Genomic DNA, 72,089 nt, shown 5'->3' with positions numbered 1-72,089 from the left:
ACGGCCCAATAAATCCAGGGCTTAGCTTGCCTTTATGACCGAACCTCAATATCTTCTTCCATGGAGAAATATTAAGAAACATAAAGTCCCCCACAGAACACTCAATATCACGCCTCTTCAGATCTGCATACGATTTCTGTCTGTCAGAAGCCACTTTTAGACGATCCCGAATCAATCTAACCTTAAACTTAGTCTCGGAGAACAATTCAGGACCTAAAACTCGATGTTCGCCCAACTCAGTCCAACACAAAGGAGTACGACACTTACGACCATACAGAGCCTCGTAAAGTGCCATCTGAATACTAGCTTTGAAACTGTTATTGTAGGCAAACTCAGCTAGTGGCAGATAATCCTTCCAACTATTTCAGAAATCAAGTACACAACTCTGAAGTATATCCTCCAGTATCTTAATCACCCTCTCAGATTGACTATTGATCTAAGGATGGAACATAGTACTAAAGTTTAATCTCGAACCCAGAGCCTCATGTAATTCTTCCAAAACCAAGATATGAAACGAGGATCTCTGTCAGAAATAATCAACACTAGAACCCTATGCAGTCTAACTATCTCAGAAATATACAACTTCGCTAGCTTCTGCAGAGAATAATCAGTTCGAATCGGAATGAAGTGAGCAGACTTGGTCAATTTATCTACGATGACCCAAATAGAATCCTTCTTAGATGGTGTCAAGGGCAACCCACTAACGAAGTCCATAGTCACTCGTTCCCATTTCTATAAGGGAATCTTGACTGGCTGTAGCAAACCCGAAGGTAACTGATGCTTGGCCTTAACCTACTAACAAGTCAAACAGCGCACTAAAAAATCAGTAACCTCATACTTCAACCCCGACCACCAGTACAGTTCACGGAGATCTCGATACATCTTATTGCCATCGAGATACATAGCATAATGGCTACTATGCGCCTCCCTCAGAATAGACTGCCTCAAATCGAAATAATTCGACACACAGATCCGTCCTCGAATACACAACATACCATCACTGTTTAACCCAAAATCAGCAGTAGTACCACTCTCAATCTGTCGAAACCTCAAGCTCAGAGACTTATCCATTAACTTCTTATCCTGAATCTGCTCAATTCAAGTTGGCTTAACTTGCAACTCGACCAACTGACTCCCATCACCGAATAGACTAAGACGTGCAAACATTGCCCCACGACTTAGAGCATCAACCACCATATTTGCCTTACCAAGATGATACTCTATCGTGCAGTCGTAATCCTTGAGTAGCTCAATCCATCTACGCTGCCTAAGGTTCATCTCCTTCTGAGTAAGGAGATACTTTAGACTCTTGTGATCAATGTAGATAATACACCTCTCACAATACAGATAATGTCTCTAGATTTTCAACGCAAAGACCACATGCTTACGGAATTAACAAATAAATCATGCTTTCGTAAACAGATAACAGATAAAAACATAGACAAGCTCATAACAATTCATCATTCTAACAGAAAAAATAGTTTTAAGGTTTAGTAAGCCTTTACCAACCCCACGATAGGCCCACAGTAGACTAAGATAACCAGTGCGACCCTACAAAAAATTTTAGTACAATAGCCCACATCCCCGTGTGGCCTGCCCGTGTAGATCACACGACCAGACCCAGATATCACGTACCCGTGTAGGCCCACTCGGCTATCACACGGCCATGTTCATCGATCACATGGCCTACCACATGGCCGTGTGGTGCCGGCAGAAGGGTTTTTCGACTTTCACTGAGTCCTATTTTTCTATGTTTTGGGTACACACTTGGTATCATTTTGATGTAGAAACACTCCTAAGGCCTCCAGAACCTAAAAACTGACACAACAATGCTCAATTTCAGTCTTTACACCCGATTGAACTGAATACCCGAAATCAACCACAACTTAATTCAAGCACTTACCACTTGCCCTAACACACCAAACTAAAACTACGATCCTGTAGGAGTAGAGTTACGATCTCCTCGAGTCGCTGCTGCCCGAAACACATATAACCCAAATCAACGTTTGGAAAAGAAACTTCAAGTTACCGAATAAGAAAATCCCACTTACCAAGACGATTAACAAACCCCGTGGAGCGAAGCACGAATTGAAAGAGCAAAAGAAAACACAGATTGAAAAGAAAAAACAGATTTTAGAAGCAGAGAATAGGGAGGAGAGCAAGAAAAATCACGTTAGAATTTTGGGAAGAAACCGAAATTTGAAAAAAGAAAAATAATAAAAAGAAAAATATCAAAGATGTGATAGCACATCCCTAAATTCACTCTCCCACTAACCCACTTCTCAGAATTTTAGTTCAACAGAAGTTCTATCTGATAACACAAATAATACCCATGCTCGCGCAGGGATTCGAACACAAGACCTCCTACACAACATAACACACCCTTAGACTCAAACCAGCAGGCTCATTCTGATATGTTCCTACAAATAATTAAATATAAGCCCACTCTCCAAACATAAGGCTTAGATCAGAAAAATATCAAAATTTTCCAAAACTAAGGCTTGAACTTAGGATCTCTCATACACACCCAGAACCCTTAACCACTAAAGTAAATACACATTTGTGTCACATTTTCGCAAAAGCAGAAATAAGAATTTTGGGGCATTACATTGGATAAGCTTTTGAATTGTATGATTTATGTGTGATTTTGGCATGCTTTGGTCTTGTTTAGGTGTGTTTTAAGTAAGAAACTGGTTGGTAAATGGTAGGCTTATGTCTCAAGTAAGTATATTTCGTAAACTTGATTTTCAAGGTACGTTTTGGTGCACACGGCCTGGGCACACGGCCTACGACACGGCCGTGTGATCTAAGTCAGTAAGTTACACGGTTTAAGACATGGGTCGGGACACGACCGTGTGTCTTATTGTTCAAACACTACACGGTCTAGGCTATGTCATATGACCTGGCCACATGGTCGTGTGACCCCTGTTTTCTAAATTTCTAACTTTTCCTCAGATTTTTCTGAATTGTTTCAAATTAGTCTCATTTTGATCCCAAACTGTTTTTAGGGCCTCAAAAGTTCAAATTAAGGCCCAAATGTGTATGTTTACTGGATTTGTATGAGATTTGAATATTTAATATTAAAAAGCATTATTATTCTGATTTGAAGTTACTTGTTTTGATTTGTACAGTAACACTCCGTAACCCTAGTCCGACGACGGAAATGGGTTAGGGGTGTTACATGTCACCCTAGGTTGCCCACCAATAATGGCGCTATACATGTACACAATACCACCCTGAATTGCCCAACAACAATAACTTTCTCAACCTGATTAATGTGCCACCTCGATTTTTCCGACAATTATGACTCACTACGTACAATCTACCACCCAGGGTTGCCCGACAACGACGGTTTTCAATCAATAATCTAACTGTATTACATGCCAACTATATTTGACTCGGTCCGAACAGTTAATAGGGTAACCAATTTCTAATTCATTACATATAGATCAGTTCACATTATTTTCTTTTCGATTTATCATCAAATCATCGATTTATCATGTAACACAACGTGCTTCAACTTAATTTCATACCAATTATCAAATACCAATCAAATCATGAAACTTTTATTCTATTTAATATAGTCCTTATCTCGGTAATCAATCTTAATCACATCAATTCAGCTCAAATAATCATCAAGTCTCACCTCAAACTCCATATAATGAAAAAAAGACATGAACATGCAAAATGAAATAGTTCCCGAACCATAGAAACACAAATCGAAATTTCGAATTATTCGTCATTGACTTTTGATTTTCCTTTCCCTCTCGATGGTTTTATGTCAACGTTAGCTAAATGAGATCATAAAACATTTAATATTATCAATTTCCATTCAAATCAGGACCAATCAAAATATCAAGCATATTTTCCAATTTATTCAATTTAGTCCCTAAACTCGAGACAAACATAACTTTCAATTTAAAGCTTTAGATGAAATCCGGTTTCACAATTACTCATTAGGTACATCCTATTTCTTATTCCTACTGAAATTTCAAGTTAATTTTAAATTTTATTCAATTTAGTCCCTAATGTACTAAACTAACAATTAATTAAACTTTACAATTTATTTCTTTTCTTAATGTAAGCTTAGTTTCTATCAATTTAACACCTAATTCTTCAAGAAATCAATAACAGAAACTTTTTAAAACTTTAATAGCTTTACAAATTGGTACATGGGCTAGTTAAATCAAACTCTTAAGACCTCAAATATATAAAAATTACAAGAAAATTACTTAATTGCATTTACCAATTATGGCGGAATGTTTCTAAGCTTCAACTAGGTTTTTTTCTTTCTTTTTCCTACAGTGGATTAATGAAGAATAAAAAGAAGATGAAATTCATCTTTTCCCGCTTTCTTAACTTATATACTTTAATTAAACATAATTAATCTTGTTTTATTTAACTTAATTATGCTTAAATCACATTAATCTTCGAATTAATCAATCTAAGTGGATTCTCACATCATTATCCACCAATTATATAAAATCTATGATTTAATTATCATTTTGAATATTTGGTTAATTTTTATTTAAGTCCCAAAGCATTTTCTAATTAAAAATCTATAGTGATTGGATTTTATAATTTAGTCTTTTTGCCCTAATTAATCATAATTTCGGCTAAAATTGGCTATCCAAATTTCAATTAATCTATATAATAACTTCTTAAATATCTTTATTTAATATTTATGGACTCGGTTTATAAAGAAGGGGTCCCTAAATCATAATTTCTAATACCACTAGAAACCAGGTCATTACACGTTGGGTATACGGCTTCTGTAGTATGTAGCATCATTCATAATAGTGGAATTCATAGCCTAAAACATGGGTAAATGATATCATCTCATTGGCATTACATGATGATGAAAAGTAAACATATCCACGAATCGTTTATTTTTGCGATGAATGGCTTAATTACTATATGATAGTAATTGACTTTTCATGAAGGATGTAATAGTTATCATGAGATAAAATAGGATCATATTGGGAGAATGGATTTATCCCAAGAGATTAAACAAGTTTAATAAATGACTTCGTGACTAAACAAGTTTATAATTAATAAATGAAAAGCTGAAACTTAATTATAAACCATTTGAGCCCTAATCACATACATCCACTTAACCCCTTCGCTAGTTCGTTGAAACCAGGAATGAATTGCATAATGAATCAAATGAACAGAAATGGATAGAAATGATAAAGTTAGAAATGGGTTACATTCGGAAATGAATGTGGTTTCTCACTTACTATGGAAATGACTTGAGAATTAATTTAAGTTTTTTGAATTATTATTTATTTAATAATTAAAGTTCGAAAATGGAGTTAAATTAATTGGTCGTTATGAAATCCGTTGAATGATGAATCAAATGAACAAAAATGGATAGAAATGAGTTACATTCGAAAATGAATATGGCTTCTCACTTAGTATAGAAATGACCTAAGAATTAATTTAAGTTTTTTGAATTATTGTTTAATTAAATAATTGAAGTTTGAAAATGGATTTAAATTCTATTATCTAAGAATAAGAATTATATCAGGTACTATAGAGAGAGAAATACTTTCCCACTGAATGTAAAGAAAATATTTTTGATTTTGTGCTTGATTTAAATTTGTTCGAGCCCACACTCGAAGCAGCTTGTGGTATAAGAATAGCCGAGAAGACTGTTTGGTTGAAAGTCGAATTTGGTTAAAAGTCGGGAACGTCTAAGATCCATCTAGTTTAAAACATGTGTACGATTTCAGGAAAAAGTTTATTGCTATAAATATCATAAACTGGCTCAGTTTTCAAAAAAAATTCCGCTATGCTAGAAAATCGTTTTCGAACTGGATTTTTTCTAACAATTAAATTGATTATTAATTATTGTAGTCACTCTGGAAATGGATTTAACATCTCGTAACTCGAACCCGGCAATCAAGTTAGGTATCGAGGTGTTACACTTGGCTCCTTTGGTTAAATGAGAAATTTGCTTTATAACCCCTCCCAAAATTAAAAGAAAAATCATTTTAGTCTTTTTTAACCTTTGATTAATTTAAAAAAATTGTAATTTTAGTCCTTTTGAAAAGTTAATAATTTAATTTAAGCATTTTTAATTCAAGATTTTTAGCTTTGCCCCCTCCCAAAATTTTATAATCTTACTTCGATCCCTGTAAAAGAATTTTTGACTTCACCTCTGAATGTCGAGATATATTTAAAAAAATACATTATAAGAAACTACGTTAAAATATATCTATTTTAATAATTATTTTTTTCGCTATATTTAAACCAAAAAACCTAATATTTATCCTTTAAAAATGTTAAATCCCTTTGCTACCTAGACATGTGCTAGCAAGACTGAAAGTGATGACTTCTCTGTGGACTACACTTAAGGTAGTGTCTTAATTGACCACTTGTCCAAACTAGAGGAGCGACACCCTTTCGTTATTAGGACTACCTACTAGACAAACACCCCTAGTGAGCCCTCCCTTTACTTCTCAATAATGAGATGAGCACTTATTTTTAAGTGTGAACACTTCTTAAGCGTGAACATGCTCTCAATTCTATAAGGAGTTTATTTAGGCGTAACAACCTCATATTGATTGAATGTAAAACAAAATGGGTCCCACAATGCACGTCATTCATGTCTTTGAATATTATTTACATATTTGATGGGACTAAGTATTTATTCTGCCACATCACACTACTGGAAAAAAGAACTTCTCTTATAAATACCCTTCTAAAGATGAAGAAGAGATCAAAATTTTCAATCTTAAAGTTATTCTGAACAAATCCTTCCTCTCCTTCAGTTCGTTTGTCCTGTTGTCCCTTTCTGGCTCTTCGCGTCTTTAAATGAACCAGGCTCCACAGAGCCATCACTATCTCTTCCCTTATTGTATCTTGTATCAATAAAAAATAAAATAGAAAGACAAATATATTAATTTTCTAAAATTTATATAACATAGTTTTTTAGTAAAAAAATAACTCGAAACGGAAGAAATTCACAAATCAACTTTAAAATGTATACTAAACTCTTATCAAGTTATATGTATATATATATTTAAATTTTACCATTGAAGTATAAAACAATATTTTTCCCCATATAGTTATAAATATGCCTTTTACCAAGGAGCCCATCTTTGAGTAGGATTTTATAATTTCAAATAAAATTGATTTGATACGAATTATTGTTTACTAATAAAAAAATTTATTCAAATTTAATTTATAATTTAACATAGGTTGATATTTTGTACTAATGGAGCTTTTAATTTTTTAAATGGAGTTGATTTTCATATAAATTTACTTTTGAAATTTAAATAATTATGTATCAAATAACTTAATAAAAATAATTATAATTTTTGAACAATAATTGAAGTGACTCGAATCTTTTTTAGTTGAGTTTGTGATTATGGGTGAACAAAATATGATTCGATTCAAAAAATTTATTAAAATTTTTTGAATTAAATAGTTCGAGTTAATTGAGTTATTCAGATAAACTCGAATAAAAAAGTAAATTTTTCAGTTTAACTCGAAAATAAATTACACAATTTGAGTTATTTGAAAATTCGAATAAGAAAGGCAAAACTATGTCGTGTTGATAAATGTTTTCTTTTTCTAAAGTTAAAAGTTAAAACAATTAAGTTATCATTATATTATTTATGTAGTTAAATATTCTTGTACTTCGTCTACTAGTTAAATAATCGGTCCATGTAAACGCAACATTGAGTATAAATAATAGGATTCATTAACTCGACTTGACTAGAAACTTTTTGACTCGATTCGAGATTGAAAAAATTTCAAATTGAGCTTAATTACTAAAATAAAATTTATGAACTCGAATAACTTAAAATTTTTTTACTCGATTCGACTTGATTCAATTGAATACTAATCTAGTTTAATACCGCGGATGAAGATGCCCATTAATGTCGAATATTAAAACAGTACTTTCGTTAACGTCTACTGCTCCCTTCGGTAAATGTAAAATATCTAGCAGAAGAGGAAAAAATAACTAAACACAACACAGGTAACGTTACTTTCTTTACCCAAAATTGTGATATGACATGACATGACATAAAATATAAAAACATTAGTTGGCATTTAACTCGTTTTTCCTCATTTTTTTATTTCTTCTTAGGGTAAATTTCACAGTTAGTCATCAAACCTTTATTATTTTTCATTTTGATCACAATAAATAAAAAACTGCAAATAGGACACTTTACAATTTTTTTTTTCATTATAGTCACCTCCGTTAATTCATTGTTATTGTATGTTTATCTTAGTCACCCAAATTTAATAAGTTTTTATTTTAATCACTCATTTCTTTTTTTAATTAATTCTAAAAAAATAAAAAAGATAAAATGGTTTTTTCATGTAAAAACTCAAGTTTTTTTTCCTTTTAGAAAATAAAATAAAAGAAATTAAAAAATAAAATGAGTAACCAAAATGAAAATGTACTAAAATGAGTGAACAATAATATTAGATTAACAATAGGTGACTAAAATGAAAATATTTTGTAAAGGTGATGCCCTATTTGGAAATTTGTATTTTTCAATGATGAAAATAAAAAAATTATAAAAGTTGGCTCCTTGTTACCTAAACGTAAAAAAATATGATTGGTACAGCACACATGGGTTTATGGAACCCACCAATCCTTGAATTTGGGATATCAGCCACTTATCAATCGATGAGGATATTAAATAGCCATTGAAAGGGAGGAAACATGTGCCAAGATTGTAATGGTACTTGGCTACTTGATTGGAAAAGAACAAAATGAAGTGGGCACAAAGCCAAAGTCGATGAGGACATTGTGACGTAATGTCTTGTTTCCATGTCCTACATCCCTAATATCTCTGTCCATGAATCAAATCAACTTCCATTGTTTTCTTCATTCAACTTCTTCTCTGTTTTCTGATATACTTCATTTTTCATCTTTTAAACTCTCAAAATAGTAATTAATTATATTATTCTCACTTTGTTTTTAAAATATATGCTTATCTTCTACACTCATTTTCATGTCCAGACAACTTGGGCAATAGTTGAGATTGTAGTTTACTAAAACTCCAAAATATGGTCCCTGCAATTTCTTGTTTCACTCTATCATCATAAGTTGTAATTGACGATATATTAATAGCCAAAATCATGTAGGAAGATACTTCCTATCAACTTCTCAAAATGCATCTTATTTTTCTTAAATTGGTATTTAAGATTTTTTTTAAAGACTCAAAATTTACAGTTATTAGAAAGTGTATTTTCGCGTCTTTATTTTTGTAAAAAAGATTTGTAAATATTTATTAAAAATATTTACGAAGTTAGTTGTGTCGTTAATTAAATTTTGACTAGGTGAATTAACTTGAATTAAGAGTAATTAAGTATAAGAGCTAGATTAAATATAGGGTAAAAGTTGAATTATAGAATGGAGAAAATTGAAGGAACTAAATTAGAAATTAAGCCATAAGTGATAAGTGTGTGGTAATAGTAAAATATATACGGTAAAATAAAATACATATATTTAAATAATACTTATCTATTTACTTATTATTTAAGTAAATGTTATAAAATATTATTATATTATATTATTATATTATTATAATTAAAATGAAACATGAAATAAAGAAATAAAGAAACAAAAGAAAAAGAAGAACAAGAACAGAGGAAGGCACGAAAAAGAAAGAAAGAAAATAGAAAGAAAAAGAAAAAGGGGGAATTAGGGATTTCAACGTTTAAATTTAATTTGGTAAGTTAATTTAGCTTTTTTTCTTGTAATTTTTGAGTTTTTGGAATCCTAGTGATAAATACTACTTGATTTATATTGAAAATTTGAAAGTTAGTGAATTTTTAGATGTTGTTCATGTTGAATAAATTGGAGAATTAGGGGTTAAATTGATAAAATTTCAAGTTTAAATTGAGAAAAGGATTGAATTGTAAAACAGATCATAAGTTTTGAGTAATAGAGACTAAATTGAGAGAATTTCAAAATTAGGGATTATGGTGAAATTAGAGAGTTAAATTTAGTTTTAAGTGCTAATTGAATGAAAATATAGAACAAATTGTAAAAATAAATAAATAAATAAAATTAGTTTTGTTTAGGGATTAAATTAGAATTTAAGCAAAAGTTGAGTATAAATTGAAATACTTAATGTGAAATTGTGTGTGTATTGATAAATTTTAATTGTTTCGATTTTCGTGGCTAATGTTGAGCTGAAGACCTCTACTAGGAAAGGAAAAGACAAATTCAACGAGGATTAGCTCGAAAATGGCGGTTTGTATTTCTATAATCTGAATTTAATTCTTTGTTGTTGTATTTATTATTTAATGTGTATGGTAAGTGGAATTAAGGTAAGTATTGGTATTGTGGTAATGAAATTAATTAATTGAATTGAATTGAAATATGAGTATTTGTGATTATTTGAATTGAATATATATTGATTGGAAATTGAAAAGTGATTTGAAACCCTATTAACGGTATCAGGGTGAGTCAGATATAGTTGGCATGCCAAATGATTGGGAGTGTTCAGGGATACTTCGACCACGAGTTAATCAGACACTGGGTGTCAAATTATTACTTCGAATAAATTCGATGAGGTACTGGGTACCAATTTACTTCGGCAAGGTCGATGAGACATTGGGTGTCAATCTTTTATTTCGAATTATCCGATGAGGCACTGAGTGCCATACTGGTGTGTTTTGGTTGGATCCGTGTATCCGCCAAAGTCCGAGTCCTGTTAATAGGGGTAAATAAATAAATTTACAATATGAATGATATTGGATGATTTTGAACATGAATTGGATTGGGATATTGAATTAAGTTATGAAATTGAAATGTATGAACTAATGGATTCATGAAATGGTTATTGATATGAGTGAAATGATATGTGTATCTTATTGAGAAAAGTTATTTGAATATCAATTATGAGATTGAAATAGTAGGAGATGAGAATTAAAAGTGTTATGAATGATGTGTTATGAAATTGATTATTTGTTGAATGATTTTTGTTATGTGTGTTTATATATATAAATATTGAAATTTCTTGTTTAATAAGTATTCAGATTATAGAAATACCACTAAGTTTACACTTAGCATATAGTTTGTTTCCATGCACAGGTTAGGTTAAAGTTAAAATGTCGAATCAGCATCCAAGGCTGATCCTGAACTCATTATGGTAAAGTACTTTTCTTTTTGGTATATGGCATGTACCCAGGTTGTTTGTGTAAGTCATATTTGAAAATGATTGTAAATGATGTTATAATATGAAATTGTTTGACTACATATGATTTTATGTGTTATGTTTTAATATTATCAAATGGTAAGTTTTGGTTTGAATTAGTGTGAAAAATAGAATCGGTTTAAATAGTATACTATTAGATTGATTTGAATAATATAAGTGACATATTTATGAGTAAACATTGGTTAGCTTAATTAGGTTGATTATTTAGCATGATTTGGATGTATTTGATTGTGTATTAGATTGGCCGAATAATTGGTTGTTGAATTGTTTGTGGTTTAAGTTTGCAGGGTTGGTAAAACTTGATGAAAAATGCTCATTTTGAGTCCACACGACCTGGCACATGGGCGTATGACTAGACCGTGTGAGACACACGGCTTGCACATGGGCATGTGATTAGGCCGTGTGTCTCATGCATCTTAAAAATTTAAAACAGAATGCTCATGTATTACCACACGGGCAGAGACACGGGCGTATGTCTCAACCGTGTCGTGTGAAGCACATGGCCTAGCACAAAGGCATGTGGTTTGGCCATGTGAGGTAAGTCAGGGAGTTACACAGGTTAGCACATGGCCTGAAGCACAGGCATGTCATAGGGTCGCACAGGTGTGTCCCTTGACCACACGGGCGTGTGAGCCCTGCACTTAAGGAAAATTATGAAATTTCATGAAAAATTCTCTAAGTTTCCAATGAAAAAAAATTGATGAAAAATGCTCATTTTGAGTCCACACGGCATGGCACATGGGCGTGTAACTAGACCATGTGAGACATACGGCTTATACATGGGCATATGATTAGGCCGTGTGTCCCCTGCAACTTAAAATTTTAAAACAGAATGCTCAGGTATTACCACATGGACAGAGACACGGACGTGTGTCTCAACCGTGTGAAGCACGCAACCTAGCACACGGGCCTGTGGTTTGGCCGTGTGAGGTAAGTCAAAGAGTAACACAGGTTAGGACACGGCCTGAAGCACGGGCATGTCATAGGGTCACACAAGTGTGTCCCTTGATCACACGGGCTTGAGAGCCCTGCACTTAAAGAAAATTATGAAATTTCATGAAAAATTCTCTAAGTTTCAGATTGAGTCCCGATTTGTTTCTAACACATGAATTGGGTATTGAGGGCCCAATAAAGGGATATTATGATTAAATTATGATGTGTATGTTAATATTAAGTGATTGTTTGTATTTGTTCTGAAATGTCCGTTAATGCTCCGTAGCCTTGTTCCGACTACTGATTAGGGTTAAGGGATGTTACATTTTTAATCTCAAATTAACACTTAGAAATTTTTTTTCCTATTAACTAATTTGGTGTTTCTTTTACACCCTTAAAATTTAGAATGTATTAAACAACGACACGTGCAATTAGTAACATCAAAATATGTCATTATCTAAAAGTTAAATACAAAATTATTAAAAATTTTAAATATATATAAATAATAAAAATGAATAAATAAAAAATATATTACAAAACTAAAAAAAATTACAAAAATAATTGCTCATCTTCATCTCTTAATATTCATCATCTTCAAAACTTCATTTCTTTCACCATTGTCTTCTTTCTTCAAATTTGTTTTCATCACCATTATCACTCCAAACAATTCAGAACCAAAATAAAAGACATTTCAATTTTAAACTAACTCAAACCTTTGCAAATTGGAACCCAAACCTAGAGAACTCAAAATAATCTAGAGCCTCACTATTTAACTTTTTTTGTAAAACACTCAACCAAATTTGCAAAATCCACACATAAATGTTTATACAAATTTCCATAGAACCATCAGAAAAATCAAAACTGGAAATTAAAATTCGACTTTGATATAGCTTAGCATATGGGATACCTAGAAAATTACAAGCACAGGACTGAGAGAGTATATTGTTTCTGTGACATGCACCCTTTGGTCCTTTAGCCCTCTCTCAGCCTCACAAGCAACCTTCCTAGCCTGTGGTGAAGATCGAAGTTTTGAAAACCCAAAAATCAATTTTTTATTTTTAGCCTTTAAAGAGATTCTCTAGGAAACACAAGACAAGATTTGAGACAATGAGGAAAAGGGAAGTGTTTTGGTGGTAGGATCAGGTGAAGAAAGCCATGGACGGCACTGTTATAGTAATGATTAGAGTATGAAAAAAAGAAAAGCATGGAGAAAATGAAGAAGGAAAAGGACTAAATTACCTAAAAAGGCCCATTTCCAAGCGTATTTACGGAAATGGGTCGATTACACCATCATTTACTGGAAAGGGTCACTTTTTACAAAACGCGCCTACATGGCTGCGTTTAAGGGGGAAATTGCCAACAAAGCGCGTCCCCAAGGGAGTGTTTTTTTCCATGTCAGCAAAACGCTTCCACGTCAGCACGTTTTGCTGACGTGGCAAAAATCGATCCCTTGAGGGCACGCTTTGTTGGCAATTTTTGAACCTGTAACACTCTAAACCCGGCCTAAATGTTATGGTCAAATCTGGCGATGTCATATGATAGTGTGTTTGAAAATTAAATTATTACAATAAAATCATTTCCATGTTATTACCTATCTTTATCTCTTATTAGTTCTAAAGGAAATCGTTTTACTTATTTAAAACATTTGCTTTAAAATATTTCTTGTTGCGGAAGCTTTTAAAACAAAACAGTTTAAGTAATCGTGAGTTTAAAAAATACGTTAGCTTTTGAATACCGAACTGGCTACGACTAGCAATTATAATTATACAAAAAAATAAAAAAATCAAATCAAATTTAAGCAAAAATCCCAAGAGTCTTCAAATTACATCCCAATAATAATAAAACCATAAAACATAAATTACAAAAAACGTAAAGTCCAGAAACTGTGGTCACCGTCGAGTCTTTCGCCGCACTAATTCGTCTAGGTCTAGGGATTACCTATGCACATTAAATAAAGAGGGATGAGTTTACGTAAACTCAGTGTATAATCTCACAGAAAATAAACAATAATAGACACAGTGCACAGTCAAATATAGTTTTGGGCCTAATCCTCTTTTAGTATCAGTAACGGTTTGGGCCTTAGCCCATCTCAGTACAGTATCAAATATGCAGTAGGGCCTTAGCCCATCACAGTATCAGTAGCAGTCGTGCAGTATTCAGTAACAAGGTCATACCCAACCAGCCTCTACACACCATCTCCGTCCAACCCTACACTCAATGTGGGGATTAAATCAACCCACCCATCCCTACACTCCAGGTAGTACTGAATTCGGCACAAAATAGTAATTTGCAGCTGAGCTGCCAGTATATTAGGCTTAAGAGCCTTTCAGTACACTTCCTCCAAATATAATCAACCCAAACCCATGCAATGCAACATACAAATCATGACATGCTATCTCATGATATCAGTACATATAACCAATTCGGTATACATGTATACTATCATCATGTTCAATATATATAAATCAAACAGTCATTTCATACAATTAGGGGTCTAAGTGATACTTACCGATCCTACAGTAGGTTCATAGTTGACTTGGGCGACCTATGCAACCTTAGCAATCAATTCAGTGAACATGGGCTCACACGCCCATGTGGCTTGCCCGTGTGGGCCCACACGCCTGTATACCCTGCACGGCCTAATTTGGCCTTGGTCGTCACATGGCTGTGTTTTGCGCGCACGGCTTGGCCTCGTCGATCGCAAAACCGTGTGGTCGCATATGGCCTACCACACTGGCAACCACACACCCATGTGGCATCGATAGTAGGGTTTTCAACTTTCGTCAAAACCTTTTTTTTACGTTTCGGGTACAAACCTGTATCATTTTCAAAGCAAAAGCAGCTCCAATCAATCTCCAACCTAAAATTGATTGATATTTCACTCCATTAATCACCTAAAAAATTGAATTAAACTAAACCCGAAATGGGGCATTCATTTATTGAACGAAAAACCATTACCTTAGATCGAACAACGAATTCTCTTCACCACCACGGAACCGATCGAATAACTTCAGCCCTGTAACCTTTTCCAAACACAAAACAAATTCCATTAACCACTATCCAAAACCCAAAACGAAAAATGGTACTTACCACACTTACCGATAGCGCACGAAAAAGTGCCAGAGAATGAGACGCAAAACAATTATAGTAGGGAAAAAAAACAAAAAAGAAAACGACAGTAAGAATGGGGAAAGAATTTGGCAAAGAATAGAGAAGAAGAGAAAGAAAGGAAAAAAATAAAAAAGAAGAAGTGGAGGAGAAGATAATCAGTTTTTTTTTGCAGAGAGAATTTTTTGGAAAACTGTTTTACTCAAATCCCACTACCTTCCCTATCTCAATCCCTTAATTTTCTCTCTGAACTCCCACTACACATCCACTACTCAGAATCCCAGTTCAGCACAACTTTGGCCGAACTTTAAAAAAAATACTACTCCTTGCCATCACAGAGAATTGAACACAAGCTTTCAACACACCAACACTGCACTTAACCACTAGACCAGCTAGCCCATTCTGATATGGTTTTGCAAACAATTAAATAAAAGCTTACTGAACAAGAGTGAAGCTTAACTTAGAAAAATTTCAAAATCTGCCAAAGCCATAGCTTGAACTTAGGACCTCCCACATACCCCCAGAACACTTAGCCACTAAAGCAGACATATATTCGTGTTACATATTCATAAAAACAGACATAGAAATTTTGGGGCGTTACAAAACCCCAATGGCTTTTTTTTTACTGTTGGAGGGGTCCAACGATAAAAAAAAAGTATAAAATCCCCCAATCTATTATTTCACACATATTTTATTTACAATTTAGCAAAAAATCTTTACAATTTCTCCCTAAAGCTCTCAAATTTCTCATTATATTTCTCAAGGCTCTTTATAATTAGTTATTTACTTTTATTTTTTCTAAATTAGTATTATTTTTTTATAATTTCAAAAATATTTGATCGTGTTAGCAATGGTCGGGTGATTAATTCATCTCGATCATAATAATATCTCCGTTGAAAAAATAAAAATGGTAATGGTTTATTTTAAAATTTAAATATTATTTAATATTTTTTTTCATTTATGTAATTTTAATTAATTTGTATTTTATAATTTTTTATAATAGTCTGTAGATCGGGTGTTACAATGTTATATTCGTAATATGTATGGTCTGCCATCACCATTGATAGAAAATTACTTGAGGGAAGCGAGTTTTTGGCACGTGGCGACTATAGGCCAAGGGTGCAAGTTAGACTTGAAACTCATTAGCGCGTTAATAGAGAGGTGGAGATTGGAGACGCACACATTCCATCTTCTATGCGGAGAGTGTACTATCACGTTAAAGGACGTCCAGTTACAATTAGGATTGCCGGTGGATGGGGCCGCACTCACTGGGTCCATTCAATTTGCTGATTGGGGAGCCATATGCTACGATCTTTTAGGTGTGATTCTAGATAATATCTACGGAGGTTAGATCGAGATGAGTTGGTTACGAGACATATTCTCGGAGCTGGGGAATGATTAGACTGAAGTAGAACGAATACGATATGCTCGGGCATATATCCTTGAAATGATTGGAAGTTATTTGATGCCGGACTTGTCACGAAACCTCGTATATCTAAGGTGGCTACTGAAGCTCATTGATTTTAGAGCAGTTGGTGAACTTAGTTCGGGGTTTGCCGTGTTGGCAATATTGTACTGGGAGATGTGATGGGCGATGCTACCAAATAAAGCCAAAATTAGAAGTTTCCTATCACTACTACAATCATAGGCTCGGTTTCGCTTTCCATTTTTATGTCCTCGAGTGAACCACCCATATACATTCCCACTCATAACGAGGTAAAATTTTTATTTGATTTTACAATTATTCTATAGATTTAAAATAAAATTATATGCTGAAAATTTATTTAATTAGGTGGAATCATCCAGTGAGTTATGTTGGAATACTTACAGCTCTTAAAGATATATGGTTTCTATTAGACCAACGGTTGGAAGTGCAAGTAAGTATTAAATAAAATATATATACATAAAATAGTTGTTTCATATTTAGTATTTAGTATTTAGTATTATGTATATAACTAATATTTTATCCCATTCATATAGTTTCAATGGACACCATACAAGGATCCGGCAATACGGGTTGTAATTCTGGAAGAATTCTTTCAAAATCAGAGCATTTGGCATATTAAGGTCCCATTGGTCAACTATGCTACTATCAAGATGCACCAGACGGATAGAGTGTTGTGACAATTTGGATTCTGATAATCGATTTTTGAGAAACCTGAGATGCTCGATGACCAGTACAAAATCAACTTACAGCTAACAAATACAGATTGGCTAGTATTCTAGTCAAAATATATCGAAATTTGAAAAAATCAGTATGATTATGTACCTGATCGCGAACCGTTCATCGTCCCAGAGTTAGTATGCACCCCAGATTACATGCCATGGTTTAGGATCCATGGCAAGCCATATTTGCTATCGGAAGAGCAGAGGCGTCGGTAAATCCGTATGGAAAAAGAACGACGGGGCCTTTTAAATCCAAAGAGAAAGGATGACGGCACGGACCTATCAACAGCGCATATACAATCACTTGGCCCATCAACAGCGCTACCCACACAATCACCGAGCCCAATGCCTCAATCGACGACACCCACATCACAGCCCCTTTAGATTATGCCAGGTGCGTATCCTAGCCCTTATATGTATCTTAACCTTATATGTTTCCTTTTTTCAGTCCTATGCCATGTTGGAATACATGGCCCGGTGCATCTCCTTTCCTGATGACTCCGACTCAACTAATGATATATAGGCCATTGCCACCGCAAAAATCGCACGAGGCACCGTCGCCGAGCTCATCTAATTACCATTCCCCATTGCCTTATAGGATTCAAGCACCTTCGCTATGGGTGATGCAAACACCTCCACATTCTTTATTCTACCAAGGTGGGTCATCCTTCCAACACCCGCAACTAGAGCAACCAAAACCCTCGCAGGAGCAACCAAGGAGGAATCCAACGCGTAATCATCGTCCACCCCCATGTGGCACTAATTCTGACCGTCATATACATTGATTTTTTAAAATATTTGTAGAAATTGTTTCTATATTGTTCCATTTAATAAAAATAAGTTATTTTTAATATTTTAGTAGTAAATTAATTTTATATTTTGAATAAAATATAAGTTCTTTTAAATAAGGCTGAATAGAAATAATGCAACATCGTTTCATAACAGCAATAATCAACTATTTCGGCTTGGACATGATCGAATTGTATAACATGGGTTCCTTCACCATCCACACAACTTCTGTTGGTTCATTCTTTCCTAGATATCCATATTATTACGTATTTTACTCGAGCAAAGTCGACCTCTTGATTTGTGATGCAATTCTCTATCCGGTAACAATTTTAAACGGAGCAAGCGATACGGATGACCACTTACGTTCATTTAGGGCCAGTGGGAATATGTGTCTCCACATATTGTACATGTTTTCTATTTTGTACACTTCGTCGACATATCTCACGAAATCCAAACAGAGATTCTGACAAGCTGCAATTGCATGAGTGCATAGATAACGAAGTACGTCAAACGTCCCACAGTCGCAAGTCCTATTTATCAGGTGTACACGATATTGTCCGCAGGTAATATATTGGCTCCACTTGTCAAACCCTATCACATGAAACCATAGGTTGTTGTGATCGTGACACATAGTGTGCATCGTGTTGGCCCACGCTTTCGCCTTGTTAATTTCTTGCAATACCTTCCGTAACAACACATGGCCTCCCTGCATTTGGCCTTTATAACTTGTTGCTTGCTTTGGAAATAGTGGCGCCAAATGAAAATATGTCTCTCATACAACTGAGGTTATCGACAAATGATACGTTCCTTTTAGAACATAATTTATGCATTCAACCAGGTTTGTGGTCATATGACAATATCGTAGGCCGCCGTTGTATGCTTGTGTCTACTGTTTGAAAGGTATGTTACAAAGGTAGTCTGCGCCTTGATCATTAACTGAACGTAAATTCCCCAACATCTCATGAAAACGGTCTTTATTGATCTCAGCAAAAATTACATACCAATATTCTATTAAAAAAATTAAATATTACAACTGAAAGTATATTAATAGAGATTAAATACCTATGTTGGTCACTTGCTTTCGTTCAGTCATAGATTGGTATTGTCCGTAGTAGTTTGATGCAACGTGCCTTAGACAATACCGATGGTGTGTGCGATCCTATAAGATTCCATGTCGCTCGATTGTGGCTAGTATTCCAGTGTCCCGATCCGATATAACGCAGATATCAGGTTGGAGGCATACATGTTTCCTTAATTTAGAAAGAAAGAAATTTCAGTTATCAGCTGACTCTCCCGGTGTTATAGCAAATGCAATTGGAAGGATTCTCCCACCGCCATCCTATGCCACAACTAGCAATAGTCGATGAGTGTATTTACCATACATAAAGGTATTGTCAATTTGTACCAATGACTTGCAGTACACAAATGCATCCCGACATTGCTTAAAGCTTCAGAACAGATGCTTGAACACTTGGCATCCATGAAGCAATTAGTTGTTGTAGTACGTAGGGACCGTTTCAAGGTCTGTTATGCAACTTGAGACGTACCTCTCCAGTACCTGACACCACTGCCAAACCTCATTATATAAAGCGTCCTACCCACTATGCATATTTTCCAATGCCTTTTGCTTAGCTATCCAAGCCTTGCGATAAGAGGGCACGTACCTCAATTGGCTACAAATACTAGCAATTATGCATGACACAGAAGTCCTGAGATCCGTCTTCAATATCAATAGTATTAAGTTAGCTATCATGCCTGAATCCATCTTGGGATGATCTTATGAAACACCTGTCAATGAAGTACGTTACATAATGCAACATTAAGTAATAACATTATTATTTAAAACCCTAAACACTCAGTGATACTGTACTGGTAACACATGTATGTGGACCTTTGTACTTTTTTATCTTCCACAAGCCTGTCTTTTTCCTAAAAGAAGCCATGATTTTCCATAAACATGTACTATTTTGCACTGTTCACTTGGCCTTGAACTTTTCAGATTTGGATTTAACCACACTGTAGTTAACCCCCTGATTGATGTTATGTTGTTTCAAATCACCAAGACAACTATCCTTACTGGAAAACTCCTTACTAAGTTTCAAATCACCCGAATCTAATGTCGAACCTGTATGGTCACGCATTCTGTATGGTAGATCTGGAAACTCCAACACATCATCTACCGATATATCGACATTATGCATATAGGCTAGAGGCGAGTACGCCCTGAATCAAAAAACTTCTTCTTCTTTATCTGAACCCCCTTCAACGTCTTTAGGTTCGGATGGAATAGGCTCTAGTTTAGAAAATAATGCAACTTTTACACCATCGGGGCCGGGCTCTCGAGGTAGATCCACATCGGACTCATCATCCAACCCACTATCATCTGCAATGTACGAGGTCCCTTTGCAGGTGGACGTTGTAGGGAGTATATCATCCTTTCTTGTGGATATTTCATAACGTCTCCAATCAGATGTGGATTTCCAACTACTAGAACTTGATGTCATTCCCCAATACATATTTCTAGCATCAAACATTGACCTACCGATGTGCATGTCCCATCCACTAACCGAGTATCATGTAGGAGTTGTGTTTTCCATACTGCCACCAAACATGGGCCCTTCCATGTTCTGCCTCTTACTAACGGAGTGTTGGCTAGGGGTGTGTATTCCTCTCGAACAACAGTTGATGTTGAAGTCGCAAATGTTTCATTTGGAGATGAAAATTGAACATATAACTCAAGATAGGGTGATTTACTAGTAAGATGAGTCTGCACCATCTCCTCAACGCTACGAACACCTTTGATAACAAATGGTTCATATATCACGGGATCAATTGAAATACAAAATCGATACTTAATAGAAGAAACCCTACTTGGAATCATTCCGAAGATTTTGCGCCTAATTTTTTTATGAAATTCTGTAAAATCTATACTCTGGTTAAAAACCATTCGTGTTGTGTTCTCTGATAAAAAATAACGCAGTTATCGGTGTCACGGACATCACTATCATAGTAAATAACAGCACTAATACGTTCACTCATCTTAAATTTTTATTTTACTTAGTCTCTCGAATTTTACTTGCTGTAACTTTGCATCCTGAGAATAAAATTTGCCTCGTTTATAGCCTAAGGCCAATCATTAACTACTATAGAAAAAGAGCGTCCACGTGGGAGTTTTTTTTAGAAATTTTTCCAATATTGCATCCTGCTTGAAACATTTTTGACATTATTTGTTTAGAAACATCTTTTCAAAATTATTTTTTCAAGAACTACTGTAGAAAAAGAGCATCTGCGTGGGAGCTTTTTCCTGTAATTTTGCTGGCAGTGCATCCTGCTTGAAGCGTTTTTGACACTATTTGTTCAAAAACGTCTTCTCAAAATTATTTTTTCATGAACTACTGTAGAAAAAAGAGAGTCCACGTGATAGCTTTTTTCCGTAATTTTGCTGATACTACATCCTGCTTGAAGCGTTTTTGACACTATTTGTTCAGAAACGTTTTCTCAAAATTATTTTTTTAGGAACTACTTGCAATACCCCAAAAATTTTTATAGTAAAATATTATCCGTGATATAGTAAAATAAGAAAATAAAGTGACAAAAAGGGAAATTTTGAGTTATGTCAATATTGGGAAGTATATTATGACATATTGATTCAAGAAAAGATTAAATTGTAAAAGTGAGAAAAGTTTTATGGCCCAAGAGTAAATACTCAAAATTTGAAGGATTAAAGTATAAATATGAAAAGTTGAAGGACTAATAGTGCAAATATTTTAAGAGTGGAATGATCTAGAAACCAAGGAAATTGATGAATTAGGACCAAATTGAATAGGTGAAGAATTATGAGGGACTAAATTGCAATTTTACCAAATTAAGTGATGACTTAAGATTGGAATTTTAAAAGATCACAAAGGGCAAAATGGTCAATTGGAAGAGAGAGAAATCTAGAGACAATGATGATGTTGGAGATATTTTAGATAAATTAAATAAATAAATATTAGTTTATTAATACTTTAAATTGATTTTAAATGATATTTTTTTATTTTTATTTATTTTATTTAATATATATATGTAAGGAAAGAAAGGGGAGGATGGTCACCATTCTCATGCAACTAACATGAGAAGAAGAAGAAGAAAGAAAGTTTTCCTTTTCTTACAATTTAGTCCTTCCTCCAAAATTTCATTATTTTCACTTGAAAATTGAAAGAATTTCCATAGCCATCAAGAGAGAAAGATAGAAAGGAGATGATGGGGAGCAAGAATATCAAGTTGGATTCAAGAAATAGAAGCTGGAGGAGAGAGAAAAATCAAGTTAAAGATTGAAGTCAATAAGAAAAGGTAAGTACATCAAGATTTCAATATGTTTTTAAGTTTGTTATTATTGACAAAGCATGGAAATAATGTTATAGTAGAGTTTTCTTAGATAAGGTCCTATGTTCTTGATATGTTAGTGAAGAGAAAATAAGAGAAAGTGATGACAAATGGTGTAGAAAAAGAAAATAAGGGTGTTATAACATGGTAATTAATATATTGTACTAAAATAGTTTTGGACAGCAGTAGTAGTCTAACTTTGAAAAATCATCAAAAATTTTAGAAATATAATTAAATGATGAATAAAATATGAAATTAAAGCTTATTAAGTCTTGTTTCTTATAGAATAAATGATGTAAGCAATGGAATTGTAAATCATGAGAGATGATGAATTTTGTGAGATAGGGTCAGAATGATTTCGGGTTCCCCTGTTCTGACTTTATAAAATCATAAAAAATTGGATAAAAATAATTGTGGGCTTAAATTTATATGTTTAGAATTCTGAATTAGTCTATTTTCAATATAAACAAAATATGACATCATTTTAATCTTGTACGAAAAGATAATTAATTTTTAGTAAAGAAGGGTCAGAACTGTCAGACAACAGAACAGGGGTAACTTTAAAGAATAAACTGTACTTATTGGCTAAACCAAAAATTCTGAAAATTTTATGGCAAGAAGATATATATGTATAGTTTCAGGGAAAATTTTTGGATCTTAATTTGGAGCTCTATAGCTCCAGATATAAATAATTTAGTGACTATGACACAGATGGACAGCTTGAATATTCATAAAAGTAAATAAAAAATATATATAGATAATGTTACTTACAAGTGTGTTATATACATTAAGGATGTGGAATAGAGAGGAGGAGGAGGAAAACATATATGAATATTCATTTAGCATGGCTAATTTGCATATTTTAGACTCAGGGACTAAATTGTAAGAAAAGGAAAACTTTCTTTCTTCTTCTTCTTCTCACGTTAGTTGCATGAGAATGGTGATCATCCTCCCCTTTCTTTCCTTACATATATATATATTAAATAAAATAATAATAAAATAATAAAATATCATTTAAAAATTAATTTAAAGTATTAATAAACTAATATTTATTTATTTAATTTATCTAAAATATCTCCAACATCATCATTGTCTCTAGATTTCTCTCTCTTCCAATTGACCATTTTGCCCTTTGTGATCTTTTAAAATTCCAATCTTGAGTCGTCACTTAATTTAGTAAAATTACAATTTAGTCCCTCATAATTCACCAATTCAATTTGGTCCTAATTCATCAATTTTCCTTAGTTTCTAGATCATTCCAACCTTAAAATATTTGCACTATTAGTCCTTCAACTTTTCATATTTACACTTTAATCCTTCAAATTTTGAGTATTTACTCTTAGGCCACAAAACTTTTCTCACTTTTACAATTTAATCCTTTCTTGAATCAATATGTCATAATATACTTCCCAATATTGACATAACTTAAAATTTCTCTTTTTGTCACTTTATTTCCTTATTTTACTATATCACGGATAATATTTTACTATAAAAATTTTCGGGGTATTACACTACTGTAGAAAAAGAGTGTCCACATGGGAGCTTTTTTTTTTGTAATTTTACTGACAGTGCATCATGCTTGAAGCTTTTTTTACACTATTTGTTTAGAAACGTGTTCTCAAAATTATTTTTTCAAGGTACAAAATAGTCAATTTTGTTAAAAAAATAAACCCTAATTTAATTAAATTTAACCCTAAACCCTACACCCTAATTTAATTTATTTAAAACCCTAAAACTCTAATTTATCTAAAAACCATAAACCCTAATTTAACTTATTTAAAACCTTAATTTATTTAAAACCCTAACTTAATTTATTTAAAACCCTAAAAACCCTAATTTACTTAATTTATTTAACAATCCTAAACCTTAATTTAAATAATTTTTATAAAATAACACAAAATCCTGATTTATTTTTAAAATCTACTAAAACTCTAAACCCTAATTTGTTTTAACAAAAACCTAAACACTAAACCCTAACTTATTTTGGCAAAACCCTAACCTTAAAAACCCTAAAAAACCCTAAGAACTAAACATGCAAATATCCCTAACATATAAAAACACTAAGCAAACGCTGACGTGGCAAAAAACGCTCCCTTGGGGGCGCGCTTTGATGGCAATTTCCCCCTTAAACGCGGCCACGTAGGCGCTTTTTGCAAAAAGTGGCCATTTTCAGTGAATAATGGTGTAATCGGTCCATTTTCATAAATATGTTTGGAAATGGACCTTTTTAGATAATTAGTCAAGGAAAAGAAATTAAAAAAATAAAAAGAAAAATAAAGTTAATGAAGTAAGAAAAAAAAAGTTTTGATTTAATTTTTTTTTTGGTAATTTTGCTAGTTTATAATTTTTTAATTATAATTTATAATCTATTTTTAGAAAAATATTTTTAATAACTTTTCGGATGATAAATTATCATTGATACATGACATAATTTCATAAAACCACATGTTTCAAATCTAACACCATTAAAAAAAGTGTCAATATAGTGGATGGAATAAAAATTTAGGTATCAACTTAACAAAAATAAAACCTAAGTACTAAATTAAGATAAGTGAACAAATTCAAATATCAAAATTAAATTATAATTTTACCCTTTTATAAATCATTAAATTATAAATTTATATAAGATGTTAAAATTTACATAATTTGTGGTATATTATAAATTGTAATCCATATATAGTGGCATAAGCAAGAAAAAAAGAAGTATAAAATGTCAAGTCAAATTCAAAAAGACGCGCATGGGATCCAACCCAACGCATCTTTTATATTTATACATATTTCAATTGAGAACTTTTGTGGAAGACTTTCCTGATCGAAGGCTTATGGGGTTCTAATCCCACCTTACCAGCTTAGAGCCATGAAGATGCCATTCAACTATAAAACATTTCTAGCTTATGTTCCCAGATTTGTTGATCGATTCAACCAAAAAATTGGCTTCCAAAAAACACATGGCACAAGCTAACTACATTAGCTTCTTTTCAATTCACGGATACAAGGAAGTAGCAGATCATTGAAGAGAACAGTAGTGAAACAAGAAGAAACAGAGAAAATTAAACAAATTTGATAATTTCGTACCGAGAAGTAGAGATGAAATTCATATTACAAAACGAAGAAGAGAAGGGCTCAAATCTATGAAAAATATGCCTGATTTCAGAAGTGAAATATGAAAAACTCAGATTTGGAATGAATTTTGCTGTTGCAAACCAATCAAGCTCAATTATGGAAAGTTAAAAAAATTGTATATGAGTTTTTTTGGGGGGGGGTTTCCAAAGAAAATTTTCTAAAATTCAGAACAAATTTATTAAACAAAAGATAAAAGGAGAAGACACAAGTCATCTGAGTTCTCACCGTCGAAGAGGGAGAGACGCCGACACTGGTGATGGTTCTCGGTTGGAAGCTTTGTAAAGATACCTTTGGCTGTAAAGTTATTAAAATTTGGTTGGAAAAGTAAAATCTGAAGATTTTAAAATTTAACCCCCGAAATAAAAATTAAGAAAGAAATTTCTCTTCATTGCTTTCTTTAATTATCATTTACAATGGTATCAGAATGGGGCTGAGGGTGAGGAGAATTCAACCACTTAAAACCTCCTAAAGACCTCACACATATACAGTGCGAGAGTGAACCAATATCTAACAATGGACCTTCTAAGGTTTAGTTTGGATGGGCGGTGTGTTTAGCTCCGGTGAGGTTAAAAACAGCGGTGGCGGTGAGATTAGTTACTGTAGCGATGAGATTGGATACTGTAGCAGTGAGATTAGAAACAGCGGTGGAGTGTGTGTTTGGATTCAAACGCAGCTGTAGCGGTGAAAATAAAAAATGACTATTAAGGACATCATATTAGAATTGATATATAATAGAAGTTTTTAAATTATTTTACTTATATAAAATTATTAAAATATGTGAATTTATAAATTCATTTAATAAAATATTAAAATGTATCTTTTAATATTTTATTATAAATATTTTAATGAATTATATAATCAATTTAAATTATTTATTAGATAAAATGATAATAATTTTTAATTTTTTATAGTTAAATATTCTTTTATAACAATAATAAATATTATTTTCGCAAATAATAACATTATAGTTGAAGAGCTTTCGTAGTTATCTGTGAATTTGGTTATTTTCTTCCCAAAACAAATAAGATTGGGGAAGAACTTAGGCCAAAATTTAAAGGATAAAATGATAAAATGATATAAATAGAAGTATGGGTATTTTCCCAGTTGCCTTTAACTGCTGCTCTTTGCTTTAGTCCCGTTTCACTGTTGCAGTGAGATTGAATTTTTTTTTCACTACACTGGACTGGTGAACCAAACAGTAGACTCGTAAGGTTGAGTACCCAATTGTACTTCACTGGTGAAAAAAGCTCATCCAAAGGCAGCCTAATTCTTAAGGTTTTAGACATTCATCGTTAACTTGGTCTAGGGAGAGCAATGATCCACCATCTTTACTAGGCATTGGAGTAAACCTTTTCGACGTGCGTTTTGTTGCAACCAGTGCTGGGGAACGCTCCCACTCACTCTCACTCTCACTATCACTGCCATCCGCAGATTTGAAAACCGGGTGGATATACGCATTTTGAAGGAACCCTTTCAAGTTCAAGTTTGCTTCTTTTGCTCGCTCCAATGTATCTTTTATCATTGCTTCCTGGAATAAACCCAGAAGAGTTGCTATGAATTCCAGTTGTAATATAATGTGTACATAAAGGAAAAAAAAAAAAAAACCCTTTTACTTCGTTTCCCTTTTATAAGTAATGCAAACTTGGAGTTTAGCCTAATTGATTATCATCCCCCACGTATGAAGTTCAAATATTGGCATTTGCAACGGAAAAATAGAAGCACCAAAGAAATACCAAAATCTTGCGTCTAATTTAGATCAGTACAACTAACCTGTAAAGGATATCTAACGAAAGCTGGTTCATAACGCCCTTTGCAGAATCTGTGGAAGCATATGGTCAATACGGGAAGGGTGATAAGCAATGGAGTCGACTGAGAAGCTTCTTTAGTGCTCAATAATCCCATTAGTAGCAGCTGTGAGACGATTAAGGCCGCAACGACACGGACATGAACATCAGGCCAGAATGCTGCAGCACTTTCATATTCCTGATGGTAAACATTTATGATCTACAAGTTCATTTCGGTATGTATTAGAGCAAGAATTTCTAGGAGAAAATGGAACAAACAGTTGGCATAAGCATATTAGTTTAGTTGTTACCTGATGACGGTATACGACATAAGCCAAGGCAAAGAATACTGTTATGAAGGGAAGCAGTATCGGAGTCACCACAGCATAAACAAGACCGAGTAGGAAGTAAAGTTGTATTTGAGGTTCGCCGGTATTAAAGCCAACGGTCCCGGGATCCATTGCTTCTTCCCGGTCCTTTTCGGTGTTAACCAAGAAGGAATTCTTTAAGTGGTAGATTATCAGGGGCTTCAACCTCAGTATCTCCCCAGCAACTCCGGCCCAACCATCAACCATTATATAAGTAATGAAGAATGTTGCCTTCATTGGAATTGAGACCCCAATTGTCTTTGGTATCCTACAAGGAGACATGTAAGGCAATGGCAAACAGAGAGGATGGTCATAAGCTAATCGAGCAATTGTACTATAAATTACAAGGCATATATATGAGAACGTACTGACTAGTAGATTGGTGGATAAAATGATTAAGTTGCTGAAACGCAGTTCCGGTTATTATGCTCCCAAGAAAAACATTAATAAATTGGAAGAAATAATATCTACTTGCAGATCTCCTTTCCAGAGCAGATAGGCTAATAAATCCTTCGAACTTTGACATCATCATCAATATAGTAGGCAGCAACAAAAGAAATATCTTCAGAGCAATCCCAGGAAGAAAACCTTGGATGAATGACTTTATGAATTTCCTGCATGAAACATGGATGTTGGTAATTTATGCTAGGTATGAGCAGAAAGAAGATGAAGAAGAAAAGGAACTCACACTTCAATTATGGGTTTGAGGAAGGGAAGCGCTTTCTCAATGCTCTCAATGTTAGCAAGCGATTGTACAATAGCTATAGGGATCATGAAAAAGAATGTAAGAAAGAAAAATGCAACGGCAGCAATAAGCCTTCGAATTGTGAGAAAAACAAATGGAATGGCTAGGTTTTCCCAGTAAACATCTCGTGGTTCAGGAGCCCACTCGGTCAGCCACGTAGTTGGGTTCCTAGATTGTTGGGTTTGTGCACACACAGCAGCTCCCCATCGAGTTTTGAAGGAAACGAATGCTGCTGGCATGATTGATTTTCTGTTGCTATTAACCTTCTCTCTCTCACCACATATCTGACAACAGTCATTAAAGGAACAGATACTTAAGCCCATACTTCCATATTATTACCACTGTTACTATAATCTAACCAAATGCTACTTACATCTCTAGATAATCTCTCAACAATGGATGTATAAAAATCGATTGCATCTACTCTGTTTCCCCAAAGGCCAAGGAAACCAGTCTGCTTGATGGAGAGAAACTCATCAAATGAACTTTGTTTTGAGTTGAATATTAAACTAAATATTTTACCAAAAAAAAAAAATGAGTACCTTCAATGAAGGTCTCTTTAAGGGATTCCTTTTGTATTTATTTTGATAGAAGTCTAGCCAATTCTGAATTTTCTTCTTCTCATTGACCAATTCTGAGAGCTTGTTAGCGTTGTAAACAAGCTGCAACAAAGAAAAGGTTATGGCGGATGATATGATTTTTAATGTTGATGTAAGAGACCAAACCTGGTGACTGAGATAGTGATGTGGATGGTTGACAAGGAAGAAATGTTGGACAAGATCAGTAACTGATTCATCGGGATCAGGTGGGACGTTTCTGACCAGTACCTTTATACCAACAAAATGATGTCACAGAACAAGAACTGGACTTCATTCTTTATCATAATTTAAATCTTCATAGCAGTAGGATTCTCTTAAACCCCACATAATTACTTATCTGCTTCAATGTGAGTGGGTTCAAAAGTAGACTTTATAAAAATTCACCTTATTTATCAAATCTAGACTTGATTCTCTTATGAAAGAAGTAATAGAAATAGAGGTTACTGTAAATTGGTCAGGGCGTCGTTGGTCCGACGCAAGGAAATGCAATCTCATAGCTGCCACTATCTCATACTCTCTTTTCAAAACGTAGCATGTCCAAAACGTAAAGCAATATGCCAGTACTAAATGCGTCCAAAACCTACAGTTAATAATTAAAAAAAGAAGAAGAACGAAGCAGCAATTTATTTTGTCATATGATTATTTAGAAAACTAATTCAACTAGTAAAGTGTAGTGAGAAAGCATACTTATGCGATCCAATCGGAATATTTGATATAGAGGTCTTATCTATATCGCTGTATGTTAAACCCGAATGCTCCAATGTATTATTGCTCCAATTAACTGGAATCGTCACCGTAAATGCTATCAATGCTATGGGACCAAATATTTTAAGCCTGCCACCAAACCAACATCCCACTAGCCCCATCATGATCAAAACCAATTTCTGATTTATTACTAGTGTTTCAATACAAATACATACCCCAACAAGTAAATCCTCAAGTAAACAGCTGAATCCAATCCGGCATGGTCGATCAGCTCAGGCTCCGGCATTTGGAGTGCGGCAGGCATCCAGTTCAGAAACCTGGTGTATGACCTCAGGTCCAAGTTCACGAACTTGCTTGCAAACGCACTTCCATTCACCAAAGGACTGCTTCTTAAGCCTTTGATATACCATTTGGGGAAGTAAACCCTGTCATTCACTGGTTGAATCCGAAGCATTGCAAATGCTAAAAAGAAAGCGAATGCTGTGAGAATATTGATAGCTGCTGCAACCCCGATATCGTTTAGAGTAGCCATGTTTTATTTGCGTCAACGATCAACAAACACCACTTTCCTGGAAACTGAGAAAAAAAAATTAAATAAAAAGGAGAGAAAATCAAAGGTGTGTGAAAAGGAAATCAAGTGGAAGGTTAAGATATGGTGGTGGGATTTGCACATTCCATCTTTGTCTGTTTTCTGTAAAGGCAAAGGATCAGAGTATAAAAGGAAACAGAGATATCAGGTCAGGTAGGAAGAATTTATTTATTTATTTATTTTTAACATCAACTGATGCAGGGGAGCAGTTTTTCCTTTTCTTTCTTTTTTTATTAAATATTATATTACATTGTACATTGATTGGTGGTAACGAAGAAGATATAACGGTTGTTTGTCGGGTCAAAGTCGCATTTGGTTTTTTAATACTGAAAATCAAATAAATCGAGTTAATCACTTAAATAGAATATAAATCAAATCTATTTAGAAAATCAAATAAACCAAAATGAATTTTTTTGGTTTTTGATATTTTTTAATTGAAACTAATTCTAATTAATACTTATAATTTTATTTCACATAATTATCTTCTTTATTCATCGTATCACTTTTATATTTAATTTTATTTCAAATTCATTATGAAAATATTAAAAATTAAATCAAACCATTTTTAATCAACTCAAAAAATATTATTTTCTTACATAATAAAATTCTTCCTTTAATATATGCTATTGCTACTATTAACTGTTATATATATAGTTTTAATATAGGCTTGAATTAATATATATAATTTATAATATAAATAATAAAGCGTATATTAAAACTATATTATAAATTATATATATTTATATATATATATTAATTCACATTTTTAGGCCATTATCTAAAGCGTATTAACTATTAAGGTATTCTTGTTGTTTTAATTTCAAAACTATATTATGAAGAAATAACATAATTATATTTAAATTATAAGTATCGTAAATTTTTTTTGCATGAACCCAAAAAATTTAGTCAATTTGAGCTGTATAAAATTATATATATATATTGATTTATGAAAGTTTGGATTGAATCCAAACAATCCATCTCTTTCTTAATTATAAAAACTTTAAAAATATTTATTTTTTTATTGTTTAAAATTATTACCTTTATCTAAATTTAATAGAATAAAATTAGATGCTAAATGGGGTATAATTTTTTTAATATATCAAATAAGCCTTATTTTAAAATAAATTTTCATTTCAATGAAAAATTAAGTAGGAAATAAAATTAAATCGTTTTATTGAATCAGAAAATTACTAATTTATATATATATATGGTTAAATATCACTTTTACTCTCTAATGAAACTAATTAACATTTTCAATTAATTTTTAACGTGATTTTATTAGGAATGAGGAAAAAGTGAAACCAATGAATTTCAAATCCATCTGATTCGATAGTGTTAAGTTTTAATCAAAATGATCAACAAAAGAATAACAGAGAATTTTTTGTGTTTGAAAACTCAAAAACAGAAGCAAATTTTGGATGAACAATTGAGAGAACAAATTGGCAACTCTCATTACTTGAATAGTTTAAATTATATGTACATAAGTAGAAGGATTACATTGAAAGAAAACAAAGCTTGCTTATGCAAGTAAATAAGCTGTTAAACCAACATAATGACTACCTAAAACCTACCAAATCAGCTAAGTATCTGGTTAATCCTTAGCAAATACAAAAGTTACATTAAAAACAACAAAAATTCAACTATCACAGGTACTAATTAACCCTGATTACATAGTGGACAAAAGCGTACAGCTACTGGACTGCTTGGTCACTTGCATGCTGCTACTGGACTGCTTGGTCACTTGCATGCTGCTGCATTTCATCCGGGTTACTTGTATGCTTGTGCATGGTTGCATGGCAGATTTCATGTTGCTGCTTTAGTTGCCATCATTGAACACTCATCCTTGGCTACTAAGCAGCTAATTCCAATTTCCTTTCTCAAACACTCAAATCTTGCAACAGCCAATGGCTTGGTCAAAATATCAGCAAATTGATCCCTCGAACAACAATGGACCAAGCTAATTTCCTTTGTCAATTCAGCCTAATTCACAAAAGTAATATCTAATATTAAAATGCTTCGTTTTGCCATGGAACATAGGGTTCTTGGAAATTGCTACAGCTGACTGATTGTCAACTTTGATCTCAATTGCCTCTGCTTGATTAGCATTCAAATCATTTAGTAGCTTTCTAAGCCAAATAGCCTAATTAACAGCAATAGCAGCTACGATGTACTCAGCTTCTGCAGTGGATTGAGCTACTATCTGTTGTTTCTTTGAATCCAGCTGAAAACACTTGAACTTAGAGTGAAGAAGTAGCCTGATGTACTCTTCATATCATCAATTGAGCCAGCCCAATCACTGTCTGAATAACCAACAAACTTTAGCTCCTCTTCTTTTTCAAACTTCACACTAAAATTTAAGGTTCCTTTGACATATCTTAGAACTCTTTTAGCAGCTTTAAAATGTGCAACAATGCAGCAGTAGCATGAATCTCGAGAGAAGGCTAACTGCATACATGATGTCTGGCCTTGTTACTGTCAAATAGAGTAGGTAACCAACCAAGCTCTTGTACCCCTTTTCATCCACTCAGTCATGCTCACTGGTGCTTGACAGTTTCTTTCCTAGTGCAACAGGAGTGCTAGCACGCTTGCACTTTGACATGCTGAATTTGCTTAGAACTTTCAGTGCAAATGCTTGCTGGCTTTTGAAAATGCCTTGCTCTTCCTGATTTACCTCCATACCAAGGAAGTATGTCATCAAACAAAGATTAGTCATCTCAAAAATATCTTGCATTTGCTTTTTAAAGTCTTCAATCAGCTCACCTTTACTGCCAATTACTAGCAAGTCATCAACATACAAGGATACAATCAGCAAAGTCTCCTCTCTAACCTTCTTAACATAAAGAGTAGGCTCACTTATGCTCTTTGTGAACTCGAGCCTTGAAAAATAGGCATCTATCCTGTCATACCAAGCCCTTGGTGCCTGTTTTAGGCCATATAAGGCCTTCTTGAGCTTGTAGACTTTGTGTTTCTTACCAGGGACATTAAAATCTTCAGGCTGTTCAATGAAGATTTCTTCCTTGATAAATCTATTCAGAAATGTGATTTGACATCCAATTGATGCACTTTCTACTATTTCTAAGCTGCCAAGGCAAACAATAGCCTTATGGTGTCCAACCTTGCAACAGGTGCAAAGATTTCAAAGAAATCGACTCCTTGCTGCTGACAATATTCCTTCATAACCAACCTGGCGTTGTGTTTGTTCAGTGACCCATCTGCATTGTTCTTGGTCCTGAACACCCATTTGACACCAATAACTTTTCTATTTGCTGGCCTGTTAACTAGCTCCCAAGTGTCATTCTTGTGAATTATTCTCAATTCAGCTTCCATAGCTTCTTGCCAGTAGCTCTCTTTTGCAGCTTCATCATAGTAGGAGGGCTTAACCATGGTCACAACATACTTTCATAAATATCTGTTAATGTCCTAGTACCTCTAACAGGTGCATCATCATAATCATCTTCAGCTTTAGCTTCAATCTCAGCATACTGCAAGTTAAGGTCATTCTGATCTTCCTCAAGCAGACTTGTATCAGTTCCATCCCATTTCCATCAGCTTGCTTCATTAAACTTCACATCCATGCTCACCCTAATCTTCTTGGTCGATGGATCAAAGATCCTATAACCCTTCTTCACACTGCTATAGCCAACAAACACTCCTGGCATGGACCTCTTTTCCAGCTTAGTTCTCCTCTCTGCTGGCACCAGTGCATAACACAAATAGCCAAACACCTTCAAGTGTGAGACAGTTGGTTTTTGTCCAAACAAAGCATCAAAAGGTGTCTTGCCCTTAACTGCATTTTTTGGAAGTCTATTCAATAAATAGACAGATGTGTTTACAGCCTCAGCCCAAAAATTATTAGGCATTTTGGCCTCAAACAGAAGGCACCTAGCCATATCGAGGACTGTCCTATTCTTCCTCTCACAAATACCATTCTGCTGTGGTGTGTAAATGGTAGTCAGTTGGTGTTGTATCCCAGCTTCATCACATATATTTTGAAACCTCTGAGACACATATTCGGTTCCATTATCTGATCTTAAGCATTTCAGCTTGCAGCTGGCTTGGTTTTCAGCCAATGCCTTGAATTTGCAAAAGAAATCAGCTGCATCTGACTTTTGTTTCAAGAAGTTTACCCAACAAAACTTGGTGCAGTCATCAATGAACAGTGCAAAATATCTACTGCCATTCAAGGAGGTGGTCTTCATAGGTCCACAGATGTCTGTATGGACCAGTTGGAGCTTGTTTTGAGCTCTCCAAGCTTTGTTGACAGGGAAAGGCAGTTTGGTCTGCTTTCCAAGTTTACAGATCTCTCACACATCCTTTTTAGGCTCGATCTTAGACATATCTTCAACCAAATTCATTTTTTGTAGCAAGCCAAGTGACTTGTAGTTCACATGCCCCAACCTTTTGTGCCACAAACTTGATCCATCAGCCTAAGCTGCATGTACTCTTGGTTCTAGCTGATTCACATCCAAAAAGAAGGTTCGATCATTCATGGCTACTGTTGCTAACACTTGGTCAGTAACATCTTTGATCATACAAGTTTTACCTTTAAAAGAGAGAGAGTAACCCTTCTTTAATAGCTGACCAACACTTAGCAAATTTTGGTCAATGCCAGGCACATAAAGAACCTCAGAAATGGTTTTGTTACCTGACTTGGTGCTAATCACAGCCTTGCCCTTGCCTTTGACCTCGAGGAGCTCACCATTCCCAATTCTGACTTTGGACACAGAGGTGGTGTCTAGCTCCTTGAACATGCTTTTGTCCGAAGCCATGTGGTGAGTACATCTACTATCAATAAGCCACATCTTTTTGACCTTGCTCAAGCTTGCAAAACAGGAGGCTGTAAAGACGTGCTCTTCCTGTGCTTCAACATCCTCAGCAGCCTGAGCTTGATTTTGGTGTTGTGGCTGTGCTTTTGGTTTATTTTTGCACACTTTTTCAATATGGCCAAGTTGTTTGCAGCCTTTACATTGAATGTCTGACCTGTACCAACAGTTTTTTCAAGATGAGTAGTCTTATTACAATGAGCACAAGGTGGAAACTTCTTCTTGGCAGCATCTTTCTTGCCTTTCTCTTTCTGTTCTGTCCAAGGCTTCTTGCCTTCGAAACTTGAGCTCAAGCTTGAGCTTTCTCTGCCTCTGGTCTGAAAAGCCCATTCAGAATGCTCCTCCATTCTGTTTGCTCTTCTTTGCTCTTGTGCATAGAGAACATTTATCAAATCTGTCAAGGGAATAGCTGATAGGTCCCTCGAGTCCTCCAAAGAAGAGATCTTTGATTTATACATATCTGGAAGGGTTGTTATGACTTTCTCAACTACCTTTTGGTCACTAAAATCATCTTCAAGTAGTCTTATACTGTTGACTATGGCCATGATCTTGTCAGCATATTGCTTGATAGTTTTTGATTCCTTCATCCTCAAATTCTCGAAGTCCCTTCTCAAGTCGATTAGTTTCTATTGCTTGGTCTTTTTTGATCCTTGAAACTCTTCCTTGAGTTTGTCTCAGGCCTGCTTTGGAGTGTCACAGGCTATTATCCTTGTGAAGATCACATCTGAAACTCCACTTTGAAGGCATGACATGGCCTTGTACTTCTTGGCACAGTCTAAATTATGCTACCTAATCTGAGCTATGGTCGGATTAGCTCTCAAAGGTGGTGGTTCTGTGTCATTTAGAACAACATTCCATAGGTCATGTGCCTGCAGGTATGTCTTCATTTTCACAGCCCAGATGTTGTAGTTTTCACCAGCAAAAACAGGTGGAGGAGGTGGTGAAAAGCTCATCTTTGCAGCAACCAAACAAACCAACAAAAGCAACTCATGCTTCTCTTCTTTCAAACGCGAGTCAATCACAAAACAACGTACAACCAAGGCCCTCAAAGACAATAGGCTCTTGATACCATTTGTTAAGTTTTAATCAAAATGATTAACAAAACAATAACATAGAAATTTTTGTGTTTGGAAGCTCAAAAATAGAAGCAAAATTTTGGATGAACAATTGAGAGAACAAATTGGAAACTCTCATTACTTGAATAGTTTAAATTACATGTACACAAGTAAAAGGGTTACATTGAAAGAAAACAAAGCTTGCTTGTGCAAGTAAATAAGTTGTTAAATCAGCATAATGACTACCTAAAACCTACCAAATCAGCTAAGTATTTGGTTAATCCTTAGCAAATACAAAAGTTACATTAAAAACAACAAAAAGTCAACTATCATAGGTTCTAATTAACCCCGATTACATAGTGGAAAAAAGCGTACTACTGCTGGACTGCTTGGTCACTTGCATGCTACTGCATTTCATCCGGGTTACTTGCATGCTTGTGCATGGTTGCATGGCAGATTGCATGTTGCTGCTGTAGTTGCCATTTGAACAGATAGGATATATATATATATATATATACTGAAAATGGAGTTTAAGTGGGACTGGATTCATTTTAAAATTAGTGTGGGATGTGAATTAGGATAAACCCATCCCGATTTGTCTCAAGATATTTACAATTTTACCTTCCATTATATTTATTTTCTTTGCATTCTGCATCTGCCTTCACCATATTCAAATATCTTATCAATGCAAAACTGCAACAATCGACATCTGTTGGGGGCTTGGGGCTTAAGGGTTTCTCCCTTAACATTGAAATTAAGTTATTTTCTTTGCATTTTCTTCAGTTTTTCTTGCATAAATTAAAGCTGTTAAAAGATGACTGATATTTATTAGCTTATGTCTTAACATTCATTACTGCAATATTATTTTTTAATTGAAAACACCTTGATCAAAGGAAATAGTAAAGGTGAAAATAATTAGAGAACAAGAAATTTTAATTACATTCATCAACTATTGACTCAAAAACTCAAAAACCCAAAGAAAATTTCTTGCTCTTAACGTTTATAATTGTTGTGACAGAAAGCATACATTTTTGGGTCATATACTATTTTAAATTTTTTTTATATTTACATAAACGTATCAATAATTCACATTATACTTCTTTTTTTTTTTTGCATTTTCATATTTTATGCTATATTTCACTCATTTTCTCATATTATTTAATCAGGTCTTATCTAAATTTACACTATCACTGGGATCAAGCATCACATCAATAATCCCTAGCTGTTAACAGCCAGACAAACATGAAATGACAAAACAAACAAAATGACAAGTTCCTAAGCTGATATCTCACCATTGAAGTCCGACCAAGCTTGAAGGGACTTTACTCCCCAACCGAAAAGCAACTATGCTACAAATCCGCCTTTCCCAGGGCCACCATCTCTTGCAAGTTGCGGTTGAGATTGTTCTGTACTCCGACTTCTCATCATGGACAATTATATACCATTAGTAGAAATACTGACTGATGAAGTTTCTCAACCCGCATTAGTATGTGAAACTACATAAAAAAACAATACCATTCACATGATACATATCTTGTATATTGCATAATTCTTGCACTATACACAAATAATCACATATCTGTTTTCTTTCATTCATGCATATTCATAATGATTTTCCTTTTTACCTGCAAAATAAGAGCTAACTTTGGATGGCGATGTTGGCCTGACATTCGTTCTGGTGAACTTCAATCAGGTGGATGTCCATGTCTTTCAACATTATAGAACGTCCACAAGAATTTCACGGAGCAGTCCTTGAGCTACAAATGCTTTCATGCTCTGAAAGTCCTTTTAATCTGTCATGAGCATCCATAGCGGAGCTTCCAGCTTGAACCATGTCTCCACAAAATTGACATGTATTTATGCGCAGTGAGCAATCTGAGGCTTGGTGTTGCATCTGTCTGAGCAATCTGAGGCTTGGTGTTGCATCTGTCCATGTAAAAAGAAAGTAAGAAAAGTTTTCTAGATCAACAAGAAATGAAATCTGCAATTAGTCTTTCCAATTTCCAGCCACCCAGTTCTCAATTTTCTCATCTTGATACAAGTTAAAAATTTTCTACTGAAGAAAATATATATCAACATTTATTATTTAGTTTTAATTTACTAATAGGGATCAACTTGTTTACCTGATGGATCCCCTTAAATATACAATATCCAGAACCTCGTGCTTTGAAAAGGACAAACCAAAATGTTTAAGTGAGTTTCTAGACATTTTTCAATGGGGTGTCAGTCATCAAAGGTTGTCTTTTATGAACACTTCCAACTATTTCAAACCTTTCATTTTGCTAGACAAATCTAGAACATGTCGACAGCACTAGCATCTCCTAATGTTTAATAATGTACTTTGTATTAGCAACCTAACAAAACACCTAAAACTTAATTTACAATAAGTATTCACGCTTGGTACTAATCATCATCAGCCAGCTTAGAGGGGAGCTAGTGGGCTGGCATCTCATCCTGTTACTGGCACAGAATGACACGCTCTAATAAAAGTAACGCATTATGCAACATTCTCAAAGAACTGGAACAACAGTTACCGGATTCATGAATTAGCTTCTGTTCCACTTCTGAAAGAAATTTTAAAGAAGTGGAAGTAATATTGCGCTAGTTAATTAAAAAAAAAGTTAAAAATAAATTTTCTGAAGAAAAGAGTGGCCTGCCATGTCTTTCTTCTCAAGGGCTACTCCACAAGACACCTAAATGGGTCATGAAACACTTTCATGTGCTTCTCTATCTCTCCCAGTTGAAAAGGTTGCCCACATTTGTCTCAATGCACATGATTTTTGGCATCCTAAATCCCAAGTACAGTTCCACAATCAACATATGGACAAACAACATTATGTCTACTATTGTTGAAGTTGGCTTGCATGCAGCATATGAAGCAGCCAAGGAGCAACCATGCAACACAAGTTATGCGGATGAAGCATATGCAACTGCAAAAGATTAAGCTGTTGTAGTGTCACCAGATGAAGTATAGAAAAGCAGATCAAGCCATACTTTCAGTACATGAAGTATGCATGCAGATGCTAAAGCACATTACTACTATCGTATTTCATTCTGTTTAGTTACCTTAAATATTGTTTTGTAATTTAGTCAGATTTGAACTAAGTTGACATTGTTTTTTGATGTAATTAGGTACTGATGGACTGATAAATCAATTTAACTTTGTGTACAAACAATGTTTTACAAATTTCAATGTTGCTTAGTGCTAGTAGGTGTTTGTTTAGGTGAAATTTGTTCATTTTGACTAGCTTGTGTTGGGTATATGTATTGGCTTTTAACCTTCATTCAAGGTAATGAAAATTCATTAGAATTTCATCCAAAAATACTCTCTCTTTCTTTACTTTCATTCTGTTTATCAAGCTCAAATCACTTGACTTAAATTTTAAGTTCTTTTCATTCTTTATCCGGATTTATTACATTGTTGCTTAAGTTCCAGACTGAGCTTCATACTTCCTTTAGATAAATTGTCAAAAACCCCAACAATTGGTATCTAAAGCCAAATTCTTAGTAGACCTGTAGAACCATGTCTTCATCAGGATTTTCACTAACGCCACCACCAGTGTTCAATGGAGAAGGCTACCACATATGGGTAGTAAAAATGATGACCTACCTACAGACATTTGACCTATGGGAGGTTGTTAACTCAGATGTTGAACCAGTACCTCTTAGAGCCAATCCAACAGTGGCTCAGATCAGACAACATTCAGATGAAAGAACCAAAAGGCATAAAGCCATGTCTTGCATCCAGAATTATGTGTCAGATGTGATCTTTACAAGGATCATGGCCTGTGAGACACCAAAGTAGGCCTAGGACAAGTTGAAGGAGGAGTTCCAAGGGATTGAAAGAACAAGGCAACAACAACTTTTGAATTTGAGAAGGGAGTTCGAGAACTTGAAGATGAAAGAGGAAGAAACTATCAAACAATATTCAAATAGGATTATGGCTGTGGTAAACAGCATAAGATTGCTTGGAGAACAGTTTAGTGGAGTAAGGATAGTGGAGAAAGTGATCTCAACCTTACCAGAGAGGTATGAGGCAAAAATATCATCCCTAAAAGATTCAAGGGATCTGACCAGTATCTCATTGACAGAGCTGATCAATGCCCTTTATGCTCAAGAGCAAAGGAAAGCCAGTAGACAGTAAGAGCATCGTGAATGTGCCTTCCAAGCCAAAAGTAAACCAGCCTCAAACTCCTCTACATACAAGGGGAAGAAAACCTGGTCAAATGAGCCTAAAATAGATAGTGAAAAAAGATATCCACCCTGCCCACACTGCAAAAGGGTAAGTCATTCGGGTGAAGTATGTTAGTTCAGGCCTGATGTGCAGTGCAAATTTTGCAACAGCATGGGCCATGCTGAAAAAGTCTACAGAAACAAAGGCAGACAGAGGCCAAATCAAACTCAACAGCCAAGAGTTGAAGCTCAAATGGCAGAAGAAGAAAGTGATCAAGAAGAACGAGTCTTTGCTATCTCTTGCTCATCAAAAACCATAGAAGGATGGCTAATTGACAGTGGTTGCACAAACCACATGACCCCTAATGCCGCTATCTTCAAGACAATTGACAAAAGCTTCAAAACAAGGGTGAAGGTTGGAAATAGACACTTCATCAAAGCTGAAGGCAAATGAGATTTGCTGATAAACACTCCTACAGGTACCAAACTTGTTACAAATGTCTTGTTGGTGCCTGAAATTGATAGAAATTTGCTTAGCATTGCTCAACTGCTTCAAAAAAAGATATTCAGTAGTATTTAAAGGCAAAGAATGCTTGATCAGTGATTCAAATGGATCCAAGCTCATGTCAGTGGCCATGGCTGACAAAAGCTTTGTTGTAAACATGCCACAAAGGTAATCTCCTCAAGGGACGCATCAGGTTAGACCATCGAGTTCGAATTTAGAACCTTTACATTACCGACCCATTATTGATCATAGTAGTCCTAAGCTTGGAGATCGTCGTTCACCAAAAGGTGTTACACAATCTGATCCATTGAACCAAAGAAGCTTGGCACTCGTATTGCAGATTTAGAATCTCAACTGAAGTAAGTACAAGAAGAACTGAAGAATCTCAAAGACCGATTGGCTTTAGTAGAAGCTGCAAAGAAAAAAGTGCTACAAGAGCTAGAAAATAAAGCTAAAAAGCTAAAGCTCGAGAAACTGTTGAAGTTAATGATAAGCTTTCTCTGAAAAGAACTCGAGATTCTAAGAAATCAGATTGTAGCATCAAAGATAAAGTCTCTGAAGATTTTGCAATAGATCAAACTGAAGCTGATCAAAATGGTCCTGAAATAGACATTGATGATGAACCAGTCAGAGGCAGTAGACCATTGGCTGAGATTTATGAGAGAGCTCAAATGGCTGCAGTTGAACCAAGCAACTTTGAAAAAGCTAAAGCTCAACAATGATGGAAGCAGGCTATGCTCGATGAGATAAGCATGACCTACAAGAATCAGACTTGGGATCTTGTTCCTAGACCAGCAAACAAGAAGGTTATTGGACTGAAGAGGGTGTTTCAAGCCAAGCAAAATGCTGATGGTAGCTTGAACAAACTCAAAGCAAGGCTGATTGTAAAGGGTTCAGTTAGAACTATGCAACATGCAAGCCAAGGAGGAGTGTTGAAGTTGGCTTGCATGCAGCATATGAAGCAGCCAAGGAGCAAACCATGCAACACAAGTTATGCAGATGAAGTATATGTAACTGCAAAAGATTAAGTTGTTGTAATGTCACCAGATGAAGTATAGAGAAGCAGATCAAGCCATACTTTCAGCACATAAAGTATGCATACAGATGCTGAAGCACATTACTGCTATCGTATTTCATTCTGTTTAGTTGCCTTAAATATTGTTTTGTAATTCAGTCAGATTTAAACTAAGTTGACATTGTTTTTTGATGTAATTAGGTGCTAATGGACTAAGAAATCAATTTATCTTTGTGTACAAGCAATGTTTTACAAGTTTCAATGTTGCTTAGTGGTAGTAGGTGTTTGCTTAGGTGAAATTTGTTCATTTTGACCAGCTTGTGTCTGGTATATGTATTGGCTTTTAGCCTTAACTCAAGGTAATAAAAATTTATTAGAATTTCATCCAAAAATACTCTCTCTTTCTTTGCTTTCATTTTGTTTTTCAAGCTCAAATCTCCTGACTTGAATTTCAAGTTCTCTTCATTCTTTATCCGGATTTATTACGTTGTTGCTTAAGTTCCAGACTGAGCTTCATACTTCCTCCAGATAAATTTTCAAAAACCCCAACAACTACAGTATGCTTCATGGAGCGCTATAATCCTACTTGGTACAAAATGCTTGCAATTCCGACACTCCAAAGTATCCAGCTCCATCAAAGATGAATATATACATGGCTTGTTGGCCCACCTTACGTTTGCTGTTCTCCTGAACATGCACTGAAACTTGGTACTTGGTTGTTCCTTTGAAGCCATAGACAGCAAGGCTGTAAGTACCAGCACCTAAGTTCCTATCTTTGGAACTTAGGATCAAAGTCTTTGAACAAAAATTATAGGAAGACCATTCGTGTTAGTGCTGGTTTGGGAATATAAGGGGATGCTTCGATATATAAAGATCGGTATCTCCACCATTTGTCTCGGTATCTATCTTTACCTATCTCCACCATTTGTCTCGGCATCTATCTTTACCTCTAGATTGACATCATCACAGGCAATTTTTTCCTAGGTATTTTCACCAATTGAGAACTTATAGTACATGTAATTTCCTTCCTGAACCAATCCAAACTCTGATGTACCAAACACAAGTGGTTGTAAGACACACTGATCAGTCCTTTCTAGTTCAACACCTAGTTTGACTATATCCAACTCAATAACTATTTCCAGGACAGATATGCTTGTAGAAGGTTTTAGCTTAAGAGCATGTAACTTATATGTCAACTCCCCATATTTAATGGTGAGAACATCATCTTGAGAAAGGGTACCATGCTGACGAAGGCTCGTTTTAAGAATAGCCTTGTGATTGGATAAGTCAGAAAAGCCAATTCCATTGGGTTGAAGTTTAGCATATGTTCCTTTCGCAAGTCGCACATAATGAACCTCAACAAACGGAGCCTTTGGAGTGTCCACAAGGAACAAGTTACTCCATATATAGGGAGGAATTTCGACCAACCCTTCATCTGTTGTGAATTCCAAAACACCTGAATGAGTGGTCCTATTGTTTTCTTTTTCACCATCCTTAGTGACTGAAGAAGACTCTTGATGAACCACTTCCACTCATCCCTCCATACACACATACAATATCAAATGCTTGGTGCATAGTGACATAAGATTGTCTCAATGAAGCTACAGATGTCATCTAAATGCCTAACAATGACAATAAGAAAACAATGGCTGGTCTAGCATAATAACTATCTTAAAAGAATTACTTACAAATTCAATTAAAAAACGAGACATTTTTAAATTAGCCAAATAACCAAAATATATAAGATCGTGTTGATCAAGATTTCAGGCAGGTGGGAGGACGACATTCCTGTTAATTTCGGAACCCATCGTATAAACAAAAGTGGTTAAAATACAAATATTTATAATATAATTTTGAATTGCAAAAGCATTGCATTTTGTTCCAAATTTTTTTAAAACGACGAAAGGTATGGTGGTGTCAAAATTGATATTGATATTGATTCTACTTTAATTTTAGCTTAACATTAAATAAACTTCAAAATTTTAAGGTAAAATGTAATTGTTTTTTTGTTATGATGAACAAAAACAAATATTATACTGTCAAGTTTCAATGTGATTGTTGGGAGAAGTTTCAATATGTTTACGATCCCACCATGGTTTTACTATTAAGGATGATAAATATTGCAATTGCAATGGGTCTGTCCTATCCTCAATCTACTATTCTTCACATTGCGTGCTGAATTTCTGAAGATGTGTCGGCTGCAAAACCTTTCAGATGTTCTCTCTTTCAACATATGTGTAGTGGTTTCTCCTACAAAATTGTTGTCGATGATGCTTCCTTGGGCCTTTGATGTGCTTCAGTATCGCAGTCTTCCGTATCAAGCAAATGAGCTTGGATTTCCATTTTTTAACCCCTGACAGCCCACTTTATGCGGTGCTTCTTGTACGTAGGATCGTTTGAGTATGCATACAGATGCAAGGATTGCACATTTACTATGCATATGGGATGTCTTCCATTCGCACGCACTGCTTTCACATAAGTGTAAGAAACATTCTTTCACACTTGCTTACCAAAGATAAGAATCACTATCCACTACGACACTATTATGACATTTGTGGAAAAAAAATCCACAGCAATTGTTTTATTATTGTGGAAAAAATTCATTTATCAAAATCGAAAATAAATATACATACAACAGTTATTCGTATCCTCTCACTTTTGTGGAGAAGATCTATTTCTACCCTCATTGTATGGATTGAATATTTGGAGCAGGGATGCAACGACATTGTTCATTGGAGTTGTATGACACCCTACTCTAGTTCTAGTGACACATATAATAGTAATAACAGTGAATGATGTATGACGCCGGTTTATACTAAAGTTCTTGATTCTTTAAAAATAATTGTAAAAATAAATTTAGTAAGCTCAATTCTGTTTTCAAAGCGTTTAGTGTATATTTTAACTTTTACATGATCAATTCATCAAGTAAAGTTATACATTTCTTTCTTCAACAATATTAATATTAGTATCTTTTTCATCTAAAATTCTCAAAATATTGTCCAGTGCATCTTTGGCAGCTCTGTTGTGTGCAATTTCCTTCTTGAGACTACATTTGCCTCTTCCCACAAGTTGATCGTCGACAAAAACATCAAAACCTGTGCTTTCCTTCCATAAATCTACGAACTTAACTTTTAAATTTCTCTTTTGACACACTTCATATAATTGTGTCACCGGGTGTATCTTTAAAGTCTCCCGTCTAATTATGGGTTCCAACAAATCCTTAAACACCTATTACAGTATTCAAAAACAAAATTTATATATATGACCACATACCATATTCTAACTACAAAAAAGGTCCTACCTAAGTAAAAATAAGTGAAAGAAATAGGTACCTTCCAAACAACATCAATGGAGCAATTGGTGTCAATGAAAACCGCACCGATGGTGGATTCCACAAGATCAGCCAACGCTTTTGGCACGTCGACTAGTCCATTAGAATGTAGTGGATATCGTTGTATTTCTTCAGAAAATTGTCGAATCTGATTATGTTGGGAGAGTTATTATTTGCTAATTTTTATGCTACAAATCAACGGTTGAACACTGGATATGCCTTTGAAGCAATTAACTAAGCTACAAACCTTAGTTTACAACATAATTAAGACAAAAATGGATGATATATATCATAGTCTACGTCAAACATAGTCATGGTAGTCGGCCACTATGTATCAACTGGTTATTATAATATTCCACAATGAACGTGTAATGACAATTACATAACCAAGAGATTACGTCTCTTAGCTCAAAAATTAGGGAGAAATGATTAATATTTTTCTTTTTCTTTTTTTTACTGTACGTAACGAGCCCTTAAAATGAAATTTTTTTATTTATACATTTTAAACAATTTAAATTAGTTACTCGTAAAAAAGCACATTCGAAGATGGTTTCAAACTTTCAACAAACTTAACCACTACGATTATTATGACTGCAAAAATATTCAACACCCTACAAATATTGACTTCGAGTATTTATATTCAAACCAATTTTTTAAAATGAATAAAAATATTTATATAACAAATATACATAAAAGTGAAAAATTGTGAAATTTGGGTTCATCAAACAAATTCCTTTTCTATCTAAAATTAATTTTATTCAAAAAAGAGTTTCGATTGCTTACTTGTTCTTTGAGAAGAGGTTTCTTATGGCGCAAATAGCGATGCAAACCATGTTTGACGGCGGCACGAGCCAACTTTTCGGTATCGACATTGGCGGCTCGTAGCCTAGTCAAAGCCCCCGGTGGCAAATCAGGGTATTCAAAAAACTGCTGTTTGGTGAAGAGTAAATTAAGGACAGAATCTCCCACGTACTCTAACCGCTCATTGGAGAAACCCAGTCCTAAAGAAGCATGCGTGAAAGCTTCTTCTAATAACCGTTTGTTGTTAAACTCATAGCCCAGAATTTGCTCCACTTCATCCAGACTGGGCAACGGCTGAGTTGATTCCGCGGCTGACTCGCTTTGTTGTTGGATAATCTGCTGCTGCTCTTTGAGAGTTTCTATGGTGATGGCGGTCATCGTAAAAATACACCCAAGGAAAGAGAGGCGTGGATGGATAATAATGAGAGAGAAGGTATTTATTTATATTAAAGACTTTGGATTATAGGTCTTGACAGATTGTATTTATTTATTTGGACATTGGATTATATGGAAAACTTTAGTATAAAAGGGAAATTTTGATTATAAGAACCAACTGGAACCTGCAAATTTGTTTTTTCATATATGGTATGGATATATCACAGTTGTTAAAAAGGGAACTAACTCGGTAGATACATTGACCCAAACTTAATGGTTTCGTGTTTCCTAAGAAAACATACGTTAAACCCTGCCAACGAATTACTTCTTCGGAATGTACAAGAAAAAAATTTACTTGGTTTTGTTTTTTTTATTAATTTAATTAATATATGCCTATTCCATTCCATTTTTTCTTCATTTCTAATTATTTTAAGAAGGATCTTGGTATCCACTAAAAAAAATCAAATCCATGAAATGAAAAAATTATAAAATTGTAAGACATACCTTCCAATTATTTCAGATTAATTGAAATCAACATAAATAAAATAGATGAAGCCAAGAAATAAAATTGAGATACTATATATAGTAGATATATTTAATTAGATATGGACATGTATGCAGATATACATTGTATGATAGAAAGATTCATGTTTTTTTTTCTACCATACTATCGAGTTTTATAGGATATTGTTAATTCTAGTCCATTCATTTTATTTAAGACATGAGATTTGAATTTTTTTTCTTCAATTCCTTGATAAAAAGTCAAGCTTCATCCAAATTAATCACTTTGACTAATAGATTTTAGGTATATTATAAGTAAAAAAAAGGTAAGAACTAGAATGAACAACACTGTAACAATAAATGCGAGAATATTTACTTCCGTAATTTCTTTTTTTTTTAACTTCGCAATAACTCGGGATTTAATCTCATGGAGATGATAAATTTGTCGTTTGTAAATTCAATCAATGACTTACATTTCAATGACATTGAATCAGATCAATATCATGAATAACAATATCTAGGCTATCAAATCGATTCACCTTCGAGAATTGAATAGTATAACATATGAAGATCTTTTATCCACATCGAATACAAGAAGTGATGCCTAGTCCAATCAAAAGAATTCATTTCCTATATTTATATCTATTCTTTTCTACCCTTTCTTTTCGATAATCTACCGCCTTCCTTCTACAATCATCTGATGATGTATCATCTGACTGTTATTCCACTTTCACCGTTTCCAAATAAACCCCAACAAAAAGAGAAAGGAAAAAAAAAAGATAATTTTATATTTAAATTAATTTTATATGTTATTGAATTAAGTGAATTTAATCAAATTGACTCAAAAATATTTTAAATATATCTTTCTCTTTTTAATTTTTATACAGTATTTTAAAATAAAATAATTTAAAGTTAAAACTACTATTTAAAAAGATAATAACCGAACAACTATTTTCTTTAAGAAAATTATTTAATACACTATCTGTAGAATTTTAAACTTCACAAAAATATCTTATAAAAGTATAATAAAATATTAAAAAAATTAACATATTTTTTAACTTTTTATATAAACCTTGAATTTGATATTGCTTGATTTAGAGCTCAATGTTAAGGCTCGTTACTATAGCAATGAGATATATGTCTGAAAATTGGGGGCAATTTACTAAAACAAATCATTTTATATCATTATTTACCGAAATAGGTCGATTTTTTGATTATTTACCGGAAAGGGTCATTTCCCCCGAAAGTGCGTTCACGTCAGTGCGAAGTCAGGGGACGTGTCAGCAAAACGCATCCCTGGGGGAGCATTTTGTCCAGCTTCCGATGGTCACTTGACCGTTTGAACTCCAACGGTAAAAAATATATATATATATATAAAAGGCCCCTCCCGCTTTCATTTTTTCACACAATAGTCCTTTCACAATTCTCTCACAATTCTCTCCAAATTCTCTCAAATTTCTCTCAATTTTTGTCAAAACTCTCTTTAATTTTTGCAAAAAAGCTCTGTTTAAATTTTTTTGAATTAGTTTTATTTTTTAAATTACAAAAATATTTGATCGTGTTAGCAATGGTCGGAGAATTAATTCTTCTCGATACGAAACACATCTTTGTCGATCAAATAACAATGGTAAGTGATAAGTTTAATTAATTTTTGAATAGTATTTAACTTTTTTTCATTTATGCAATTTTAATTAATATTTATTTTATAATTTTTTATAACAATCTGTAGATCGAGTGTTGCAATGCTATATCCGTAATATGTCTGGTCCTCCATCGCTATTGATAGAGAATTACCTGCGGAAAGCGGTTTTTTGACACGTGCCCACGATAGGCCGGGGGTGCAAGTTAGACCTGAAACTAATCAGTGCGTTGATAGAGAGGTGGAGACCCGAGACGCACACTTTCCATCTTCCATGCAGAGAGTGTACTATCACTCTAGAAGACGTGCAATTGCAATTGGGATTGCAGGCCGATGTGTACGCAGTCATGGGTCCGCTCAATCTGCTGATTGGAGAACCGTATGCTACGAGCTTTTGGGTGCTATTCTGGATAATATTAACAGAGGTCGGATCGAGATGGGCTGGTTACGAGACACATTTTCGGAGCCGAATAATGATTCGACTGAATTAGAAAGAATACAATATGCTTAGGCATACATTCTTGAGATGATTGGAGGTTATCTGATGCCGGACTTGTCACGAAACCGCGTACATCTGAGATGGCTGCTAAAACTTGTTGATTTTAGAGAGCAGGTGAATTAAGTTGGGGGTCTACTGTGTTAGCAACATTGTACCGGGAGATGTGCGGGGCGACAAGACCGAATAAAGCCAAAATCGGAGGATGCCTATCACTACTGCAATCATGGGCACGGTTTCGCTTTCCATTTTTACGTCCTCGAGTGAACCACCCATATACATTCCCACTAATAACGAGGTAAATTTTATATTAGATTTTACAATTATTACGTAGATTTAAAATATAACTGCATGCTAAAAAATTATTTAATTAGGTGAAACCATTCGGCGAGTTATGTTGGACTACCCACATCTTCTAAAGATATACGGCTTCTATTAGACCAACGGTCGAAAGCATAAGCAAGTATTAAATAAAATATATATACATAATAAAATAGTCGTTTCGTATTTAGTATTTAGTATTTAGTATTAGTATTTAGTGTTTAGTATTTAGGATTTAGTATTTAGGATTTAGTATTTAGGATTTAACTAATATTTTTATCATATTCATATAGTTTCAATGGACACCATACAAGGATTCGGCAATTCGAGCAATAATTCTGGATGAATTTTTTCAAAATCCGAACATTTGGCATGTGAAGGTCCCATTGGTCAACTATGCTATCATGGAGAAGCACCATTCAGATAGAGTATTGCAGCAATTTGGATTTTAACAACCGATTCCGTGGCACCTGAGGTGTTTGATGATGAGCACAAAGTCGACTTACGGCTATTGAATACGGATTGGTCGAGACACTGGTCAAAATATATCGAAATGTGGGAAAATCGGTATGACTATATACCTACTTGGGAACCGATTATTGTTCCTGAGTTAGCATGCGTGTCGGAATACATGTCATGGTTTAGGATCCATGGCAAGTCACATTTACTATCAGAAGAGGAGAGGCGACGGCAAATTCATGTGCAAAGGAAACGACGGGCATTTTAAATCCAAGAAGAAGGGATGACGACACTGGCCCATCAGCAGCGTCCATACAATCATCGGGCCCATCAACAGTGCCTACACAGCCACCTGGCCTAACACTTCAACCGACGACACTCATATCACAGCCTTTTCAGATTATGCCAGTTGCGTATCCTAGCCCTTATATGTATCCTAACCCTTTTATGTTTTCTTTTCCTGGTCCTATGGCAGGTTGGGATGCATGACCCCGTTCATCTTCGTTCCCAATTACTCCAAGTCAACCGTCGATCAATAGGCCGCTGTCGCATGAGGGATCGCACGAGGCGCCGTCGGGGAGCTCTTCTTTTTACCATTCCCCATCGCCTTATAGGATTTAAACACCTCCACCATGGGTGATGTAAATACCTCCGCATTCATTATTCTATTAAGGTGGGTCATCTTCCCAACACCCACAACCAGATCCCCTACCAGAGGAACCACAATTCCCACCGGAACAACTATAACCCCTGTCGGAAGCTGAACCAAGGAGGAATCCAGTGCGTAACCGTTGATGACCCCATGTGGCACTGATTTCGACTGGCACCAACATTGATTTTTTTAATATATTTGTAGAAACTTTTTTTATATAGTTTCATATAATAAAATAAAAGTTGTTTTTGATATTTTAATCGTACTTTACTTTTTTTTTAAAAATTTTATTAAGATAAATGTTTTTTTAGATTAGGCAATATTTTTTATTATTTTTTATTTAATTTTTTATATAGTTTCAATTAATAAAATAAAAGTTGTTTTTAATATTTTAATTGTATTTCAATTTTTTTAATTTTATTAAAATAAATGTTCTTTTAAATTAGCCAATATTTTTTATTATTTTTATATTTAAATTTTTATATAGTTTGAATTAAAAAAATAAAAGTTGTTTTTAATATTTTAATTGTACTTTAATATTTTAATTTTTTTAAAATAAATGTTCTTTTAAATTAGGCAATATTTTTTATTATTTTTATATTTAATTTTTTATATAGTTTCAATTAATAAAATAAAAGTTGTTTTTAATATTTTAATTTTACTTTAATTTTTTTAATTTTATTAAAATAAATATTCTTTTAAATTAGTCAATATTTTTTTTTATTTTTATATTTATTTTTTTATATAGTTTTAATTAATAAAATAAAAGTTGTTTTTAATATTTTAATTGTACTTTACTTTTTTTAATTTTAATACAATAAATGTTCTTTTAAATTAGCCAATAATTTTTATTAAAATAAATGTTATTTTGAATACGGTAAAATTTTTAATATTTTTAATATTTTTAATAAAATATAAATAATGCAACATAATTTTATTACAACAACTATCAGTTATTCCGATTTGGACATGATCAAGTTATATGGCCTGGGTTCCTACACCATCCGCACAACCTCTGTTGGTTTGTTGTTTCTTGGATATCCATATTGTTACGTATTCTAGTCAAGTAAGGTCGAACTTTTGGTTTGTGATGTAATTCTCTATCCACAGCTTAAACGGAGCAACCGATATATACGGCCACTTACATTCATCTAGGATCGGTGGGAATAAGTGTCTTCACACGTTGTACATGTATTCTATTTTGTACACTTGGTCGACATACGTCATGGGATCCAGACAGAGATTCTGACAAGCTGCAATTACATGAGCGCATCGATAACATAGTGTGTCAAACACCCCACAGTCGCATGTCCTATTTCTCGAGTGTACACGATATTGCCCACCAATAATACCTTAGTTCGGTTTGTCAAACTCCGTCACAAGAAACCATAGGTTGTCGCGATCGTGACACACTATGTGCATGGTGTTGGCTCGTGCCTTCGCCTTGTTAATCTTTCTCAATATCGTCGTGCACCATACATGGCCTCCTTACATTTGGCCTTTATAACTCGCTGCTCGCTTTGGAAATAGTGTCGTTAAACAAAAATATGTCTCCGCACAACGGCTGTTATCGGTAAATAACGTGTTCCTTTTAGAACAGAATTTATGCATTCAGCCGGTTTAATGTCATATGACCATATCGTAGACCGCCGTCGTATGCTTATGTCCACTGTTCGAAAGGTTTGTTACAAAGGTAGTCTGTGCCTTCTTCGTTAACTGAATGTAAAACCGCTAACATCTCATGAAAACGGTTCTTACTTATCTCATACCCTGCCAATATAAGTTGATAGCGAAAATTACATACCACTCTTCCATTCAGAATAAATTGAATATTACAAACGAAATTATATTAATAGAGATTAAATACCCATGTTGGTCACTTGTCGTCCTTCAGTTGTAGATTGATATTGCCCGTAGTAGTTGGACGCAACATGCCTTAGGCAATACCGATGGTGTGTACGATGCCATTGGCTTCCTTGTCGCTCAATTGCGACTAGTATTTCAGTGCCCCGATCCGATATAACGCATATATCAGGTTGGGGGCAGACATGCCTCATTAACCTAGAAAGAAAGAAATCCCAGTCATCAGCTGACTCCCCCGGTGTTATTGTAAACGCAATTGAAATGATTCTCCCACTGCCACCCTATGCCACAACTAGCAATAGCCGATGGGTTTATCTACCATACATAAAGGTACCGTCAATTTGTATCAATGACTTGTAATATATAAATGCATCACGACATTGCTTAAAGCTCCAGAATAGATGCTTGAACACTTGGCATCCACAGAGCAATCAGTTGTTGTAGTATGCAGGTGTCATTTCAAGGTCTGGTATGGAACCTAGGACATATCTCTCTAGCACCTAACACCACTGTCACACTTCATTATATGAAGCGTCCCACCTACCATGTATCTTTTCCAACGTCTTCTGCTTAACTATCCAAACCTTGCGGTAAGAGGGCGTATAATTCAATTGGCTACGAACATTTACAATTAAGACCGATACTGAAGTCTTCAGTCCGCCTTCATCGTCGGTAGTATTAAGCTATCTAATATATTTGAATCCATCTTGGGATGATCTTGTGAAACATCTATCAACGAAGTATGTTAAATAATGCAACATTACGTAATAACAGTATTATTCAAAAACCCTAAACACCTAGTGATACTTTACCGCCAACACATGTATGTGGACCTTTGTACTTTTTTATCTCCCACAAGCCTGCCATTTTCCTCAATGAGGCTGTGATTTTCCATGAATATATATCATCTTGCACTGCACACTTGGCCTTAAACTTATAGGATTTGGATTTAACCACGTTGTAGCTAACCCCGTTCATGATGCTATGTTATTTCAATGTACCAAGAAAACTATCTTTATTGAAAAACTTCTTACCAACTTCCATTTCACCCGAATCCAATGACGAACTTGTACGGTCACACCTTCTGTGTGGTAGATCTAGAAACTCCAACGCATTATCTTGAGATAGATCGACATTATTTATATGGGTTGGAGGCGAGTACGCCTTGAATCGTGAATTTTTTTCTTTTTCATTTGAACCCCCTGCAACATCTTTAGGTATGGTTGGAACAGGCTCTGGTTCAGAAAATAATCCAACTTCTGCACTATCGGGGCTGGGCTCTCGAGGTGGATCCACATCGAACTCATCATCTGCAATGAACGAGATCCCCTCGCCGGTGGATGTCGTAGGGAGTACATCATCCCTTCTTCTAGACGTTTCATAACGTCTCCAATCCGATGTGGATTGCCAGCCACTAAAAGTTGATGTCATTCTCCAGTAAGTATTTCTAGTATCAAACATCGACTCACCGAGGTGCATGTCCCATCCACTAATGGAGTGTCGTGCAGGGGTTGTGTATTCCATACTGCTACCAAACACGAGCGCTTCCATGTATTGCCACCCACTAATGGAGTGTCGGGTAGGGGTCATGTATTTCTCTCGAACAGGAAAATTGTACATATAACTTAAGATAGGGTGATCCACTAGCGAGATGAGTCTGCACCATTGCTTCCAAGCTACGAGGACCTTTGATGTCGAATGAGTCATATCTCATGGGATCAACCGAAGTACAAAATCGATACTTAATAGATAAAACTTTCATTGGCGCTGTTCCGAAGATTTTATGCCTAATTTTTTTATGAAGTTCTATCAAATCTATGTTCTGGTTAAAAACCAGTCGCGCTGTGTTTTTCGATAAAAAATAATACCGTTATCGGTGTCACGGACCTCACCATCATAGTAAATAACAACACTAATACGTTCACTCATCTTCAGTTTCTATTTTACTTTAGCCTTAATTTCTCTTGTTGTAACTTATGCAACCTGAGAATGAAATTTGACTCATTTATAGTCTAAGACTTTTTCAGATACTACTGTAGCAAAAGAGCGTCCACGTTGGAGCTTTTTTCCATAATTTTGCTGACAGTGCATCCTACTTTAAACATTTTGACACTATTTGTTCAGAAACATCTTAAAATTATCTTTTCAGATACTACTGTAGCAAAAGAGTGTCCACGTGAGAGCTTTTTTCCGTAATTAATAGTTAAATTAATTAATAAACCCTAAAAACCCTAAACCTTAATTTAGTTATTTTTTTTAATTTAATAGTTAATTTAATTAATTAACACTCAACCCTAATTTAATTAATTTTTTTCTTAAAAAACACTAAAACCCTAAACCCTAAGAACCTTAAACTAAACCCTAACCCTACACCAATAAGAAAAACCCTAACCTTAAAAAAAGGGCAAAATGCGTCCCTAGAAGAGAGTTTTGTCCACATCAGCACAAAGCGCACCCTCAAGGAAGTGCTTTGTGCTGACGTGGACAAAACGCTCCCCCAAGGATGCGTTTTGCTGACACGTCCCCTGACTTCGCGCTGACGTGGACGCACTTTCGGGGGAAATGACCCTTTCCGGTAAATAATAAAAAAATCGGCCCATTTCGGTAAATAATGATATAAAATGACTTTTTTAATAAATTGCTCGAAAATTTAGAGTGGCGACAAAACAAAGTAGAAAATGATAATAAAAGGTAATATATTAAAATGGCTGTATAGATAATAAAAATAAATTATATAATATTAAATAAATATTAAATTTATATCTTATATTAAAATTTATTAGTAAAATAAATTAAAACTATTCCTTATTATAATTATATATTTATTAAATTATCGTATTAAAAAAATTATAACATCTATCTATATCTATATCGAATAACACTCATTCTTTTTTTTTTAAATATTTTTTTATAAAGCAACAAATAAGGATATAATTTTGATTCAGTTGTTCTGTGTTTTATTCTAAACACGTCAACATTCACCTAATTATTACTACAAATTAGATTAAAGTGCGTGAAAAACCCCTTATTTAAGCACTTTTATAAATATTAGGTAATTATATAATATTTTAAAAGATTTGACCATTATGTAAGCAACTTCTAAAATATTGTTCCTAATTTAAGGCTTTAACTTTGTTATTTTAATAAAAGCCTGATTTGGCTTTACGTATTGTTGACACATCAGTGATTTGAAAAAGAAAGATTAAACCAATTTAAGTATTTTAAAGACATTTATTTATATATTTAAATTTTAATAAAAAATTATTTCAAATACAATTTTCTGGAATATTTAAAATACTATTTTAAAGGAAAAAATAAATAAATAAAATCTAACATAAAAATTCACATACTTTAAAACATAATTAAAAAAATGTCATTTTTTCCATAAATAATTAATTAAATAAAGTCCTGTTATTTTGAAAATAATGATTTAAATATAAGCTTGGAAACTGAGTAGTAAAAAGACCAGTTTTAAAAATCATATTTTTAATTTAAAATTAATATCAGTTAAAAAATAAAAAATTAATTGCATTTGTAAAAATTTGTTTTCAAAATAAAGCAATTGGAACAAATTTTTTATGCAAACTATTTTTAAAATTACTTGTCTAAAATACATATTTGTCAAATTCTTTTGCGAGTAACATGAAATTTTACTTTGAATTTCTAAACCATTTTGAAATATAATATTATTATTTGCAAACATTCTAGGAATTATTATCCTTTCAAATGTTAGAATTTGTTAATGGATTTTTTTATAAAATTAAATATTAAAAAAATTTATAACTCTTTTGTTTTAAAATAAATATATTAGTCAAAAAGTTAGCAACTTCATTATAATTTTATTAAAGTACGGTCTTTAATAATAATATACATGTTGAAAAAGTTTACACAAAATTATTAATTATATTTTCATTAATACATACAATAAATGCAAGGTGAAAAAACTAGTTATATAATATAATTATTTTTTAAAACCTATGTTTATATTATATAATATTTAAGTTTTCTATCCCATGCGATGTACGGATTACTCATGTGTTTTATAAAATTGTTATTATTTAAATAATATATTAATTAAAAATTATTGATGAAACAATATTTGAAAAATATACTTAAGTTTTTAAAAGATAATAGATTTTAATATTTTATGTTTTAATTATGTGGGATTAAAAATGTGGGATTAAAATTAACTTTTTAATAAAAATAGTGAATAAATTGGCACTTATTTATAGGGTAAGTGTGAGCTTGAAAGCATTCTGTAGCCAATGTGAGATTGTAATTAACTTTTCAAGTGATTAAAATTAATTTTTAATAAAAATAGTGCAGAAGTGAGCCGTGAGAGTATTCTCTAGTGAATGTGGGATTAAAATTAACTTTTTAATTTAACTTTTTAATGAAATAATGAAGAAAGTGTTACTTATTTATAAGGTAAATGTAAGATATGAGAGTCTTTTTATAGGGTAAGTTGGAGCCTGGGAGTATTCTCTAGCCAATGAGGGATTAAAATTATTTTTTAATGAAAATAGTGAAGAAGTGAGTTATCCAGTATTCTCTAATCAGTGTGGAATTAAAAATAAATTTTTTAATGAAAATAGTGAAGTGAGTTATAAGAGTATTCTTTAGTCAATATGGGATTAAAATTAACTTTTTTTAAGGAAAATAGTGAAGAAATTATCACTTATTTATAAGGTGTTGAGTATGACTTAGTCAAATTTAAGAGATAATCTCCCAGTTAAACTCTGTTTATGTGTTTCAATCGAACTCTGATTAGTCTAGATTATTTTTTTATTATTTGAACTATAAATTTAGCCTATAAATAGGCTTTTTCACAATCTTAGAAAACACACCTATTAAACATTATAACTCATAACATTTTTGGAGAATTTTGTATTTACATTTTGAGTGTTTTTTGTTATCAGGTTTTAATGTTTAGTTTTTATCTCCATCTTTTATACTTTTCATTATTTTGCCATTATAGTAAAATTATCTTTTCCCATAGTTTTTTTCTATCTTCTTTGGAAGAGTTAAATTTGTATGTTCAATTTCTCAATTTATTCCGCTATTTTTACTTGTTCGTTGTTTAATCAGGTCAAACCCCAACAAGTGGTATCAGAGCTAGTTCAATTTTCGTAGATCATCTCATTCAGAGATGACAGTAACAAGGTTTGACATTGAGAAGTTCGATGGTGTCACAAATTTTAATCTGTGGCAAGTTCGGATGATGGCAATTCTAGTTCAAACTAACCTGAAAAAGGTCGTTACCAAGAAAAATCCTGAGAATCTAGATCAAACAGAATGGAAAGAGCTTAATGAAAAGACTCTGTCTGCAATCCAGTTGTGCCTTAAGAATAGGGTTGGAACTGTCCAATTTTTCAGTGGTGTCGGAAACAGTGGTTCGAGGCCACCAAATCTAGCGAGTAAGCTCGTAGAATTTATTACTTAATATTTACAAGTCAAATATGGTTTTAAAAAAAATTTTGAATTGGTAATTTATGTTTTATAATGATTTATTATGTTCAAGTGGTAAAACCCTAAGCCAAGTGGTTTTAGAAAGTCAGGTATCGGGACCTCTTTTCTATAAACCGAGCTGTAAATATTTTTATAAATATTTATGGAGTGTTATTATGGTAGTATTAAAGTTTTGTTGAAAAATTTTAACGCTTTGATAGTTAGTTAATTACAAAGGACTAAATTGAAAAAGATACAAAATTTGTTAAATATAGTAATTAAGTGATTAAATGGCTTATTAATAAATAAGGAACAACTTAAGAAATAAATAAACCTAAATTAAATGGTGAGGCGGCATAATAAGAATCTTGAGCCTAAATCTATTGATGAATGTAGAAATAGAAAAGGTTAGCCAAAATGGAAAGACGCAATTCAAGTAGAATTAAATCCACTTTCTAAACGTGAGGTTTTTGGACCTGTAGTAAAAATACCTAAATATGTAAAGCCGGTAGGATATAAATGGATATTTGTGCGAAAACGAAATGAGAAAAATGAATTCGTAACATATAAATCATGACTTGTAGTACAAGGTTTGTAGGGATGCACAATAAATAAAATAAAAAGTTCTCTTGTTTATCTTCTATTATATTACTTCATTGTATTGATATTTTCTCTTTAGTATTGATATTTTCTCTTTAGTTTGTTCTTTCCTTTCATTATTTCATAACACTTTACCAGCATGAGCTTCTATGAGTTCATAGTGAAGTTCAAGTCATTTCGTCTTTATATAATTTGCCCGTATAACTCCCGTTAAACTATATACGGTATACGTATTTTTATAATTCTTTTATTTTATTTTCTAGATGAAATATTTACTTTGGGTAACATTTGCACATTTATTTTTACAACTAAAATCTAATAATGATAATTATATAGACATGTTTTTTTTATTAAAAGAAATTTCAATTAATTTAATTTGTGTTAAGTTATTATTATGACTATTCCTCTTTATGCCAATATTTGACATACATATTATTATTTAGCAAATTTGGTATATATAATTGAATTATTTTACGATTGAGAATACTTATTATTTTACTAATATTTTTTTTTTTGATTCAAGTTATTATAATGTCAAATCTTGCCAAACTTGAATTTGCGGCCTTAGACATCTTAGGCAAGAATTATTTGTCATGGGTGTTAGATGCTGAAATTCACCTAGATGCTAAAGGTCTAGGAAATACTATATTAGCAGATAAAGAAGCATCTAATCAAGACAAGGCAAAAGCAATGATTTTCATCCGTCATCATTTGCATGAAGGATTAAAAGTGGAATATCTCACTGTGAAAAACCCTATTGAGTTGTGGAAAAATTTGAAAGAACGATTTGACCATCAAAAAACTGTGATACTTCTTAAAGCTTGTTATGATTGGATGCACTTACGGTTGCAAGATTTTAAGACTGTAAGTGAATACAATTCAGAACTTTACAAAATTAGTTCTCAACTAAAATTATGTGGAGAAAACATAACTGATGAAGACTTGTTAGAGAAAACATTTTCAACCTTTCACGCTACTAATGTGCTCCTGCAGCAGCAATACTGTGAAAAAGGTTTTAAAAGGTATTTTGAATTGATTTCATGCCTTTTGGTGGCTAAACAAAATAATGAGTTATTGATGAAAAATCATGGAATTCGTCTCACTGGTTCTGCACCATTCCCTGAAGTGAATGTAGCAGTACACAATAATTATGAAAATAGAAAATATAGAAGTTGTGGCCGTGGTCATGGGCGTAGTGGGGGACGTGGTCAAGGACGTATTAGTAATCGTTATCATGGTGTTCATAACAATGATACTTCTAACCACCAGAAAAAGAATAACAATGAAAAACAAGAAAGAAGTGGTCAGAATAATCCTTCAAAGATTGTTGAGAATATATGTTACCGATGTGGTATGAAGGGGCATTGGTCACATACCTGTCGTACGTCTGAGCATTTAGTGAAACTTTATCAAGCATCCATTAAAAGGAAGGGAAAGCATATGGAGACAAATTTTATATCTCAAAATGATGAAATGGAGGCAAAAGATGAAGATATTCACTATAATACTAAAACTGACCATGCATACGAGGGGGATAAATTTAATGACCTTAATAATATAATTCACCTAGATGGGGCAGATTTCTTTGAGAATCATTAGAAAAATTGATTTTATTTTGACATTTTTATGTTGTTTTAAGTATATTTTATTTTCTTGCATAAAGAATAATTTATATATTTAAAAAATATTTGCAATGTTTCTCATATTATATTTTGTTTGTTTTTATGAAGAATTTGAATATTCAACAAAATCTCGATGGACTCGAAATCAATAAAGACATGTGTCTTGCAGATAGTGCTACAACACATACGATACTCAAAGATAAATAATAATTTTCTCATTTGACAATGAGTAATGCCCATGTTAATACAATATCGGGTAGTTCAAAACTTATTGAAGGATCTAGAAAAGCTATTAAATTATTACCTAAAGGTACAAAATTTATCATTGATGATGCTTTATATTCCACTAAGTCTCAAAGAAATTTATTGAGTTTTAAAGATATTCTTCTTAATGGATATCATATTGAGACTATGAATGAGAAAAATGTTGAATATCTATATATTACAAATGTTGACTGTGGAAAGAAATATGTTTTGGAAAGGCTACCTGCTTTTTCATCAGGTTTATATTATACACATATTAGTGCAATTGAGTCACATGTTACTACAAACCAGAAGTTTGTAGAACCACATACTTTTACTATTTGGCATGACCGATTAGGCCATCCCGGATCTATTATGATGCTAATAATCATCGAGAATTCAATTGGACACCCATTAAAGAACCAAAAGATTCTTGAATTCAAGGATTTATCTTGTGTCACTTGTTCTAAAGGAAAATTGATTATTAGTCCATCACCAGCTAAAGTTGGGATTAAATCGCCCGCATTTCTGGAACGTAATCAGGGTGATATATGTAGGTTCATTCATCCATCATGTGGACTTTTCAAATATTTTATGGTATTAATAGATGCATCTAGTAGTTGGTCACATGTGTGCTTATTATCGACTAGCAACCTGGCGTTTGCGAGACTACTTGCTCAAATAATTCGATTAAGAGCACAATTTCTAGATTATGCAATCAAAACTATTCATCTTGATAATGCTGGTGAGTTTACATCTCAAGCTTTTAATGATTATTGTATGTCAATTGGGATAAAAGTTGAACATCCTGTAGCTCATGTTCATACACAAAACGGTTTAGCTGAATTGTTTATCAAACGCCTCCAACTAATAGCTCGGCCATTACTCATGAGAACAAAACTCCCTGTTACAGCTTGGGGTTATGCTATTTTGCATGTAGCAACACTTGTACGCTTAAGGCCAACATGTTATAATAAGTACTCCCCATTACAATTGCTTTTGGTCAGGAGCCAAATATTTCCCATCTTAGAATTTTTGGATGTGCAGTATATGTTCCAATTGCTCCACCACAACGCACAAAGATGGGTCTTCAAAAAAGGTTGGGAATATATGTTGGTTATGAATCTCCTTCTATAAAACCATTAACTGGAGATTTATTTATTGCATGATTTATTGATTGTCATTTTGATGAAACAACATTCCCAACATTAGGGGAAGAGAAAATACAACGGGTCAAAGAAATTATATGGAATGGATCATCATTATCTCAATTAGATCCTCGTACAAGTCAATGTGAACAAGAAGTTCAAAGGATTATACATTTGGAAAACATTGCCAATCAACTGCCAGATTTATTTACTGACCTAAAGAGAATTACAAAATCTCACATATCGGCTGAAAATGCTCCAATACGAATTGATATCCCAATAAGGCAAATTGTTAGTGCAAAAGAAAGTAATCCACGGCTGAAGCGTGAAATGTAATATCCCGAATTAGGGCCTAATAAGAATAGTGGTTTCGGGACCACAAATTCAAGATATTAATAATTTTTTATTATCATTTTAACGTCTATGGCATGATTTCATGATTGTGTGAAAATTTCGTTTAGAAATTTTATCAATAGAGGGTCCAATTTAATATTTAGAACTAAATTGCAAAAGTTGTAAAATGTGTGTTCTAGTTCAAAAAGGTACTAAGTACTTGTGAGTAATGGGTTTTTAAAGTGGAGGTCCTTGGATAGTAATTAGACCATTATACCAGTTTGGACAAAAATACCTAAAGGAAGATAAAACACTATAGTTTTTAATTAAGGGCATTTTGGTCATTTAGTTATTAAAATGAATTAAAAACAAAATTAAAAGCCTTCACATGAGGAAGACATAGATAGGGTTTTTCAAGCTTCCAAGCTCGATTGTAAGTCCATTTTAGCCCTGTTTTTAATGTTCTTTACGTTTTTCGAGTCCAGATAACTTGATTAAGCTTATTCTAGCAATAATTTAACCTAGGATTTATATTTGAAAAAATACCTATAGGTGAAATGTGTTTATTTTTATATTTTATGGTAGAATGTGAAGCTTGAAATTGTGTTAAAAAAGTAATTTTACGTGAAAATGAGTAAAACTACATAATCGGTAAGAATACCTAATATTCATAAGTACATGTTAGAGTGAGAATTTGATGTTTCCATAGAAGGGAAAAATGATGAGCATGTCATAAAACATAATAAAATATGATGAAGTTTAATTTCCGAGCCTTGGGGAAAAAGTGTAAATATGTAAAAGTTTAGGGGCAAAAATGTAATTTTTCCAAAGTTTGAGTCAAGGACTGTTTTAATAAATGTGAGTATTAAATAAGCTAAATTTTTTATTTTAGATCAAGAGAAACAAGATTCGAGTTGTGATCGAGGGAATAATAAAGTTTACGAGGAATAGGCTCGATTTCTAACATTTTGTACCGAGGTAAGTTCATGTGTAAATGTAGTAACATAGTTGTCATTTTAAGTAATTTAATGTTATTTATATGATATGATGATTATTATCATGAAATATTATGCTTTTGGATTATTATTTAGTAATATGCAAATTATGTGAGCTACTTGATAAATATGAAATTCTATCAAGTATCGGTTCCGACATTCCGTGGAAGACAGCAAAGATGCGTGATTGAGGAAAATCCCGTTTCAACCTTGGGAATAGATTAGGATACAAGTGAATGTCACTAGGATATTTGAGTTCCGAGCTCGTTGAGTTGAGTCCGAGTTCGTGAGATGTAACTAGGCATCCGAACTCGTTGAGTTGAGTTCGAGTTCACTTATGGATGCGAACGCTCGAGCTCGCTGAGTTGAGTCCGAGTTCGCTTATGGGCGGGTTACATGATAGCTTGGCTACATAATTTCCGCAGGCTATTGAGTTTGTCTAGCTACAGGTATGACACTTATGTGCATGCAATCCGTGTATCCAAATTATATTCCGATGTGTTCAACGGGCGAATCTTAAGTGAATAAGGAGAATACTTAAGACGAAGGTGACATGTTGGTAAGTGTGGTGAATGAGAAAATTTGGACATGTATGCGTTTAAACCCTCGGGTTGAGAACTTGGTATGATGAAATCGTGGTAAGATAGTAAATGCAAATGTAACATGAATGTCTTGGTGATATTTATACAAATGATGTTTTATGTTGGATTGCATGATTATGTTACTTGCTATTTACATGTGAACTTACTAAGCATTTATGCTTACTCCCTCCTTTCCATTCTTTGTAGTTTTGACAAGCCAGCTCGGAAATCGGGAACGGTCGGAGGTTCGCTCACACTATCCGAAGACCATTTTGGTATAGTGGCTTGTATATTTTGAATATGGCATGTATAGCATTATAATGATTTTGTGTATATAATCTTATAATATGACTATTGGGTGGTAAGGAAATGTTTGGTAATGATTAGCCATTGGAATGGCCAATGGCTAATCAAGAGCATATTTGGTGTTATGTATGCTTAATGTGTTATATAATCTATGGAAATTCATAAAAAGGTGAAATTTGCTATAAAATAGTATCATATAGCAGCAATGACATGAGTTTGAAAAATCACTAAAAATAGTAGAGCTATAATTATATGATGAATAAAATATAAAATTTAAGCTTATTGAGTCTATTTTCATATGAAAGAAACAAAACAGGTAAATGAGTTATATTTTATGAGAAATTTGAGTTTTGGTGGAATAGGATCAGAGCAATTTTTGAATCCCCTGTTCTGACTTTATAAATTCACTAAAAATTGTAAAAAAAAAATTAGGAGTCATACTTTATATGTATAAATTCCTTATTGAGTCTAATTTTAAGAGAAACAAACATAATAGTCATCTAAATTCTGTACAGAGAGAAAAGTGATTCGAAGTTAACAGAGGTCAGAGCAGTCAAACACTGAAAAAGGGGAAACTTTAACTAATAAACTGTACTAATTGGCCTAACCAAAAATTCTGAAAAAAATTAGTAAATAGATATATGAGTATAGTTTCAGGAAAAATTTACGAATTTGAATTTCAAGTTTTGTAACTTGATATATGAATTTTTTAGCCACTGTGATGCAGATGGACAGTTTATTACGAAAGGTGAAATAAATTGTTTGAAGTTGTTTAAATGATAATTTATGTCTGTTAAAGCCTCGTGCTCGACTCCGACGACGGTCTCGAGTAAGGGGGTGTTACATGGAAGGCCAATCGGTTCCAAAGATAAAAATCCTCGTAAAAGGAAATGATCAATTATTCAAGATGATAATATTGTGGAGGCAAGTGCCCCAGAAGAGGCCAAAGATATAGCTAATCAAAAAACCCCAGAAGAGGTTCAGGTACTTGAAAATGGTGATAACGAAGAAATCTCAATAAGTTATGTTACTTCAGAAAAAGATGCAACCAAGAAAATATAGTTGTCGACAATAATTTTGCTTATAATATTGCTATTGAAATAGCAAAGAAAATGAGGATCCTGAGCCTAAATCTATTGAGGAATGTAGAAATAGAAAAGATTGGCCAAAATGGAAAGACACAATTCAAGCAGAATTAAATTCACTTTCTAAACGTGAGATTTTTGGACCTGTAGTCCAAACCCCTAAATATATAAAGCCGGTAGGATATAAATGGATATTTGTGCGAAAATGAAATGAGAAAAATGAAGTCGTAACATATAAATCACAACTTGTAGCACAAAGATTTTCGCAAAGACCCGGCATTGATTATGAATAGACATATTCTTCTGTGGTGGATGCAATCACGTTTAGATACTTTATTAGTCTGGCAGTATGTGTAAAACTTGACATGCGTCTAATGGATGTTGTTACAGCCTATTTGTATGGTACACTTGATAGTAAAATTTATATGAAAATCCCAGAAGGATTTAAAATCCCTGAAGGATATAGAGTTTCTTGGGAAAATTGCTCAATCAGATTAAAGAAAAGTTTATATGGATTAAAACAATCTGGACGTATGTGGTACAATCATCTTAGTGAATATTTGTTAAAAGAAGGTTATAAAAACGATCCAATCCGCCCATGTGTTTTTATAAAAAAGTTCTGAATCAAACTTTTTGATAATTGCTATTTATGTTGATGATCTAAATATTATTGGAACTCCTGAAGAGCTTCAAAATAGAGTAAATTATTTAAAGAAAGAATTTGAGATGAAAGATCTCGGAAAAACAAAATTTTATCTTGGCCTGCAGATCGAGCATTTAAAAGATGGAATTCATGTCCATCAATCAACTTATACGAAAAAGATCTTAAACAAATTTTATATGGATAAAGCACATCCATTGAGTACCCCGATGGTTGTACGATCATTAGATGTGAATAAAGATCAATTTCGTCCTTGTGAGAATGATGAAGATTTTCTTGGTCCTGAAGTACCATATCTAAGTGCCATAGAGTATTGATGTATCTTGCAAATAACACAAGACCTGATATAGCTTTTGATGTAAACTTGTTAGCAAGATTTAGTTCTTTTCCAACACGTAGACATTGGAATGAAATTAAACATGTATTTAGATATCTTAGAGGGACTTGATACGGGGTTATTTTATTCAAATGATTCAAAATCCCTATTAGTTGGTTATGCTGATGCTGGATATTTATCGGATCCACATAAAGGCCGATCTCAAACGGGATATTTATTTACATGTGGAGGTACTGCCATATCATGGCGTCCAACAAAGCAAACATTAGCTGCTGCCTTTTCAAATCATGCTGAAATAATTGCAATGCATGAGGCAAGCCGAGAGTGTGTTTGGCTAAGGTTATTAACCCAACATATCCAAAAGATATGTAATTTATCTTTAGAGGAAAATATGCCAACTATCTTATACGAAGATAATGCAACATGTATAGCTCAATTAAAGGGTGATTATATCAAAGGTGATAGAACGAAACATATTTCACTAAAATTATTCTTTACTCATGATCTTGAGAAGAAACGTGACATAGAAGTTCAACAAATTCGTTCTAGTGATAATTTAGCATATCTTTTTACCAAGGCATTGCCAACTTCAACATTTGAAAGACTACGAAACAAGATTGAAATGCGTCGACTCAAAGATATAATGTGATGTCACCATTAGGGGAGTAAAAAACACGTTGTACTCTTTTCATTTAACCAAGGTTTTATCCCACTGGATTTTCCTGGTAAGGGTTTTTAACGAGACAACTTGTAATAGGAAATTGTGTACTCTTTTTCCTTCATTAAGTTTTTATCCCATAGGGTTTTTCCTAATAAAGGGTTTTAATGAGGCACAGTTTTCTCTAATGGACATCCAATGGGGAGTGTTATAAATATTACTTTAATATGGATGTCCATAACTCTCAAAGTTGTAACTTCCATTGTAGCAACCCCGAATAGAATTATGCCCTATGGAATTATAAAGGTTTTATGTAGTAATTAAACCTTTATTTATTCTTTGTAACTTAAGGGATTGTACTATGTTAGAAGGTCTATAAATAGAGGTAGTACAAGGCTTGTAGGGATGCACAATAAATAAAATAAAAAGTTCTCTTGTTTATCTTCTATTATATTATTTCATTGTATTGATATTTTCTCTTTAATTTGTTCTTTCCTTTCATTATTTCATAACAATTAAATGGCTTATTAATAAATAAGGAACAACTTAAGAAATAAATAAACCTAAATTAAATGGTGAGGCGGCATAATGAGAAAAAAATAATAAAATAAAGCCATGAATGGCAAAATTGTAATTTTGAAGAAATAAAAAACAAACAAATTGGATTTTAAGGTTTTCTATGCAATTCATCTTCAATTTTTGGTAAACCAACATAGAGAGAGCTCCTTAAGCTGGTTTCTCGTATTTTTGTTTCATGTGAGTTCAATTCTTACCCGTTTCTTATAATTTTTATGTTTTTGAGATTGTTGCAGTTAGGTCTAACTAAACTGTACCTTTGTTTTTGAATTTATTAAAAATTTTGGAAGTTACCATTTGTAATACCCCGAAAATCTTTACAGTAATATATTATCCTTGATATAATAAATTAAGGAAATAAAGTGATAAAAAGGAAAGTTTTGAGTTATGGAAACATTGGGAAGTAAATTATGATATCTTGATTCAGGAAAGGACTAATTTGTAAAAGTCAAAAAAGTTTTGTTGCCTAAGAGTAAATACTCAAGACTTAAGGGGTTAAAGTGTAAATATGAAAAGTTGAAGGACCAATAGTGTAAATATTTTAAGAGTAGAATGATCTAGAAACTAAGGAAAATGGATAAATTAGGACCAAATTGAATAAGTGAAGAACTATGAGGGACTAAATTGTAATTTTACCAAATTAAATGATGACTCAAGGATGGAATTCTAAAAGATCATGAAGGGCAAAATGGTCAATTAGTAAGAGAGAGAATTCTAGAATGTAATGATTATGTTGATGATATTTTAAATTAATTAATTAGATAAATATTATTTTATTAATATTTTATGAGATATTTAATATTATTTTATTATTATTTATTTAGTATATAAGGAAAAAAAGATGAAGAATTTCATCATCTTTCCTTTCCATGCAAACCAACGTGAGAAAGAGTAAGAAGAAAAGAAGTTTTCTTTCTTTACAATTTAGTCATTTCACTAAAAATTCATTATTCTCACCTAAAAATTGAAAGAATTTCCATAGCCATTAAGAGAGAAAGATAGCAAGGAGATGATGGGGAGCAAGAATATCAAGTTGGATTCAAGAAATAGAAGCTGGAGGAGAGAGAAAAATCAAGTTAAAGATTGAAGTTAATAAGAAAAGGTAAGAACATTAAGATTTCAATATATTTTTAAGTCTAATATTGTTGAAAAAGCATGGAATTGATGTTAATGTAGAGTTTTATTTTATATGGTTCCATGTTTTTGATATATTAGTGAAGGGAACTGAGAGAAAATAATGGAAAATCTGGTAGAAAATGGAAATAGGAGTGTTATAAACTTGGTAATCAATATGTTGCACTAAAGTAGTTTTAGACAGTAGTAATAGGCTAACTTTGAAAAATCACCAAAATGATAGAAATTGAATTAGAAGCTAAGGGTGATATGGAATTAAATATTATTGAGTCTATTTTTATATAAAATAAATAGAGAAAGTAAAGTAATTCTGTATTCTGAGATATTTATATTTTTGTGAGACTGGTTCAGAATGATTTCAATATCCCTTGTTCTGACTTGGAAAAATCACTAAAAATTATACAAAAATAATTTTGTTACATACTTTATATGGTTAAATTCCTTAATGATTCTATTTTTATAAGAAACAAATTATAACATCATTTTAATTTTTTTTAAAGAGATAATTAAACTTCAGTGAAGAGTGGTCAGAACTGTCAAATAGCAAAACAGGGGAGAATTTAATGAATAAACTGTACTAATTGGATAAACCAAAAATTCTAAAAATTTTATGGTAAGAATAAATGTGAGTCTAGTTTCAGGAAAAATTAACGGATCTTAATTTCGAGTTCTGTATCTTAATATATAAATAATTTAGTGACTATGACGCAAATGGACAATTTTGAATGTACATATAAGTAAATAGTGAAATTATTGATAATGTTACTTGTTGCATGTTATATAAATTAAGGATGTGGAATGGAGAGGAGGAGGGGGAAAATATGTATAAATATTCATCTAGCATGGCTAATTTGCATGTTTTAGGCTTAGGGACTAAATTGAATAAAAGTAAAACTTTATGGGCAATTTTGTAAAAATGTCAGAAATGACTAAATTGCATGAAATAGATTATTTTATTATTTAAATTACAAAATTTAACGAAATTATCAATTCAGTTCAAGATCGGGGGAAAACATGTTTTAGGGATTAAATTGAAAAGTGTTGAAATTGTGAAAAATTTTGATATTTTATAGAATTCATGGACTGTTATCGATATGTATGATAATAATAGCTGGAAATAAGGATTAAATTGCAAGAATTTTATTTTCTTGACCCTAAGGATGAAATCGTCATTAATTAAAAGTTTAGGGGCAAAATGGTAATTTTTTCCTGGAGCATTAATTAAATGCATTAGAATATGAAATGAATGAAAATGATGATCAAATTTATTTATAAAGATCCGGACGACACAAATACGAGACTTGATCATGGAAAAGAAAATATATCAGAATAATGAAATCATAAACACGAACAATTAATGAGGTAAGTTTGTGTAACTTGAATTGTATTTTTAAACACTTGAAATATGTGGTTATGTAATGAAAATATGATTTGAATATTCAATTTATGATAATTGATGAAATATTGGTAAATACTCGATATAACTTGAAAATAAATCCCTGTTGAATGGAAGGAAAATTCGATAGATCTCTGAAAAGAAATTGACGGTAAAAAGGATCTAGCCCGGACGGGTGATCCTATCCTGATATAGCCCTCCCGAAGAATATGTGTAAAATGGATTTAGCCCGGACGAGTAATCCGAATTAGGGTCTGAATTTAGCCTGGACTGGTAATTCAGATCCAAGCTCATTAGCGTAATTGTCGTTGCAGGGGATTTAGCCTGGACTGGTAATCCCGACAATACTCTATGAGTTTATATTACAGGGGATTTAGCCTGGCCTGGTAATCCCACTGTAAGAATGAGGTTCGCGGGAGTGTGCTCTCTGATAGAAAATGTGTAAGACCATGGTTGAAAGATACCATGGCAACCTGATATGAAATGTGTAAGACCATGGTTGAAAGATGCCATGGCAACCTGATATGAAACGTGTAAGACCATGGTTGAAAGATACCATGGCAACCTGATATGAAACGTGTAAGACCATGGTTGTAAGACCATGGTTGAAAGATACCATGGCAACGTGACATGAAATGTGTAAGACCATGGTTGAAAGATACCATGGCAACGTGACGGGGAAATGAATAAGACCATGGTTGAATGATACCATGGAAACATGACAGAAAATGAGTAAGACCATAGTTGAAAGACACTATGGCATCATGTCGAAGATAAATAAGATCGTAGAAGAGAAACGCCAAGATATCTGTCGAACAACTAATATTCAGGTAATATAACAAATGGCTAAATGAATTGGTTATACAAAATGGTAATGTGAAATGTTTACAGGAATTGGTCATATGGAAATAAATGTACAAAATAGTTGTATGAAATAATTTATAAGATAGATAAATGCAATAAGTATAAGTACATGGAATTTAAATTATGTTAAGTTTAATACGAACCATTACCGAAATAAATATACCTAAGATATAAGGAAATGATGGTGCATGAAATGTTGATATAATGAAATGAATGATATATGTTATTAAAGAAACGGTAAGAGAATGATATGTATCATGACATGTACATATGAGATTATCTTTTATATGTTAACAAAGGAAAATATGTAAGTTAAGACGAGTATTAAATTCAAATATGACATATTGAGAAAATAAGAATTTATATGAAATATGTGTAAGTACACTAACAAGTGTTGTTGTTGATGCTTAGGCAAGTGCCAAGCCATTGACTGAATGGTAATATATTTATTGATGCATTAAATTGATAAGTATTTAAGTGAATTTTTTTAGTGATTTGCAAGTGGTAGTAATGCTCCGAGACCCTATTCTGGCAGTGGATACGGGTTAGGGGCATTACACCATTGATGAATATTAGATGTTTTTGATGAATAATATGGATTTAGAGCTTTGATTGTGTTGTACGATGATTTTATAAAGCGATTATGTTAAATATTGATTTTAGGATTAAATTGAGAAAATATCAAAATATTAGGGTTTCATAGTGAATTTTAGGTTTATTAGGGGCTGTATGAGGACCTAGAATAATTGGATAAATTATTGATTAAGAAAGTTAGTTAATTTTATAGATTAACTAATTAAGGGATTAAATTGAAAAAAATTGTAAAAGTTTAGGCTAATTATGTAAATTCGAAAAAAGGGGATTAATTGTAAAATGAATTGGAAATGAAATATAGTCTAATGAATGAGTAATTTTATATTTTAGATCAAGATCCCATAGATACTCTCGTGAAAAAAGGAAAAAAAGCGGAATAGTCCCTGTGTAACAGTCTGTTTTACAGTGGTGTTGGAAACAGTGATTTCGGGGCCACTAAACCCGACAAGTAAACTCATAAATATTATATTTAATATTTACGAGTAAAATATGGTTTTTAAAAGGTTTTTGATATGATAATATATGTTATATAAACAATTTATTAAGTTTAAGTAGTATGACCTTAAGTTCAAGTGGTTTTAGAAAATGAGATATCGGGACATCGTTTCTATAAATTGAGCCATAAATATTTTTATAAATATTTACGGAGTTTCATTAAGGTAGTATTAAAGTTTCGTTGAAAAATTTTAACGATTCGATATTTAATTAATTAAAAAGGGCTAAATTGTAAAAAGATGTAAAATTTAATCACTATTTAATTAAATGGGTAATTGAATAAAGGAAAATAGACTTAAAAAGTAATTAAATCATGGTCAAATTTTCCAAGCGGTTGTGTTATGATTGATTCCACTAGCTTTTGAATTAATTATTTTTTAGTCCTAATAAGTTTGGGATTAAATTATAAATAAGCTTATTTAGTTAGAGTTTAATTAAATTGAAGGACCAATTGTGAAATTAAACCTTCCTTTAATTGTAATTGTGCCATATATTTTTGTGATGGACAAATATGGATATAGATTTGGTGTTTAAAATT

The 72,089-nt window shown here is 33.2% G+C and overlaps 3 protein-coding genes and 1 pseudogene across 6 annotated transcripts in view; all 4 read right to left on the bottom strand.

Moving 5' to 3' along the window:
- Positions 1–1,071, bottom strand: part of LOC107923439 (uncharacterized) — a 1,349-nt gene extending 278 nt beyond the window's left edge. Inside the window, exons 1-2 of the mRNA XM_016853640.1 lie at positions 801–1,071; positions 1–213 (exon numbers count right to left, since the gene is read on the bottom strand). The exon at positions 1–213 is cut by the window's left edge and continues 278 nt beyond it. Of these exons, the coding sequence (XP_016709129.1) occupies positions 1–213; positions 801–1,071 (484 nt within the window). The remainder of the gene's footprint in view (positions 214–800) is intronic.
- Positions 1,072–26,780: 25,709 nt separating this feature from the next.
- Positions 26,781–30,686, bottom strand: LOC107923140 (CSC1-like protein At3g21620). 4 transcript variants are annotated; one of them, XM_041081313.1, is made up of 11 exons: positions 30,093–30,686; positions 29,860–30,006; positions 29,617–29,752; positions 29,299–29,400; positions 29,116–29,235; positions 28,947–29,027; positions 28,517–28,857; positions 28,197–28,442; positions 27,772–28,096; positions 27,447–27,659; positions 26,781–27,204 (listed from the first exon to the last, which is right to left on the bottom strand). In XM_041081313.1, the coding sequence occupies exons 1-11, from the start codon at positions 30,407–30,409 to the stop codon at positions 26,947–26,949; spliced, it is 2,286 nt and encodes a 761-aa protein (XP_040937247.1). In that variant the 5' UTR covers positions 30,410–30,686; the 3' UTR covers positions 26,781–26,946. The 4 variants fall into 4 exon arrangements, with proteins under 4 accessions (XP_040937247.1, XP_016708845.1, XP_040937246.1 ...); XM_016853356.2 differs by having other exon boundaries at positions 27,447–27,680; positions 30,093–30,685; XM_041081312.1 differs by having other exon boundaries at positions 29,116–29,400.
- A 6,786-nt stretch (positions 30,687–37,472) lies between these two features.
- LOC107923441 (uncharacterized) lies at positions 37,473–43,845 on the bottom strand (annotated as a pseudogene).
- Positions 43,846–44,861: 1,016 nt separating this feature from the next.
- Positions 44,862–46,744, bottom strand: LOC107923062 (ribonuclease 3-like protein 3). The gene is made up of 3 exons (XM_016853272.2): positions 46,152–46,744; positions 45,370–45,516; positions 44,862–45,265 (listed from the first exon to the last, which is right to left on the bottom strand). Exons 1-3 carry the CDS (start codon positions 46,545–46,547, stop codon positions 44,969–44,971), a joined length of 840 nt encoding a protein of 279 aa, XP_016708761.1. The 5' UTR covers positions 46,548–46,744; the 3' UTR covers positions 44,862–44,968.
- Between the last annotated feature and the right edge of the window lie 25,345 nt (positions 46,745–72,089).

This window comes from Gossypium hirsutum, chromosome A11 (assembly GCF_007990345.1).
Source record: "Gossypium hirsutum isolate 1008001.06 chromosome A11, Gossypium_hirsutum_v2.1, whole genome shotgun sequence".
NCBI lineage: Eukaryota > Viridiplantae > Streptophyta > Magnoliopsida > Malvales > Malvaceae > Gossypium > Gossypium hirsutum.
Note: the sequence above shows the minus strand (reverse complement) of the source record. Positions and strands in the feature narration are given on the sequence as shown.

Excerpts from the sequence above, each read along its gene's own strand:
- LOC107923140 (XM_016853355.2), bottom strand. The coding sequence starts at position 30,409 with ATGGCTACTCTAAACGATATCGGGGTTGCAGCAGCTATCAATATTCTC. Across the intron at positions 29,753-29,859 it reads ATTCCGATTGGATCGCATAA|GTTTTGGACGCATTTAGTAC; the intron begins GTATGCTTTCTC and ends TATTAACTGTAG. Across the intron at positions 28,443-28,516 it reads CTCAAACCCATAATTGAAGT|GAAATTCATAAAGTCATTCA; the intron begins GTGAGTTCCTTT and ends TGTTTCATGCAG.
- LOC107923062 (XM_016853272.2), bottom strand. The coding sequence starts at position 46,547 with ATGACCGCCATCACCATAGAAACTCTCAAAGAGCAGCAGCAGATTATC. Across the intron at positions 45,517-46,151 it reads AACCTCTTCTCAAAGAACAA|ATTCGACAATTTTCTGAAGA; the intron begins GTAAGCAATCGA and ends CAACATAATCAG. Across the intron at positions 45,266-45,369 it reads CCATTGATGTTGTTTGGAAG|GTGTTTAAGGATTTGTTGGA; the intron begins GTACCTATTTCT and ends ATACTGTAATAG.